Below are 72089 nucleotides of genomic sequence, written 5' to 3' on the forward strand. Positions count from 1 at the left end.
TTTCTCTCTGAATGTTGTTGTCTCTTTCCTTTTCAAATGAAAAAATTTGGTTCTCCAAAGACAAAATTTGTCCATCAATAGATGTTGTTATTGAGGTTAATCCATAAAAAGAATTTTAAATATTGGCAATCTTATCATGTAACTCCTTTAATCTGCTATCTACATTTGTTGTAAGAGTTTTTATGTTACAACAGACGCTACAGATATTTGTACACTATTTCAAACAATTCTCAACAGGATTCATTTTTCCTTCAATTTTCTTCTTCTCTGTTTCAATAATCTGATGAAAAGTGGCTCTCTTAGCCATAGTAAATCTCTCAAGTGCCCGTCGGTCTGAAAATTTCTGCAAAGATTGAAAGTTGTTAGATATATGCTCTATTAATACCTTAAGATTGTGAGAAGGGCTTGCTTCCTTTTCAATCTTACAATCAGGAATTAGTCTGTGCAAAACTGTGATTGAGTGATCTATTATTCCTTTATCTACTGATCCCTCCTTTATTAGTTTCTGAGTAGCCATCATCATTAACTTAGTGGGACTCATCTCAGTGATTGATTTCTTCTCAACTTGAGAATTGTCAATTGCTAAAACCTTTGCCGGGGAATCATTATTAACTACCGGTACAGTCTCAATTCCCTTTGCATTATCCTCCTTAGCACTAGTGGCTTCACCACTTGGTGCAGTATCAATTATTGCTGGTGGAGTATTATCCACAATATTGTCAGTACCTTGTACATTGCCTTGTTCAAAAGTTGTCTTTGCTAGTATTGACTGTACACTCTCCTTTTCAATCGGTGGTGTTTGTAAACTTATAGTTACTACCTGTTTATTCAAAATTAGAGCTGAACTACCCAAAATACCTTTCCCTTTAGAACTATCTGAGATGGTGGAAGTTGTTGCTTTTACAAATTCTTCTTGGGAGGTGAGAAAATTAGGATTCTTTTGGAAGAATTTTGTCCAACCATCTTTGGTCTCATTTACTACTTCATTTACCCTACTCATCATTAGGGTTATTTATCGGGGTTTGCTACTAGAAACTCTTTTGTTTGCAACATCAATGCATCGTTTCATTTCCTCATTGTTTATTGAACCACACATACCCAAAAGTTCTACTTCCTTAATTTCTCTATCCCTCTTGACTGCATCAAGTCTTCTAACATCTAATTTATTGTACAATGATAGAGGAATTTCCTTCAAAATTTCTACTAAGGCTTTCTTATATATATCTATGTGTAACAAAATTGCCTCTTCAATCTCATTCTACTCATTATCCTCTAAATCTTCATAATAAATGGACACATTCTTCAAAATTCCATCCTTGGTTATTTCATCAATCAATTTAGCATAGGTCATTGTAGCCTTACTAGATTCAACAACATCATCACTCTTCTTCTTCTTCTTGTGGGTTGCCAGAGTGGATGTGACTGGTTTCCTCTTCTAAATAGGTTTCCTTGCCAGAGGTGGGGGTGTGCAGTAGGTTTTGTTACCTTTCTCACAAGCTTCATCCTTGGCTCCACCTTCTTCTCCTCTACTGGAGGCTGGTCAAATTTATTTCTTTGTACCCTTATGAATGCTAGAGGTTCATTATCCTCTGGATCAAGGTTAGAAGTGATAGAAGAAATGAAAGTTTCAAGCCTCTTTTCCTCAAAAGCACTAACCATTACCGGTTCCTTTGCCGGTTTGGACCGAGAACCTAGTTTAGTGCCTATCTTATGGATTACATTCTGTACAAATGCAAATATCTTATCAATTTTCTTCTCTCTTCTTTTCTTGTTCAAGCCAATCTTGACTTCAAGAGCCTTTTGCTCAGTAGTACCAAAGTGTTCTGTCTTATCATCCAATGGAGCTTCAAGCAACATTTTTGCATAAAGTTCAAAAATGCTATCATCCACTTCATATCTAAGCTCAGTGACCCATATGGTCCTAGGTTATACTGCCTCCATAAGAGTTTCATCAGTCTTTACCATAAAACACATATCAGTGGAGTACTTCTCCACAATGTCCTTTGATATTCTTTCCCTCTGTCTTATATTTTCTTGAAATGTTTTGAAATAGCCCTAAAGATTTTCATCCCTACTGGTACCAAGACTGTTGATTGCTTCTTTGATCTGCATACCTACCGGTATGTCATGTAAACAACGCTTCTTCCCTAAACCTGATAGCTCATTCATGAAGTAAAGCATTAAACAAACAATGAGATTTCCAAACCTAAAAGTTCCTTTCTTAACACTCTTAATCTTTTAGAGATTCAACATTAGTTCACTTCTCAACCATTCACACAAATCATACTTCTCATTATTCTTTAACATCTGATAAGCCACATGGATGCAGGAACTAGCAACAAAGTTCAATCGACTTGATTGAGTTACCTTATAGCTGATTATTATGCTGACAAAATTCACATCAGTGTAATTGATTGTGCTGACCCTCATAGATCTTCTATCATGGGTTGCACCGTTGAGCTTCTCAACCACAGTGGTGGAAATTTTCTTGCTAGGTTCTTGTCTGACTTTGGGTAAGCCGATGACTACTTGAATTTCTTCCTTTGTGATTATGTAGGGATGATCCATCGAGATGAACTCATTGTGAACCCTTCTCAGAACATATCTTATCACCCCATCTTTGAATTCCGGTACATACAGGATACCAGTTAACCCTAGATCCTTGATGATCTTATATTCCAGCTTGATTGTTCTAGAGCGTCCCAGCATCACAGATTGATACATGCCCTTTATCTCTTCTGTACCTAGATCCTCCAAGGTGTAGTGAATATATGCCCTTACATCTTCAACATACATCACATCATCGGGAACTGTAGAGAATGCACCCACAGAGTCTTCTTTCTTAGCTATCTGGGGAACTTCCTTGAAAAAGAGTCCTAGCCTATCCTTAACTTCAACAATGGTGGGATTTGCAATGAAAATAGGTGCAAATGATCCGGATGCCATTTAAAAGAAATACCTAAAAAAGATCGTCGGTGTGAAGATTTGATTGCTTCTCAGATGATTGCTAGAAATCCTTTCAGAATGCCTTTTCTCGCTATTAATCAGCTAAGATTCACCTTTTCTTTGCTCTAGATTACTTGAATAATGGGTGAGTGAAAATGAATTCACTTTCCCCCTTTATCAGAGAGTAAATCCTAATCCTTCACTGTTATAAATGCTTTGCGATGTACCCTACCGGATGCCAGTTTCATAGTCTTATGCTGGGTAAACCTTCATCAATGATTAAGACAACTCTCTAGATCTCTTCCAGATCTCCTCCAAAGAATATGCAAGATTTTCAATAGATTTTCCAACCCCTAAGGTGTATGCCTCTGTTACCAATGAAATTTCCTACCAATGCATGAATGATCTGTTCTATCGGTGGAGTTACCAGTGTAGATCCATCTCCACTTGGTTCCTTAGACTTTCTAACCCATCTCTTGGTGTGATCTTGTTATATTTCATCTACCTTCTTCTTTCCTTTCTCATTTTCTTTATCATTGCTAACCGTTGAGTCTTGCTTCTGCAGTTTTTATCAATATGACCTATTTTGTTGCATGCTTAACATGTAACATTGTCCTTTTGAATTGATTTAACATATCCGATGACATTCCTTGACCTACATTAATTAGTAAAACTGGCCAAACTTTCCACATGCATGACATTTGATATTCATTCTACAATCTTCTGATTTATGACCATATTTCTTGCAATTTGTGCATTGACCGGGAACAAAATTGTAGTTTTGCTTTTCTCTATTTCTACATTGTTTAGCCATATGCCCAAATTTATTACAAATAAAGCATCTACCATTGAATTTATAAGCATTAGGTTACCTTACCGGTTTTCTCTAGTCTGATGAGTTTTGCATACCAGTTGTCTGATCTTCATTTGCAGTACTAGAGCTTTCACCTTGTACAAATTCAAGTCCTCTAGAATCATCATTCTGCCTTTGTCTTTTCAATAAGTCATCCAACTGTGCAACACTAATCCTGAATTTTTCTTTATACTCGCTCGCAGTAGTTAGATCATCTCTTACAGTAGTTATTTGTCTTTCAAGCTCTTGTTCATTATTTTGGGAGTGTACCAATTCAGTCCTCAACAGATTATTCTCATGAGTCAATTTTCCACATTCATCAAATTTGTTCTTGAGAGATATAATAAGATTTTCTTCCTTCTTCTTTCTGTCCTCAATATCTTTTGATAACCTCATAGTCAAGTCTTGCATTTCATTCTACATGAGCATGTTTGCTTGACTCAGTTTATGACATTGTTCCTTAACTGCATTTTTCTCTTCATCATCCTAGTTTTGCAAAAGTTCCTTCCTCTTAGCTTGAGCAGATGATAACCTTTCTTGCAGGACAAGAATGAATTCATTAGCAGAATTCAATTCATCTTGCAATTTTAAATTCTTCATCCTTTTAGCATCATAATCCTTAAGAGCCATCTCAAGTTGCTTCTCCATAGCCATGTTCAATGATTCTGGTTTTAGGATCTTCCTCAAGATATTAAACTTATTTTGAGGAACCAGGCTCTGATACCAATTGTTGGGATCCAAGAACACTAAGAGGGGGGGTTTGAATTAGTGTTCTACCGGTAAGATATGATTTTACCTTTTTATAACATACACATATAAACTGGTAAATGAAGAAACATATAACTTCAAGAAAATAAACCATCCACATAAATGAACACCGTAACACACAAAATTTATACGTGGAAAACCTCAAAGAGGAAAAACCACGATGGGATTTGTGACCCACAATATTAGTTCACTGGCCATATGAAAGATATTAAATAAAATGGGGGCCTGCACATGTAGGAAGGCACACTGCCTAGAGCACACTACTAATCACAAAAGAGTCTCACTGACTACAAGATTTTGCTTGAAATATAACAGTAATAATGAACTCACAAAATGCATCTGCTATGCCAAAAGAGTTTTGGTTATAGTTCTTCTTTGTACCGGTTCATAAACCCTGAACACTTCTATTGGTATCTCCTCTCCTCCAAGAATGCTTTCCAAACTATCTACAAATCATTTCATGATATAACATCATTGCATGATATAAAATTTGCATATAAATGATCTACATACATATACTTCACATTACATAGTCTCCTATATCCTTATTACAATCTATCACATCACTTTTTTGATGACCTTAACAAACTGACCTATATACCCTTAACAAACAATATGCCTTATGTCGTCTTAAAATGCATTACAAAAGATATACAATAATTAAAAAAGTGAGTTTACAAATAAAACTTCCTTCAGGTCCAAGACTGATGTCAACTTCACTGAAGTGTTGGATGCCGGTGCCGGTGCCAGTGCCGATGTAAGCCTGGATTCTCCAATGCCAATGTCTGCTAGTGAATGCCTCCTAATGCCAGTGTATGCCGGTGTAAGCTTCCTTATGAATCTTGTTACCAAGTTACCATGTTACCATGTTTCCATCAATGACAACATATGAATCCAATGAATGTCAATTGCCAACAGAATTATGGACTTGGAATTGAACAATTTTTTCTCTATACCATCACAAAAAAAGATTGATTTTTCTCATGAGGGATTCCATATATGTATCATTGAGTTCTAGGAACAAACCAATGTCATTTGGAAACTATATATTCAATCAATTCTTCCTACTAGGAAAAGTTATGCCTTCCACCCTAGGAATCTCAAATAGGACTTCAACACTTGCTTAATTTTACTCATTCAATACCTTTAAAATAACTAGAAAGGCTATGAATTTCAACCACTTTTTATATGATAGGTTACTATACTAGATCTAGGATAATTAATAGGGTTTTACACGAGAGCCATATTTGTTGAACACTACCAAATGCTAAGGGGGGGGGGGGGGGGGCGCGTGAATCAACATATACCAAAACTTGAAAAAATTAAAATAATTAAACCACAATCTCCATTCAATAGATGTGCATGAAAGTAAATATCAAAAACAACAAATGCATCCACATAAGTGTTGGCATTTTTGATGATTATGTTGTCATTGTCATTGATAGACACACACTTGCATTGAGATCATTTTTGTGTGTATAAGTTAAAGCTCAATTAGTACATGTTCCAACCGGTATGATGCATTATAGTCCTTAGACTATTGATGTTTTGCAGAAAGTGATTATAGATCTGAAGTGGTATGTTGACCCCAAGTGGTTCGAGGATCTCAAATAGTACGAAGGATCAAAGCGGCAAAACACATATTTCCCAATCTTCATTTTGTCAAATCGGCAACCAGTATTCTGCTTGAACCAGTATTTTGTATGAACTAGTAACACTCTGTGATGAGTTACCAACCGACATTCTATGATGAGTTACCATCCACCAATTTTTTGACGGTGCTGACACTTTAACGGTGCTTTTTGTGTCGTGTTACCGGATATGTCTAGATGCATTGAACCTAGGAAATTGTATTGTAATCCTATTGGACTGACATGAAATCAGATTCCTTTATAAGGACATCATGTCTAGAGTTGAATGTTGTGATTGATGTTGTTGCTAGGGTTTAAGGTGGTTGAGGAGTTCGAGAGAGTATGAATGTGTAGAAGACTGAAGTAATGCTAGAATGTATTAGGAACGAGCTATCAAGGATCTAAACAAGCAATCTGTGCTATTTGCTAGATTACTCACTTGTTGATTATTCACATCTTTGACAAGTTTGCAACCCTTAACCGGGTAGGCCCAAAAAGCCTCTTGTAAATCCTCTAACAGGGTGGTGCACATCTGTGGATCTAAAATCCTCTACCAAGGTAGTCTTTAATTGGACTTATCTCCTAACAGAGATTGAGATTCCTAATAGGATCTGTTCTGGTAAAGAACATTGTAAGACCTTAACCGGTTTGGTTCCTATTCTATAGATAGTTACTTATGAGTTCTATCTCACCGTGGTTTTTCCCATTTGGGTTTCCACATCAAAATCTCTTATGTTATGGTGTTTGTGCTTTTGTGGGTGAATGCATTATTTGTTATTTGGTTTGCATGTGTGCTAACCAGTTTTTCTACTGAACTGCTTTATCGGTTTACTGTTAGTCTTGCAAAGTGTTTAAGTGCAAAGATTTTTGGCATACTAATTCACCCCCCCTCTTAGTATTCATTAGTTGGTATCAGAGCCTACCTTTCTATAAGTTTAACCACTTGGAAAGAGATATGGGGGAATACACATTGAGGGAACTTACTCGTCGGCTCACTCAGTCTAAGAAAGCCTATGATAATCTTATGGTCAAATATAAGGCCTCTCAAGCAAAAAGGAGAGAACATGCCGAAAAGTTGATGGAGCTATCTGAAAATAGTTCCTCTGATGAAGTGGACATGGAAGCCCTGATTCAAGAAGTAGAAAAGTTGAATGAATCCAGTTCCAACCTGAGAAAAGAATTGGAAGGACTAACTATTCGAATGTGTCAAGAGCTTGAGAACCAAAGGAAAGCTAAAGATCTAGTCAAAGACAAAGATCATGAAAACTCTAAGTTGAAGCAAGAGATCAGTGCCCTAAATGCTCAACTCCATGCGAGAAAAGTGGAAAAGGAAGACATGCAAGGAGAACTGAACATTTCCATCTCTAAGAATGAAAACCTGAGTACTGTCAAGCTAGAGCAAAAGCTTGAATATGCCAAACCTATCAAGAATACTAATGGACTTGATTATTCCGGTCATGAGGAAGGTGAGACCTCTGGTACAAATGCTTGAGCATAAAAGAAACAACCGACATCAAAGGATAAAGGTAAGCAAAAGTTTAAACCTGTTTGCTTTAACTGTCTTAAAGAAGGACATACTGCCAATGTGTGTAAGAGTAAGGCTTACAATAATTTTCGTTATTTTCTAAATGATAAGCCTAGATCCTATAAATTCAATGGTAACTATTATTCATGCAACAAGTTTGGGCATAGAGCATCTGAATGCAGGTTTGCTATGAATAAAACTAGAAGATTTCCTCAGAGGACCTAAGGAGTTGGTCTTGAACCTTTTGTGAACCGAAATCATAACCGGTTTAATGCTTTCAATCATCAGTCAAGAAGCAGTGGCTATCAAGCGGCAATCGGATGGAGAGAAAACTGTTTGATCTATCATGATCATGGTCACACTGTTGCAACGTGCATGAGGAAGAACGACAACATGAATAATGGACCTTGGAGATCACCTCGAATGGTCTGCTATCACTGCAACAAATTGGATCACATTGCCAGATTCTGTAGATCAAGAAAGAACATATCTGATGATATACCAGTCACTCCGGAAGGAAAGATTGATATTGACACTGTTCAAGTGGATATGAACAAAACCTAGAAAAGGAAAGTAGTGGTGTTGCAAGAAGAACCAGTTTCTGCACCTAGTGTGGAACTCACAGAACCGGCAAACTAAGCATCAGGAAAGCTTAGGGGGAGCAAATGGAAAAATGTTTCGAACCCCCAGTTTACACCGGTAAAAATCCTTAACCAGTATATGATACTTGTCATTTGGCAGAAGACCAGAAACGGTAAAAGGAAAATTAGGGTTTATGCCCTAATGGTGGAGCATTAATTGTGGTAGGTGAGGAATATGTTTAAAAGGAATTTTCAAATCATTTCTCACTATCATTTTTCAAAGTGAAGAAGGTTTTCAAGTGCAGAGTGACAAAAAAGTGATTTGTGCTGCGATTAAGAGAAATTTTAGAAACCTTGAAGGAGATTCAAAAGCAAATTGCAAATGGTCAAGAGAAGAACTCAAACCAGTGATTCAGCAACCGATGAAGTGGAAGGTGAAGTGGAAGTTGCAAAGCCCTAAATTCTCGATTTTCAAAATGTATTTCTTGAGCTTTCTATTTTATCATGGCTTCCACATCGCATGATAGTTCTAGTGCAACTGTTGATTCTATGGACTTCATTTAAAGAAAATCGAAATATAATGCTTTGTCACAAGTACCAGCTGGGGTTATAGTAGAAGAAGGGATTTTAGATTATATAGACTACAAAATCAAAGACCTAGGGTCTCTTGTGATCCATTCGTAGCTAGGTCTATTCTATGGGAAGGATAAAAAGATCAAACCAGAGTATAGCATTTTGGAGAAGAAGAAACTTCACAATTCGGTTTACTTCCTGGAGGATTTCACATATGACCACATTAGAATCATTCTGAGTAGAGTTCATGGTGACAAGATGTACTTGGAGAGAATGCATGATATCACTCCACAAGCTATTCATGCCGTCACTGGTTTCTATAATACAGGGGAAGTGCCATCCCTAAGGAAGGTCAGCATGACGGAAATGTCTAATCTCACTAGTTCAGTGAGTGACTCATGAGGAATGACTGTTAATTCCATCAAGGATGACCTCGTGAAATATGTGTACATGGTGATTGGATACCTGACGTTCTTAGCCAACAGAATTAACATTGTATCTACTGCAGCGGTAAATGCCGCTTACCAGATGATTAAGGAAGATGCATCATTCGACCTCTGCACCGGTATGCAAAGGCAACTCCTATTGAATTTGAAATCAATCAAACAAGATAATGCATTGAACTTCAAGTTTGGTCAGCTATTGGTCGGATTATTCTTTTATTTCCAAGGTTACTTCCCAGGAGTGGGAGACATTCAATGGTTTGCAGACCAACAGGTTACCAAGCAGATCAAAGAAAGTCTGCAAGCAGTTGGAACCGACTACCCTGATGTTCTAAACAAGTACTTTGATGAGTTCAGAAGCAAGATGAGCCCAAGGATGAGGATATCCAGTGACATTGTCAAGAAGTATGAAGATGACATTTGCTTTATCATCAAGGTGGATCAATGCATAATGGAGGCTGTTGAGCCCAGACATGAAGAAGTGGAGCCTATGGGCTATGAGGTGATGTATGATATGCTAGATGGGTATGCTTCTACCCTAATTGCCTCACCCCTAGATCCCAAGGCAAAGAGAACCGACACCTATCTGGAAAGGGTTGCACCGGTTGATGAACCTCCTGAAAAGAAAGGAAAGGCAGTGCCTTCAGCATCAGCACTAGTTACTGCAGCCAGTCCCAAAGTGACCAAACATTCACCTGCGAAGAAGAAAATGGTAGCGGCACCTGCCAAAGTCTTCGAGAGAAAGAGGAAGACAAGGAATGCCTCACCGAACTCAGAAGAAACTATGTTTGAGGAAAAACCTAAGAAGACAAGACAAGCAAAGAAAAAGACAAAGAATGAACTAGCATCATCAGCACTAGTAAATATTGACATCTCCTCCTACAAACCTTTGACACATTGTAAAAGAACTATCAAAAACATTAGGAGAAAAGTGCTGAATGATTTGATTGATTGTTTTGATGATTTCAATGATGATGAAAAAGAAGCAGTTGAAAAATAAATCATTAAGTATTTATGTGTTAATGACCGATTGCCCTCATAAATTAGATCTGAGACATCAAATTCTTTGTATAAGTCCCTAGATAATAAATGGCACATTGCCATAGAGAAAGAATAGGAAATCAGGGAGAAAGTTTTTTCTCAATACTTTCCTGACCTGTCCAATTCAGAGTTATTTGATGTCATCAACCAAAATAAAGGACTCTTCACGAGAAGAAGAAGACTCTAGTTGTTGGAAGGAAGAATTGATGATGTTGAAAAAGACAATCATCTGCATATGACAACATCGGCTCATATGCATAAAGTACTTCAAGCTAACAAGAAGGCTGAACAAGAACCGATAGTGATAGAACCAGATGAAGTGTTTGATGATGAAGGAAATCTAGTTGTTGAACCTATTGACACTATTGATGTCAATGCTCTGGATGGAGAGGATGTTTCTTAGGGTACACCATAGGAAGCAAGAGGATAGGAGAAGTAGGTAGAACAGGAAGTAAAGCAGAAGGAAACTGAGGACAAAAAGGAGGAAGCAAAGAAGCAAGCAGAGAAGAAGAAGAAGGATGAAGAGGAGAAGAAGAAGAAGGATGAATAGGAGAAGAAGAAGAAAGATGAAGAGGAGAAGAAGAAAAAGGAAGAGGACAAGAAGAAGAAGGATGAAGAGGAGAAGAAGAAAAAGGAAGAGGACAAGAAGAAGAAGGATGAAGAGGAGGAGAAGAAGAAGGATGAAGAGGAAAAGAAGAAAAAGGAAGAGGACAAGAAGAAGAAGGATGAAGAGGACAAGAAGAAAAAGGAAGAGGACAAGAAGAAGAAGGATGAAGAGGAGAAGAAGAAGAAGGATGAAGAGGAGAAGAAGAAAAAGGAAGAGGACAAGAAGAAGAAGGAAAAATATGAGGAGAAATGGACACAGGAAGAAAAGAGAAAAGAAGAAGAGGAGAAAAGAAAAGAAGAAGATGAAGAGAAAAAGAAACAAGAAGATGCGAGGAAGAAGAAAGAGGAAGAGGATGAGAAGAAGAGAAAGGAAGAGGAGAAGCAAAAGGAAGTAGAAAAGAAGAAGGAAGAGGAAGATAAGGCAGAGGAGAAGAGGAAGGAAGCAGAGAAGAAGAAGGTGGAGGAGGATAAGGAAGAGGAAAAGAGAAAAGAAGTGGAGAAGAAGAAGGCAGAGGAGGAAAAGGAAGTAGAAGCAGCAAAGAGCACATAGATGGAGACTCCTAAGGCAACCGGTAGTCAAACCAAACCGGTTGACCTCACTAGTCCCATTGACCTCCAGTTTGCAAGTGAAATGGAGCTACTGCAGAGCATCAAGGTTGCTCAAGAATGCCTTGAAGTGATACGGAGGAAAAAGGAGCAAGATATGATCCAAGCTCCGGTGGACACTCTTACCGGTTTGTTACCTGACACAAACCTCCCCAGCACTGACTCATCATTGGCCCAATTGAAGCTCCTGTGTACCATAGTGGATGATCAGGTGCAGAGCTTAGAGGAGGTAGCAGAGGCAAATTCCAAGAAAGAGCATCAAAAGGCTCTCAACATTGCCCTAGTGAAGAAGCTTAATGACCTTTGGTCTGAATTGCAAAAAGCACAGAAGGATATAAGGAATGCTCTAGATGAGGGGAATCTTCTACTCAACAAGATTTGCCAACCCCATCTGTTCTATGACGATGTGCTTGCATAGAAGCAAAAGATTCAATATGATTTACAGTCATACATGAGCACCTTCAAGCCACCATATGACTCCTTTACAACTTATGGGTAAACCGTTCACTAGTTTCATATCTAGTCTACTAAAATAGAGCATGAGATCAGCACCTAGTCATGAGATTTGCAGGAGCTACAACTGGTTCTACTCCCACATCTGCAAATACTTTGGAAGTGCTATCTTAATCTGGATGCCTTAACAGCGACATAGGAGATGAGCACAATAAACGCCATGGAAGAATAGGTCTCCCAAATGCAGACAAAGAAAGAAGTAGCCACCTCCCTACTTGAGTCCTGGTCTTTATCTATGAAACAATTCTTGGAGGACTTTAAATCTGTTTTTGACAAGTTTTATTCTTTTCTATCATAAACACTTATTATTTTAATGAAACATGGGTTAGTCTGTAATATTATTTTTGTCATTGTTGGCAAAGGGGGAGAAGTATAAATTTTGAATGTTTTGTTGTATACTTTCATGTTATTTCTATTAAGAAGTAGTATACATTGTATGTTCTGCAAAAGGGATAGTGTATATGCTCAGGGGGAGTAATTTTGATTATGTCATATTTTTGTTGTAAAACACTTAGATGTCAAAATTTCCTAAGTGTTGCCATCAACGCCAAAGGGAGAGATTGTTGGCATTTTTGATGATTATGTTGTGATTGTCATTAATGGACACACACTTGCATTGAGATCATTTTTGTGTGTATAAGTTAAAGCTCAACCGGTACATGTTCCAACCAGTATGATGCATTATAGTCCTTAGACTATTGGTGTTTTGCAGAAAGTGATTACAGATCTGAAGCAGTATGTTGACCCCAAGTGGTTTGAGGATCTCAAACGGTATGAAGGATCAGAGTAGCAGAAAACATATTTCCCAGTCTTCATTTTGTCAAACCGACAACCGGTATTCTGCTTGAACCTATATTTTGTATGAACCGGTAATACTCTGTGATGAGTTACCAACCGATATTTTGTGATGAGTTACCATCCACCGATTGTTTGATGGTGCCGACACTTTAACGGTGCTTTTTGTGTCATGTTACCAGATACATCTAGATGCATTGAACCTAGGAAATTGTATTGTAATCCTATTGGATTGACATGAAATCAGATTCCTTTATAAGGACATCATGTCTAGGGTTTTATGTTGTTGTGATTGATGTTGTTGCTAGGGTTTAAGGTGGTTGAGGAGTTAGAGAGAGTATGAATGTGTAGAAGATTGAAGTAATGCTAGAATACATTAGGAACGAGCTATCAAGGATCTAAACAAGTAATCTATGCTATTTGCTAGATCATTCACTTGTTGATTACTCACATCTTCAACAAGTCTGCAGCCCTTAACTGGGTAGGCCCAAAAATCCTCTTATAAATCCTCTAACAAGGTGGTTCACATCTATGGATCTAAAATCCTCTAGCAAGGTAGTCTTTAATCGGACTTATCTCCTAATAGAGATTGAGATTCCTAGCAGGATTTGTTCTGGTAAAGAACATTGTAAGACCTTAACCGATTTGGTTCCTATTCTACAGATAGTTACTTGTGAGTTCCATCTCACCGTGGTTTTTCCCATTTGGGTTTCCACGTCAAAATATCTTATGTTATGGTGTTTGTGCTTCTGTGGGTGAATGCATTATTTGTTATTTGGTTTGCATGTGTGCTAACCAGTTTGTCTACTAAACTGCTTTACTGGTTTACTGTTAGTCTTGCAAAGTGTTTAAGTGCAAATATTTTTGGCATACTAATTCACCCCCCCTCTTAGTATTTATCAATAAGAACACCGAGATTTTTAAGTGGAAAACCTAAATTGGGAATAACCATGATAAAATTATGACTCACAATATATATAACAATTGTTTACAATGATTTAGGCCATAGGCCAGGGAGATCACTACTTTGGAGTTGCATACTAAGGTGCACAACCTTAGGAAACACACAAAAGAGGGACTTGCACAACTAAAGAGAACTTATTCAAGGCAATATACAAACAAATTGTCTAGATAATAAGAATAAAAAATTCAAACTATATAAGGAATAGCATCTACCAACATGTAGATAACAATTCATATCTTAATACTCATTTGTCACACATCCACTCGGTAATACATCTAGACCTCTGCTTTACTTCAAACATACATAACATTCACATCATATATATTACTACTTCATCTCCAAACTTGCACACACCATCTATCCATTCACACATCCATATATCTCAATACAATTGATCTGTCCTTAATATACCAACTAGAACATTAATAACTTCTATTAGGTTGCTTTAAAATATGTAACTTGTATATGCATTATCGACCTAAAATGTTGCATGTAGAAGGCAAAGAAGACATGTGAAGATTCACACTAAGTCGACACACCTTTCAATTATCCTCATAAATGTTCTACATACAACTACACAAACCAAAACACATAAGCCGATTCATACCAAACTATTTTACCTTAAATATCTTAATTCGGAACCAAAAATAGAATACGTGGTCTACTACGAAAGAAGCATGACATGTTAGGAGCAAATATCAAATGGTCGATAATTAGCTCAAGGCAATAGAAAGATGAGGAAAGTAACATGTTCCTCCACACACTCATGAAACTAGGTCAAAATAGATTGAAGACATAAATATCACTCAAAGACAAACATCCATCCAACTGGAAAAATGAGATCAGTCTACCATAATCATTCTACTATAATCAACGTAGCCATTTGTTACTTATCTAGTGCATATATTTCGAACAAAGATACTATTCACTATAATAGTCAGTAGAGATAGTAACCCATTTTTGAACCAAACAAAAGACATTAATATTCCAAAAATACATGATATCTATTGGGAAGTTTGCTGGAATAATGTGTTGTCATTGATGTCAACATATTCTTCTATGTATTCCACTGTTGTAGTCAGATTGAATAAGTTGGTTTAGCCTATGTATTACAGATGAGCTGATGCAGATTAAAGGGTTTCTAGTATGTTGTCTGTAGATGGTTCATTCCCATTTCCAAAGGTCCACATGTTGATTTGATCGGTTTATAAGGGCCGGTACTAAGGATGATATTCAGATTGTTCGTGTTATTCAGATTTTGGTTTGTGCTCTATATTGCTCCAGAATTATAATATCTTTAGTTGCAGATGTGTGGGATGTATTATAGACATTGATGTGTGTCCTTAGTTTGATTGGTTCATGATTTGGAAATCCACCAGCAAATATTTCAGGTTGACAGTCAATTATGTTGGTGTTCTTGAGCTCCGATAGAGAGATGATGATGAATCTAGTAATTTGAGTTGTTCTGGTGCAATTCACATTGCTTGTGAATATTTCTAGATCATGTTCTATGCTTATTGGTGGTCTACATTAATTATTATGCACATTATTGAATATTTTTCTTATCTAGTGATGTTCTTCATGTTATGTGCCATTCATGTTGTTGTAGAGTGTTGTAGATGATTGAGGTAGAATGATTGGAGGTGTTTCATATTTGCGGTGGTTGTTTAGGTATAGACTATGTCTTATTCGACATTGTTTTGGTCTGCATGCATTGCTATAGTGTATGTAATTATATTTTATAATATGTTGCGTGTGTTGAGATGACTTATATTTCATAAGTTGATGACTTGTATAAATGAATTTAATAATCATTGTAAGGAATCATGTCATGTGCAAATATTGTATCAATCATTTAGTAGTAGGGAAGTTATGTGAAGTTATGCGAAGAAGTGTGTTGCAAAGAAGATTTGATAGTGAGCTTAACCGAAACTGTACCCAGTCATATGGAGAGGCTATTTTCATAGTTCATGTAATCCAGATTGTTGTTCGAATGCTTTTGTAAGTTAGTGAGACTTCCTATAAGGTAGTGAGCCTTCCCTAAGGGTTGTATCCCTTTCTAGGTTTCTTGTTTAAGCAGTGAGCTCTAGGTAGTGTGCCTAAATGCATGTGCATTCCCCATTGTAATATTTCATTGTAATATTCCACTTACTCCTAATAGGGTATTATCTCTTTATGGGTAGGTTCCCACGGTAGTTTTTCCCTTAACCAGGTTTTCCATGTCAAAAATATTGGTGTTGTGTGTTATTGGTGTGGTGTTGTTTCATTCTTTAAACTATTAATCTTCAGATATTATTTGTGGTTTAAGTTGCTACAAGTTTTTGAGAAAACTCATTCACCCCCTTCTAAGTTTTCTGCAATAACAACCAACAATTGGTATCAAAGATTGATCCTCCGGAAGAAGCTTGATCGCTTGAGGAGATCTGGGATGACAACCTTTTATTTCAGGAAGGATAGTCTGAGATTCGATGGAATGAACCACACTCTCTAGAAAAGATGGATGCAATGTCATTTGAGATGCATTGGAGAAGATTACTAAGAATGTATATGTTCCTCCAAATGGTCCTACAACTCCGGATGAGATAAAGGAACCAAAATATAGTATTAGAGATAAGGAAGCATTGTTGAGTGCCTTGTCCGATTTTGAGATAACAAATGTGATGGACTTAGAGACTCCTCATGAAATCTGGACAAAATTAGAGAACTTGAAGATGAGTGAAGATGAGAATACTACTTCTTTTATGCCAAAAGTGAATGAGCTTGTGTGTGGAATCAGATGTGTCGATGGAGTATTGGAAGAATCTGTGATTGTTGCTAAAGTGTTGAGATCCTTGCCTCCTGCTTACAAGCATAAAGCTGTTGCTATTGATGAGATCCATACTGTGACAAATGTGACAAGAGATATGGTGATTGGTAAACTTGCTACTTTTGAGTTGAGTGAGTTTGGAGACTCTCTTCTTAAGATTGAATCTGCATTCAAAGCTATTGTTTCTGGGAAGCAGAGATAAGATCTGGGAGAAAGTTATACAAGAGTATCCAAATATGAGAAAGAGATGAAAGAAATAGAAGATGAAGAAAGAGAGCCTAAGGAGTTTGAAGCACTTATTGCTAGAAGATTGCCTAAAGGTGCCGGTAAGTATGAAGTAAAGTTACCTCTTAAATGTTTTTCTTGTAATAAGATAGGAAATTTTGCATCAAGGTGTCTTGAAAGAGATAGAAATCCTAAGAAGCCATTTAAGCCTAAATATCAAAAGAAGTGTTATTATACTGCTGATGAAGGTGTGACAGATGATGAGTCAGATAAGGGAAATTCAAGAGATGAATTTGTGTTCATTGATATCAAGGAAGATGATCCTGTAACTACATATTTTACAAGCTGCATTAATGAGGAGAAAGCTTTGGCTACTAAAGTTGAGGAGAAAGATGAATGGGTTATTGATAGTGGTTTCTCTCATCATATGATAGGTGATAAGAGTAAATTTGGAAAAGTATGATGGTGGTATAGTAAGATTTAGTGATAACAAAGCTTGTGTAATCCATGGTAGAGGTTCTATTTCTCTTGATGGTAAGCACAATACTGATGATGTGTTGTATGTTGAAGTTTTAAAGAATAATATTTGAGTGTTGGTCAAATGGTTGATAAGGGATATAACTTGCAATTCAAGAATGGAAGCTGTGAGATCTTGAGTAGCTCTGAAACTGAGATTGCATCAGGTACAAAGACTAAAGGTAATATATTTCACTTCAATGCTGGTGGTAAAAGTTGTTTGATTGCTCGGGTTGATGAAAGTTGGTTATGTCATAGAAGAATGTGTCATGTAAATTTTGATTGCATGGTTAAGATAAGTTCCACTCAAGCAGTGAGAGATCTGCCGAAGTTAACAAATCCTTCTAATCTAATATGTAAGGAATGTCAATTAGGGAAGTAGACAAAAGTTACTTATAAGAGAAAATCGTTTAATTCAAATCAATTATTGGATCTTGTACATACTAATCTATGTGGTCCTTCTAGAGTGAGAAGCTTACAGGGTGACAAGTATTTCATGTTGTTGATTGATGATTATTCAAGAATGATGTGGGTTACCTTCTTAAGGGAGAAGTCTAAGGCATTGGAGAAGTTCAAGATTTTCAAAGATATGGTTGAAACTAAGACTCAATTGAAGCTAAAATATCTAAAATCTGATAGAGGTGAAGAATTCATTTCCAGTGAGTTTAATGCATATTGTGAAGATCATGGAGTTAAGAGACAATTATCTACTCCTAGGACACCACAACAAAATGGTGTTGTGGAAAGAAAGAATAGAACAATTCAAGAAGCTACTAGAACCATGATGATTGAAGGAAATGTTCCGCATGTGTATTGGAGATAAGGTGTGAGTACTGTAGTATACACTCTTAACTAGGTAAATGTCAAAGGTGATACTGGTAAGACTCCTTATAAGTTATGGTTTGGTCATCCTCCTATTGTTAGATATTTCAGAATTTTTGGAAGTAGATGCTATATCAAAAGAGATGAAGATCTTAGAAAGTTTGATGCTAGATGTGATGAAGGATTTTTTCTTGGTTATTCTACTACAAGTAAGGACTACTAGTGTTATAATAAAATATTGAGAAAGATAGTTGAAAGTACTAATGTGAAAGTTGATGAAGGTAATGTAAGACAAATTAGATCTTGTGGATATGATTCTGATGATCAGGATACCATTTTAGATAAAGGAAAATAATTGCACACCCAAAGTCAAGCCCAAATTTATTCAAAAAAACCTGAGAATGAAGAGAACGTTGGTGCAAATGCTTGTGCAGAAGAAAGAGTTCAAGAGCCCAAAATTCAAGAAAATCCTAAAATTTTGAGGTATGTGAGGTTGAATCATTCAGAAAATCAGATTATTGGTGATAAGAATAAAGGTGTAATGACTGGGAGAAGATTTGCTGAAGAAATTTGTTTGATTTCTAAGATTGAACCTAAAGATGTTGATGAAGCACGTAAAGATGAAAATTGGATTAAAGCTATGGAAGAAGAATTGAATTAGATTGAGAACAATGATACATAGATTCTAGTTCCCAGACCAAAGGATAAAATATAATTGGAACTAAATGGGTATTCTGGAATAAGTTAAATGAACAGGGTAAAGTTGTTCAAAATAAAGCTAGACTTGTATGTAAAGGTTATTAATAGGTGGAAGGAATTGACTAGGAGGATATTTTTCTTTGGTGGCTAGAATTGAAGCTGTTAGATTATTTCTTGCCTATGATGCTCACAAAGATTTCAAGGTTTATCAGATGGATGCCAAATCAACCTTTCTTAATGGTAAGTTGGAAGAAGAAGTCTACATTGAGCAACTGGATGGATTTTGGTTAACAGATGAAAAGGACATGGTTTTTCGGTTGAAGAAAGCATTGTATGGATTGAAGCAAGGCCCTAGAGCTTGGTATGCCAGATTGGATAAGTATTTGATAAAGATTAGATTCAATAAAGGTACTGCTGACAGTAATTTTTATTTCAAGATTGATCATAATAACATTTTGATTGTTGAAGTTTTTGTTGATGACATTGTCTTTTGAGGAAATGATTTCCTATGTAAGAAATTGGCTGAAGAGATGCAGAATGAATTTGAGATGTCTATGATTGGTGAAATGAAATTCTTTCTAGGATTGAAAATTACTTAGTTGGATAAAGGTATTTTCATATCTTAGTCCAAGGATATGAAGGAATTGTTGAACAAATTTGGTTTTGAGGACTCTAAACTAGTTGGTACACCTATGGTGACTGGATGTGAGTGGACAAAGGATGATGACTCTCCAAAAGCTAGTCAGACCAGATATAGGTTTATGATTGGTGGATTATTGTATTTGACTCAGACTAGACCTCATATAATGAATGATGTGTGTCATGTTGTTAGATTTCAAGCTAATCCTAAGGAATCTCATGTTACTTCTATAAAAAGGATATTTAGATATTTGAAAGGGACAACTGATTTTGGTTTGTGGTATCCTAAGAATGATGAATTTACCTTGAGTTCTTTTACAAATGTTGATTAGGCAGGTGATGTTGATGACCAAAAGAGTACTACCAGTGGTTCTTTCTTTTTGGGTAAGAAGTTGGTCCCTTGGGAAAGTAAGAAGCAGAATGCTATTTCCTTATCTACTGTAGAGGCTAAATAAATTTCCACTGCTAGCAATTGTACTTAAGTAATTTGGATGAAGCATATGTTGAAGGATATAGGAGTTATTTATGATGAGCCTATTGCTATATATTGTGATAATTCAAGTGCTATCAATATTTCAAAGAATCCTGTGTTGCAATCCAAAACAAATCATATATCAATCAAGTTTCATTTCTTGAGAGAGAAGGTGAATGAGAAAGAAGACAGATTGAAGTATGTATCTATAAAGGAATATAATATTGAACACATCTTTACGAAGCCTTTGCCTAAAGATACTTTTGACTATCTCAGAGAGAAGTTAGGGGTGATTTCCCCTCTTGATGAGATCTAAGATGCATGTATTTGCATATGTTCGGTGAACTTTATAGAGATATTTTATGATCTAGATTGATGAGTGAAGTTGCTACTTAGGAGGAGTAGTCAGTGTTGGTGTTCAGTGGTTCAGATGTATATATTTGTGAAGCTAATTCAAAGTGGAAGAGAATACTGATTCCTGAGCCTTTGTCATTGATGTCAAAGGGGGAGAGAAGCATGTGAAAAACTCTATGTGAGAGAAAAGCATTTTGGGATTTGTGATTTGAGTTGTTTGTCTAAGGGGGAGCTAATCCTTGCGATTTTGAGGGATATTGTGATGAGTTGATTTCTTTCTTTGCATTGATTATTTTTCACATTCATATGTTGCGATCAATGCTAAAGGGGGAGATTGTTGGGAATTTTGCTGGAATAATGTGTTGTCATTGATGTCAACACATTCTTCTAGGTATTCCAGCGTTGCAGTTAGATTGAATGAGTTGGTTTAGCCTGTGTATTGTAGATGAGCTAATGCGAATTAAAGGGTTTATGGTATGTTGTTTGCATATGGTTCATTCTTATTTGCAGAGGTCCACATGTTGATTTGATTGGTTTATGACGTTCAGTATTGAAGATGATATTCAGATTGTTCGTCTTATTCAGATTTTGGTTTGTGCTTCGTATTGCTCCGAAATTATAATATATTTAGTTGTGGATGTATTTTGGAAATTGATGTGTATCCTTTGTTTGATTGGTTCATGATTTGGAAATCCACAAGAAAATCTTTCAGGTTGACAGATAGTTATGTTGGTGTTCTTGAGCTCCAGTAGAGAGATGATGATGATTCTAGTAATTTGAGTTGTTGTGGTGCAATTCACGTGGTTTGTGAATGTTTCTAGATCGTGTTCTATGCGTATGGGTGGTCCACATTGATTATTGTGTGCGTTATTGAATATTTTTCTTGTCCGGTGATGTTCTTTGTGTTATGCAACACTCATGTTGTTGTAGCGTGTTGTGGATGATCAAGGCATAATTCTTGGAGGTGTTTCATATTTGCGGTGGTTGTTTGGTCTAGACTATTTCTTGGCCGACATTGTTTTGGTTCACATGCATTGTTATAGCGTGTCTAATTATATTTTGTAATGTATAACATGTGTTGAGATGACCTATATTTCATAAGTTGATGAATTGTATAAATGAATGTGATAATCATTGTAAGGAATCATGCTATGTTCAAATATTGTATCAATTATTCAGTAGCAGGGAAGTTGTCCGAATTTATGTGAAGAAGTGTGTTGTAGAGAAGATTTGACAGTGTGCTTAACTGGAACTATACCCAGGCATATGGAGATACTTTTTTCATAGTTCATGTAACCCGGATTGTTGTTTGAATGCTTTTGTAAGTTAGTGAGACTTCCTGTAAGGCAGGGAGCCTTCCCTAAGGGTTGTAGCACTTTTTGGGTTTCTTGTTTGAGAAATGAGCTCTAGGAAGTGTGTCTAAATGCATTGTAATATTTCACTTACTCCTAATAAGGTATTATCTCATTGTGGGTAGGTTCCCACCAAATTTTTTACCTTAATCGGGTTTTCCATGTCAAAATTTTTGGTCTTATGTGTGTTATTGATGTGGTGTGGTTTCATGCTTTAAATTGTTAATCATCGGATTTGATTTGTGGTTTAAGTTCTTACAAGTTTTTGAGAAAAATGATTCACCCCCCTTTCAGTTTGTTGCATTGTTGCCAACAATATCGTAAATGTTAGTCATCTAAAAAGCTTAAATAAATCATTAACATAACATATTCACCTATTATTGAAAACAACACGTCAATTTGCATATAACTCTATATCATACCACCAATAGATAGACATTCAAACCACATCTAGAATAACAACCAAATACAATCAATTATTAAGGACTTTAACCAGAATAGACTACTAGACCATACACTTCATCATATACTTCTGCATTACATCACTTTTATACCAACAACACAAATATCCTAGATCACAACAATAGATTTGACATCAATTACAATAAAAGACTCATATGTGCGACAATTTGGCCCTTTATCATTAATGGAAAAATAAAGTAAAAAAATTTCTCCTAATACTTCTCCCCCTTTGACATCAAAGAAAGATAAACTCTACTTGCCAAAAAAAATTGAACCAATAATTCTCCCCATAATAAATCTTCTAAAATAGAAAAGGAGCAAACTAAGTACAAATACCTTTTGGCATACATTTCTAGGACAAATATCCTTGAATTGTTTCTTCAAACCCACTATAGAAGAGTCCCATGCATGAATAGTAGTAGAAAGAATTTTATTTTGACTCTCACATTCAAGATACAAATTTATTGGCATATGAAAATATATGCTTTTATCACACTTTGTTCTATGTTTTTAGCATCTACTAGAAATTTGATGAAAGATGACATTCATAATTCTATTGAATCCTTAAGACCACATAATAGTTGCATATATACTCATCTCTTTGTCTTTTCTATAGGGATAAATAAGAATGAAGATCTTAAACCTTAGAGCTCATAGAACTTTATCGTCCCAAAATTGCACCCCTTTGTAAATTTGACCACATTTGGGTCTTCGGCTTATTGTATGCACCCCTTGGTCTGATTAAAGACCTGATTATGCTCATACACATCACAAATGCCATAAAAATCAAATTGCACCACCTTAAGCACTTTAAAGCCTACCCAAAATAGGGTAGTTCCATGGTACTCAGTGGGAGCATGGCACCCCACCATGGTCCACCCTAATTTGGGGCCTCTCAAAACCCCAGGCAACATTTCAAATTTGGGTGGGATTCTCCTCTCCGTGTCGGCTCATGTTGAACAATTAATCAATATTCCTGATGGGAAAGTATATAAAGAGGATTTCCCTTCTCGTTTGATGATCCATGACATCTAAGAAAAATTCAAGCACACATGAGATCAAGCATTCAAGAATTCAAGAGCAATTGGGCATTTTCAGTCTTCCTTCAAGCCTTGGAGCAACAATAAAGTCAAGATTCAAGCATTGAAGTGGAGATCTACATCCTATTTTATGAAACCCTAATTCCACGTGGAGACAAGAAAAAATTCACAAGGAGGTATCATCATTCAATTTTCTGTTATAATTCAGCATCTCCCTCGAAAGGAGAACCTTTCCTTAGAGTCATTTCAATTATTTTTATTTCAATTTCATGGTTAATTCCAAAACTGGGGTTGACCTAAGGCAAGCTCCTATTCCCAACCTATTTCCCTTTCTTTCTGTGTCCAAGAAACTAGTACAAAGTTGTACTTCTCATAATAAGCTTCATTCACAGAGACAAATCAACCCTTTTCGATGTGCGAACAACGTTGGACAATACTGCTGCTAGGATATGTTGTTGCCATTGATGTCAACATATTCCTATGATTTGTTTCTCTGGTGGTTGTATATTGGTTTATTGGGATCATGGTTCAGTATATGAAGTATTTTTAGTATCATTATATCTTTCTGTATTGGTTTCAGTGATTCGGGAGCTTAATTGATCATATCATATGACCCGGTTTACAGTTTGGTTCTTCTGATCAATGCTTTGCAGAGTTCGGTATTTCCTCTGGTATATTCCGGTGTGATCAGATCTTGAGTTGCGGTTTTGGGAGATTGTTTTGTATGTTCTTGTGTATCTTTATTTCAGATGGATCATGATTTGATGCTCCACAAGTTATCTTTCCTCGTGATAGTTGCTGTTGTTTGAGTGTTCTTGAGGTTTAGATGTTGATTGATGAAGATTTGATAAGTGGTGTTGTTGCATATGTTACAAATGATTCTAATGTGCTTGCTAATGTTTCCTAGTTACATCCTATTTGTTTTGATGATCTACATTGATTGATGTGCATGGTTTTGGTGTTTTGTTTATCTGATGATATTCTTCATGCTATATGAGACCTATTTGATGGTGTAGTGTGTTGTGGTTGATCTTGGTGTTGTGTTGTGATATCAATTTTCTTATCTTTGTTGTTACTATAGTTAATCAAATTTGTAATTAAGGTTAAGTTTTCCAATCCGGTGTCAACTGATTCACCCCCCCTCTCAGTTTTCCTTCATTGTTGTTGCCAACAAAAAGTTCGAAGGACTATGGTGTTGTGTCATGGTCCCAAATTTTTAGGAGGTTTATCGAGGGTTAGATCCAACTAAACTTATGCTGCTCAAATCCATGTGCACATGAAAATCCCGCATCTGTAGGTTACTGTTTTCTCAGTTTTACCTTCATTTTTCAACACTTTACCTTAAATCAACATTTCAACTTACAAAAGAGAGGAAAAAAATTCACAAACTAATCCAATCCATTCAGTATTCAGTCCTTATCTAATTTTTGACTGAATCTAGTGGATTCCCTTCTCTCTTTTGAATGTAATGGATTTTTACACAAAATTGATTTGGTGATTTCTCCTTTTTATGTTGTAAATTGTTAAACCCAATGCCCTACACCCTTAATTCTGATTATTGTTCTCAAATTTAAGTATGCATGCAATTTGAAATACAAAATTTCATTTACAAGTTTGATTTCCTTGCAAATTTTAAAAATTTAGAAGTTAATTTCATGAAAACCCTAATTTTTAATTTCAAAATTAAGCTTGTGGATTGCATAATTTGGATTAATTGTTTCATATTTGAGTGTTTTTCAATTTCGAAAAATTCAAATTTTCACTTTCAAGTTAAATTTCATATTTAAATTTTAAAATTAAGTGGTTAATTGCAAAAACCCTAATTTTCAAAAAAAAATAAAAATTGAGCTTGTGGGTTGTTTAAATTTTGAATTTCCCTCTTCAAATTTGGTTGTTAATTTCAATTCCAATTCAAAATTGCAATCTTGGATCAAAATTTCAAATTTAAATTTTAAAATTAAGTGGTTAATTAAAAAGACCCTAATTTTTAAATTTAAATTAATCTTGTGCATTTCCCAATTTTGGATTCATCATTTCAATTTCAGCCTTGTATCTATTTTTAAATTTAAAATTAAGAGGTTCTTTTTATAAGGCCTAATTTTAAATTTCTTGTAGACAAGTTCAAATTTAAAAATTAATTGGTTAATTAAACGAGCCCTCATTTTTAGATTTAAATTGACTATTCTCAAATTTCAACATCATATTTTAAATTTAAATTTTAAGAGGATCTTTTTAGAAGTCCATAATTTTAAATTTAATTTCCCTTTAGATCATTTAAAATTTAAAATTTTAAAATCAGGAGGTTATTTTCAACTCTAATTTTAATTTTAAATTTCTATCTCCTACTGGGTAATTTTAAATTTAAATTAAGAAGTTATTTTAGTACAACCCTAATTTTAAATTTCAAATTCATAGGGGATTGCATAAATTTTCACAATTATTCCTTATCTGTTTAATCAATTTTCTTATTTAATTGAGTAATCATTTTTTCTAAAATTTTGCATTATTCAATTACTTTGCAAATTTCAAATTTCATATCTCAAATTTTAAATTTCAAATTTTCATCCATTAGTGCATGAGTTTTACTACTATCAATCCAACCTATAATATCCCTGTGAGAAGAAGTTATAGAATTAAGGCTTCCCAAGGTTTAATTACCAAGAAGATGGAGCCTAATTTGGATAACTTGTTTCATGAGGATGTTGGTGGTTCTAGCAATCCTTCAAATGTATCAGTTTATCATCATTCTTTCCATAATTCTCATGATGTGGATAAATCACTAACTAGGGTTTCCATTGACCAATTAGAGAAGATTGACAATCAATTTGAAAATCTTCAACAATGGATGAGTCAACAATACCCGAAAAGTGGAGCTCTCCCATTGATTGAAGGATTGAAAAGAATGCTTCAAAGCGATAAACTTGGCATTGATATCTTGCATGGTATTGCTCATATTATTGATTCTAATATTATGCCTATGAAGAGTTGTGCTGAAGTCCTTGGTTATACACAACCTCCTAGTCAAGTTAATCATTCCATTCCTTTGACTACCCCTATGGCTAATGTTCCCACATTTACATCCAACATCATGGCTACCTCTACTCAAAATGTCATACCTACAAATGTTAGTCAAGGGGGCAACTCCTCTAATCATAACTCCTTCATTCCTCCTTCTATGAGTCTTCCATTTGTTAGCCAATCTTCTCCAATACCTACCTACAATAATGTTCCACCTCCTTATTCTCAACCTCCTCCTTCCTATAACAACAGCCCTTCTTATTCTCAACCCTCTCCTTCATTCAACAATGTTATGCCTCCTCAATCCAACATATCCATTTTCAATCCTTCTACCAAAGCTACAATCAATACTCTAGCCCAAATAATGTCTTCCTTACAACAACAAATAGCTTCCCTGAATCAATCTAAGTATAATGTGCCCATATTTAATGTAGTGAACCCATTATTTAATGACAATGTCTAAGTTGTCCCTCCTAAACATGTGGAAGTCCCTCAATTGGAACTGTATAATAGAAAAGGTGATCCCTTGACTCATATTAAAACATTCCAAACTTTGTGTAGTGACTTTGCTCATGACAAAAGATTGTTGGATAAATTATTTACTAGAATATTAAGGGATAAAGCTTCAGAATGATATTGTTCTTTGCCTCCTTATTCTATTACTTCTTTTCAACAATTGGCTAATGCTTTTATTAAACAATTTCATGATAGTATTGGTCCTAAGACCACTTTGACTGATTTGATGCATTGTAAGCAAGGTGTTAAAGAAAAAGTGATTGATTTTATTGGTAGATATAAGCATTTTATTTTGAAATTTCTTTTCCTATGCATGATCAAGATATTCAAAGAATTTTCATTTCTAATTTGCAAAAAGATATTAGGGATAAAATTCTCTTTTTTGAGTTTACTTCCTTTACATAGTTGTGCATAATACTTCACAATTATTAGCTTACCGTGAGTCAATTGGAACAATCCTCTTTAATGGCTCTGAGTGATAAAAGTGAAAGTCCTCAACAAACTTTTGCGAAGTTCAAACCGAATAAGGGATTCATCAAATTCAATGACAACAACAACACTCAAGTAGCAGATGCTACAACAAGTGTGCCTCCTTTGTCCAAACACTTTAAAAAAGAATTCACTCCTCTTAATGAATATTTTGTATAGTATTATGTCACAATTTTTACAAAGGAATTTGTTGAAATTTCCCCCTATTAAAGCAATTGATACAACTAAGCCTTTGTTGGCATGATTGGCATAACTGACGCAGATGAAGAATGATGACTGAACCTGTAAAGGGCTATTTGTGATAACATTGTGATGAAGAGATTGAGATTGCATGATTGGATGACTTTGATCAGTTATTTGTGTTGTCATTGATGGAAACTGATGTTTACTATGTTGTATTTTGTCATCTAAGTGTTTTTGGTCTACCAAAAATGCCTTACCGGTATTGAAGACAATGAACTAGGAATTAGGACTTTAATTGGTAAACAAGGAAATGTTTTGAATAGATCTAGCGATTGGTGATGATTGAAGTGTTGCAGTTTGGAATGCGAGTTTGGATCATTGTAATATGTATCTGACTGGAACCACATCATGTTATGGTTATCGGAAATCATGTTTATGATTTCTGTTGTATTTTTTCTTGGGTTTAAGAAGGGTTTAAGGATCGGTAAATAATTCTCTTAACTGGTAATGATCTTGAGTTCAACGGTGGATCATATTATGTTTATAAGTTGGTGATGATGTGGCAGAAACCATGTGAAGTATTTGAATGATGTTTTGGCGCGTTTGAAGATGGAATCTCTTGGGAAACAATGAAGTTCTTAGAAGAGTGTTCTATGGGTTTGACTTTGTATCAGATCGATATGCGGTGATCATTCAATGATTGTAATTGATTATAATGATCCATATGATGATCTATGTTTTAATTCTTAGGGTTTTGTAACCAACTAAGTTTTGAAGGTTATTTCTAGGTCAGTACAATTGATATTTATTATGTCGATGGTTTTTGAGAAGAGTGTGAAGCTGAACCAGAGTATGAGATATGCAAGAGTGTAGTAGATTTGGAGCAAGGATTGGATCTGATCAAGCAAGCAGTTAAGTGCTATACCCAAATCATTCACTGTTGTTATCCTAATAGTTATAGAATCAAAATCCCTTAACTGAGTAGCTCAACATCTGATTGTTAAATCTTCTTGTGAGGTTGATCCTAATAGGTCAAAGCTCCTAACAGGGCTTATCATGTAAATCCCTTAACCGGGTGACTCCTAACAGGGTATGCTTCTAACATGGCATCTGTTGGCAAATGCACACTCCAATGAGACATTGTAGGTGATTGAAGGTTTTGTCATTGACGACAACCTTACAATCCTATGTCACCAACAAGGCAATCCACCGACACCAGCAAAGTTAGATTCTACACCAGCACACAGACCATTGGCACTAGCAGTGAAAGGAAGCATACTGACATAGAAGCCGACAGGAATTTTGTTATTAATATATTTGTTATTATTGTAAAATCATTGTAAGCCCACTTGGAAAATTGTAAAATGACTTATATATATAAGAGATCATTGTAGAACAATTAGGGAAGATAGGAGGAATGTAATTAAGCAAAATAAGGCAGACATATTAGGTGAATTATAGGTTAAGGGTTTATGTAAGAAGCAGAGCTATAAACCGGTATTGGATCTGGCATAGTAGATGCTATTTTGAAGCAGTACAATACATTGGATTTATATAATCCATTTTGTAAGTCAGTGAGACTTCCCATTTTGTAATTGAGTAGTGAGCTCTAGGCACTTGGCCTTCCTGCATGTGTAGGCCCCTCTTGTAGCAGTAATATTCTCTTATTGGCCAGTAAGTGAATATTGTGGGTCACAAATCCCACCGAGGTTTTTCCCACATCAGGTTTCCTCGTTAAAATATTGTGTTATGGTGTGTTTTTCATGTGGTTGTTTTTATCTCTGTTTATTGTATTACTTTTTGTTTACCAGTACACAGTTCTAATTTGCTCTACATCTTTTAAGTCAAGAAAATCTTATTACCGGTTAGATACTGATTCACCCCCCCTCTCAGTATCTATGGGAATCCTAACAATTGGTATTAGAGCTTGGTCCTCTATTTTTCAGAAGCCTAACAACTTGAGGAAGATCTTGACACCGATAGAGATGGAAAACTTGATGAAGCAACCAGAAGGAGCTCTCTCAGACTATGATGCAAAATAATTAAAAAATATCAAACTAGAAGATGATCTAAAGGCTACTCAGGATATTATTCAAGCACTTCAAGAAAATCTTACTATTTCAAGAAACAAGAGAAGAGAACTTTGTGAAAAGATGCAAAATGAGAATGGTGAAAAATAAACTCTTAGTGATCTGATGAATAAGCTGAAACAAGAAAACATGACAACAAAGAATGAGATGCAGGATATGACTATGAGATTTTGTAAAGAAATTGAAGATAGAAAGAAGAATGAAGAAGACTTGACTAGAAGACTAAATGATGCTGCAAATGAAAACACAAGACTTAGTTATGAGAATGATATGTTGAAGACAGATCTAATGCATGCACAAAATGACTCAAATAAACTCATGAGACAAAAAGGTATCTTGGAAGGAGAACTAGCTGCTGCAAATCAACATAAAGAAAAATTCAAGGAAAGTTCAGAAGAACTTGGTGACTTGTTGAAAAATCAGAAACCTAATGGTGACACTAATGGTCTTGGCTTTGAAACTGGTGAAAGCTCCAGTACTGCAAACACATAGGATCATGGTAAACTGGTAAGACAACCTACTGCTTATAAATTTAATGGCAAATGCTTTAACTGTAACAAGTATGGTCATAGAGAAAATCAATGTATATCTAGAAATTATCAAAATACCAGTACACCCACTGGTCAATGTTCAAAATGCAACAAAGTTGGTCATAATTTCTGAAAATTGTAGAATGAATGTGAGATGTTATATTTGTGGAAGATTTGGACATTTATCTAATCAATGTAGAACACAAACCGACATAGGTTATGGGAAGGCTATTTAGAAAAATAATGTGAGTTGTTATGCATGTAACAAAATTGGGCATATTGCTAAATTTTGTAAAGCAAGTCCTCACCGGTAAACAACAAAGGTCCTAGTTTGAAAGGTAAAGAAAAGGTTGAAGAAGAAAAGCAGGAATTCTCAAAACAATGAATCAGGAAATCAGAACTAAATGTTGATAGGAATACTCCTCCACTGGTAGAACAGAGTAACACTCCACCGGTAGAAGAGTCTTCATCTAAATAAAGAAAATTTCTTTGAGGGTTTGGCAAACAAATGTGAAACATGCTATTATTCCCTTGGTTGATGGTAAGAAGTTAAAATTACTTCTATACCGGTAGATATGTTAAGTGATTACTTAACCGACAAGCATTAAATATGGTGGTTGGCAAAATTAACATTATAAATCAGTGTTTTTGGCTCCATTCCATTTCACTGAGCATTCAAACATTCTAAGAGCATGAAAATTGCGAGCAAAGGCATTTCGAGCAAAGAAGCAAAGCAATTCAGTAATCAATCTTTCCAAAGGTAGAAAAAGGTATTTATAATCATGGCATCCTCTTCTGTAACTGAATTCATAGAAAACCCTACTATAGTGGAAGTAATCAAGAGCCCTAGGCCTGTTTTTCAGTTAGTTCCTGAAATAGCAAAGAAGGATGATAATGTTGGTGCTTTTTCTCAAATCCCCAAAGGAGTAGTTTTTGCAGAAGACCCTAGGATGTATATTCATTGCCATATAGAAGAATTAGGAGATGAAGAAATTAAGAACATGTACAAGACCATTATTTGTGATGATTCGGGTAATGTGAAACCTAAACACAAAATAATTGAAACCTTAGGATTCACATAAATTCTCTACATTCCAGATTTCCCTAAGGAAGTGATAAGGATAGTGTTGAGAAGGGTTCATGGTGAATTTTTCTGGTTGGATTCAATTCACAAAATAACTAAAGAGGCAGTAAAAGCTATAACAGGGTTACCCTCCACCGGTAACAGACCTGACAAGACAAAGAAGGTCTCAAATGACCTAGTAATGAACCTAACAGGTGCAACATCCGACAAAAGGTCTTTAAGGGTGAATGATGTAACTGATATAAATGTGAGATTAATAAGCATGATTCTAGGCTACAAAACAACACATGCAAATAGACTAAATTCAGTTTCTAGCTTATGCATAAAGAGTGCTCATGACATGATTAAGGATAATGTGAAAATTGATGTGTGTGAATGGTTGAAGGATGAATTGATTGACAATTTGGGAAAGATCAAGAAGGATAAGAAAGGGACATTTAGATTTGGCAACTTACTTGTTTGCTTAATGCTACATATAACCAAACAGGTGCCCAGTATAGGTAATAAGAACCTTGGATTTGACATACCGGTAGGCAAACAATTATCTGACTTATTGATCAACATGGGTGAAAACAAAGAGAAGAATATTAATGAGTACTTTCAAGCATTAAAGGATAGAATGAATGCTAGAGTCAGACTGTCACAAGAAATTGTAAATAAGTATAAGGATGACATATATTTTGTGATTAAGAAGGATGAGATCTGGTTGGAGGTAGTTATCCCAAGAACAATTTGGGTTACTGAAATGGGTTATGAGACAAATGATCACATCATTGAAACATATACAAAATCCCTTGTGGAAGCACCCAAGGAACCTAAGGAAGAGGTATTTGGCAGTGTTGAAACCATTGAAAATCAAATTCAATCCAAGAATAGAGTGAAGAAAGTAGAAACAACAGTGAGGAAAGGATCAAGGCAGGCCAAGGCTATCAAAGAAGATGTACTTAAACAAACCGATATCACTAAAGATGAGTTACAAGCACAACAACCAGAAACTCACCTTTCACCGGTAGCAACTTCTTTGGAAAGTGACATGCTAGCTACATTTAAAAGAGTTGTAAGGAAAAGGGAACCTTCACTAGTATCCGCACCTTTGCCTAGAAGAACCAGACAAAAACAATAAGCAGTAAGGCCCCTAGCTAGGAAGATAACTCCAAAGAAGAAAAAGTTAACACCAAAGAAAAGGACTCAACAAAATATTGCTCCAATTGACAAACTACTAGATGAAATAACAGAGGATGGACAACTGAAAAACATCAACAAACTATATGATACATTATCAGTTGATGACAAGGAGAAAGTTGAAAATAGTGTAATTCTAGTCTTGGATATCTATAAGAAATTTTTGATGCAAATTGTAGATGAAGTACCTGTAGAACTATTTAAGAGACTTGAAGCTAGAAGGCAAGCTGTTATAGAGCTTGACAAGAAAATGAAAATTGAGAAACTACTTGTTGTTTATCCTGTTAACTCACCAAAGGAGATAGATGGTATGATCTCAGAGGCTAACCAGATAGTATTCTCAACTGCACACTGGCATGTAGCACTATGGTTGGTAGAGTAAATGAGGTTGTAGAGGAAACTGCTAACACATGGGATATATTCCTTGTTGAGAAGGAAAAACATGAAGAATATAGAAACCCCAAACCAATCAAGGTATATCAGAAAGACAAGGATAAGGGAAAAGGAAAGGTTGGTGGACCTCCAAGCATCAAATAATAGATAATCTACCTCCACCGTCTCAAGATACTCTACCGGTAACAACAACTGAAGATCAACTGAATGAGAGTATGGATATATCACAAGGGGATACAAATCCTAATTCTGAGGTATTATATACAGTAGATGTTGATACTTAGAAGGTCAACATTGTGGTAGATAAGGACACAACCGGTAAGATAGACATGGTTAGTGAGTCACCGGTAACAGATAACACAGAAGGTAAACTGACAGATGGTAACTCAGAACAACAGGTAAAACAACAAACAAAGCAACAAGCAGAGCAACAGGCTCTAGCACAGAAACAGGTTAATACAGAATTAGTGCCACCGACAACTGCTGAGCAAAAAAAACCATATCAATGACATGTTTTGTCATTGATAGCAACCTTACAATCCTATGTCACCGGCAAAGCAATCCACTAGCACCAGCAAAGTTAGATTCTACACTGGCACACTGACCACTGGCACCAGTAGTGAAAGGAAGCATACTGACACGGAAGCCGACAAGAATTTTGTTGTTACTAGATTTTGTTTATTATTGTAAAATCATTGTAAGATGACTTGGAAAATTGTAAAATGAATCATATATATAAGAGATCATTGTAGAACAATTAGGGAAGATAGGAGGAATGTAATTAAGCAAAATAAGGCAGACCTATTATGCGAATTATAGGTTAAGGGTTTATGTAAGAAGCAGAGCTATAAACCGGTACTAGATCTGGCATAGTAGATGCTATTTTGAAGCAATACAAGACATTGGATTTATATAATCCATTTTGTAAGTTAGTGAGACTTCCCATTTTGTAATTGAGTAGTGAGCTCTAGACACTTAGCCTTCTTGCATGTGTAGGCCCCTCTTGAAGCAGTAATATTCTCTTATTGGCCAGTAAGTGAATATTGTGGGTCACAAATCCCACCGAGGTTTTTCCCACACCGGGTTTCCTCATTAAAATATTGTGTTATGGTGTGTTTTTCATGTGGTTGTTTTATCTCTGTTTATTGCATTACTTTCTATTTACCAGTACACAGTTCTAATTTGCTCTACATGTTTTAAGTCAAGAAAATCTTATTACTGGTTAGATACTGCTTCACCCTCCCTCTCAGTATCTATGGGAATCCTAACAAAATCTTTGTAATCTTCTAACCAGGCTAGGATCCTAATAGGGTGCATTCCGAAAGAGTGCACAATTTTTGTGGGTACCAATTCCCACCGTGGTTTTTCCCTATTTGGATTTCCATGTGAAAAATATGGTGTTAGTATGGTGAATGTTTTTATGTGCTATTATGTTTTACTTTCAGTTTATGCATGTTGATGAACACTTAATGAGTAGTTATGATAAACCAGTTTAACAGTTGGTTATCAATGATTATCGGTAATGGTAAAGAGTTTATTGTTGGTTTATGATTCATTTGGTGAAGTTTTATAAGTTCAAGTTTTAAGTTTGATATTGTTTTTAATACTGATTCACCCCCCCTTTCAGTATTAACCAGATCCTCTAAGATTAACAATTGGTATTAGAGCATTGGTTTTCTGTGTGCAGAAATCTTAACAGCTTGAGGGAAATATCCTAAAGAAAGATGATGAAGGAGGGTCCCAATTTTATCAAGGACTACTACCAGATATGGAAAGACTCAATGAAGATATACATTAAAGGATTGGGTGCTCAATATTGGAATCGTGTGATAAACAAGTATATTGGTCCTACTACCAACCCCTTGAAATCGGATGAGCTTTAAGAACAACAAGAAAATATTCAAGCCTTGGAAGAAATTGTAAGTACTTAATCTAATTCTAAGTATATAGATTTTCATGGATTAGAAACTGCATTTGAGGTAGGAGAGAAAGTAGAATTGATTTATGGAGGAGATGAACATGTTCAAAGAGAAAAAGAAGAAAGTATAAGAGGCAAATTTGATGACATAAAAAAAGTTGATGGTGAGAAAATTGCACATTATTGTCAAAGGATTAAAGAAGTTGTAGGTGGTATTAAGAGTGCTAGAGGTAAGATTGATGATGATGTTTTTGTTAGTAAAATGCTTAGAACTCTCCTAACACAATATGCTATTAGAGTTTTTGCAATTCAAGAGTTGAGGTCTATCTCTAAAGATAAAGTCATTGTTGATTTTCTTATTGGAAAGTTGACTTCATTTGATTTAAACAACTTTGATAATAGTGTTTCAAAACCATCGAAATCTACTTTTAAAGCTTCTATAACTGGTACAATTGTCATAAAAGGAAAGGATATTTGTCATAATCATGACTGCAAGTCTAGTCATGGCTGTAGCAGAGGTGAGGATGATAATGAAGATCATCTGATGGAACTTGAGGCACTATTGGCTACAAGATTTCTAAGAGGCACTGGTAAGTATAAAGGTAAATTACCTTTGAAGTGTTTTTCCTGCAATAAGATTTGACACATTCCTGCAAATTATCCTAACGGTGATAGAAAGGAAAAGTTCAAGAAATTTAAAGGAAAAGGATAGAAACATTTCTATGTTGTAGTGGATGAAGGTGTGACTAATGAAGAATTAGAAGAAGATGACAATGAGGAGATAGTGTTTGTTGTTGTGAAGGAAGATCTGACTGATGAAAAGGCATTGGTGTCTCACATGGATAGTAGTGATTAATGGGTAATACATAGTGGATGCTAACACCACATGACCGGTGATAGAAACAAGTTCTTATCCCTTGAAGAATTTGATGGTGGTGTGGTAAGGTTTGGTAACAACTCACCCTACATGGTTAAAGGTAAATGAACTATTTCATTGAATGGAAAAAGTAATGCAAATGATGTCTTTTGGGTTGATGGATTAAAACATAACCTTTTGAGTGTTGGTCGATTAAATGATAAGGGATATCTTATAGAATTTAAAAGTGGGGTGTGCAGGATTCTTGGAAGTAATGGGGAATTGATTGCTATTGGAAAGAGGACAAGAGGTAATCTATTTCATCTGAATACTGATGTGAATAGTTGTTTGGTGGCAAATATTGAAGACAACTGGTTATGGCACAAGAGGTTTTGTCATGTGGATTTTGACAATTTGATAAAGGTTAGAAAATAAAGTATTGTGAGAGGTTTGGCCCAGCTTGTTAAACTAGATAATGTGTTATGTAAGGATTGTTATATGGGTAAGATGAATTCTATATCTTTTAAAAGTAAGTCTTTCTCTTCAGAAAATATTCTAGATTTGGTTCATACTGATCTTTGTGGTCCTATGAGGACTAAGAGCTATTTTGGTGATAGATATTTCATGATTTTCGCTGATGATTTTTCTAAGATGATGCGGGTAAATTTTCTAAGAGAAAAGTTTGAGGCATTGAAGAAATTCAAATCATTCAAAGCTTTAGTTGAGAAAGAAACTGGGAAGAATTTGAAATGTTTGAGATCTGACCAGGGAGGAGAATTTACTTTTGATGAGTTTGTGAAGTTTTATGATGAACATGGAATCAAGAGGTAGATGTCAGCTCCTAGAACTCCACAATAGAATGGGATAGCAGAGAATGAATAGAACAATTATTGAAGCTACTAGAACCATGTTGATTCAAGGTGAAGTACCAAAAAATGTTTTGGAGAGAAGCAGTTAGCACTGTTGTTTACACTTTGAACCAGGTACTTGTCAAGAGAGGTAACAACAAAGAACCTTATGTATTATGGCATGGCAAGACTCCTAATGTAAGTTACTTTAAAAATTTTGGGAGTTAATGTTTTATTAAACGTGACGATTTCACTGGAAAGTTTGATGCAAAGTGTGATGAAGGTATTTCTATTGGCTACTCTACAAAGAGTAAGGCTTTCAAAAGTTATAACAAGAGAACAAAAAAAATCATTGAGAGTGAAAATGTGAAGGTAGATGAACTCTCTGAGAAATCTGATAAGACTAGTAGATCTGAACTTGAGAAAGATGAAGAACAACATGTTTATTGATCCGGAAGTACAAAAGAATGATGAGCAGGAAAATGAAGAAATAGGTGCTCAACTAGTAAATGAAGAGAGCTATAAAGAAGATGAAGAACATGAAGCAAAAGGCACAACACCAAAACTGGTAATACCAAGATATGTCAGACTGAATCATTAAGAAGAACAAATTATTGGAGATAAAAATGCTAGTGTACAAACAAGAAGGAAAATCAGAGAAAACTCCTGTCTGATTTCTACTATTGAGCCTACAATAGTAAGAGAGGCATTGAAGGATGATGATTGGATTAATACTATGAATGAGGAATTGGATCAGATAGAGAAGAACAAGACATGGACACTTGTTCCTAGACTAGATGACAAGAATGTGATTGGCACTAAATGGGTCTTTAGAAACAAGTTGAATGAAGAAGTCAAGGTTGTGAGGAATAAAGCAAGATTAGTATGCAAAGGCTATGCATAATAAGAAGGAGAAGATTATGGAGAAACCTTTGCATCGGTGGCAAGATTGGAAGGAGTAAGAATTTTACTTGCTTATGCAGCATTTAACGGCTTTAAGGTCTACCAGATGGATGTTAAATATGCTTTTCTTAATGGCATCCATGAGGAAGAAGTGTATATAGAACAACCAGATGGATTTGATTTGTCTGAGGATAAAGATATGGTTTTAAAGTTACATAAGGCACTGTATGGATTGAAGTAGGCACCGAGAGCATGGTTTGAAAGATTGCATGCACACCTGATCAATATATGATTCCAGCGTAATAGTGAGGACAATAACATATATCTTAAGATTGACGGAGACAGAGTGTTGATAGCTAAAGTATTTGTAGATGAATAATTTTTGGAGGTGATGATGATTTATGTATGGCATTTGCTGAGGAGATGAAGAAATAATTTGAGATGTCTCTTATTGGTGAGATTAAGTTTTTCATTGGGTTGTAGGTCCACCAATTGGATGGTGGAATATTTATCTATCATAGTAAGTATGTAAAGGAAGTGTTGAAAACATTTGGCATGGAGGATTGTAAACCGGTTGTTGCTCTGATGGTGACAGGTTGTAAATTGTCTAAACAAGATGATTCACCTTCTATTGATGAAAAAGAATATAGGTCCATGATTGGTAAGTTGCATTATGTTGTTCACAGTAGGTCTGATATTTCACATGCTATTGGTTTGGTTGCTATATTTCAGAAGGATCCCAAGGAGGCTCACTTGGTAGTGGTGAAAAGGATAATCCAGTACTTGAAAGGCATAATAGATTATGGCCTATGGTATCCTTATAAAAATGATTCTTCTTTGGAACTTTTCTTCTTGGAGGTAGATTGGTTGCTTGGATAAGTAAGAAGCAAACTTGTGTATCACAATCAACATCAGAGGTAGAGTATATTGCAACATCAATGAATTGCATGTAGACAATCTGGATGAGACTATTGCAATTGCATGGAGATTGCATTAATGAAGTATAGTGTTATCATTGATGTCAATAATAATTGGTAATGGAGTTGTATTGCAACCGGTAGTGATGTTATAATGCAATTGGTAGTAGAGAAGTGATAGAAACTGATATTGGTATTTGAAGTAGAGAAATCAACCAATAACCCCAACCAGTTGATATGCCAAACCCTAACCAATGGATCTTGGTGAATCGGTTATGTTGATCTATGATCGAATGGTGATCAAAGATGGAGATGCCATGTATGCATGATGCACGTGATGAGTTTTAAAGTGGTTTTGGCATGTAGAGATAATTGTTTTATCTTGGGAATGAACAAATACATAGCATGAAGTGAATAACATGTGATGAGTTATAGGATCCAATGTGCGGTGATCTAGGAGCGGTCGAAGTTGTCTTGAATAATGTGCAGCTGATTGATATGTAATCCAATGATCATGTTTGAACCAATATGTTTGTAATCTCTATGAGATATTAGGTTTTGTGATGTGTTACCGACCTATTGTATTTGCTTATAAGGTCGATGAGTTGTTTGTAATTGTGTTGGCAATTTTGTTAAGTGTGGTAGTGAGACTGTTGTCAAACCAGAAGGAGTGTCTGCATAATGTTTTGAAGGTAGATAGGAGCATAACAGGATCTAACTAAGAAAGATAGTGCTATTACCAAATCAGTAAAAACCTTGTTGTTCTCTAACCATTAGAACAGTTAAATCCCCTAACCAGGTAAGCTTTAACATGATTGGTGATGTCTAAATACTCTAACTAGGTAATCCATTAGCTTGGATTTAAAATCCTCTATTGATGTTACTCCTAATAGGGTATTTCCTTTAACAGGGTATTGTAGTCAATCCCTTAATCGGGTGGTCCTTAATCGTATATGTTCCTAACAAGACATTTTTGTAAAGCTTCTAACAAGGCTTGGATACTAAAAGGGTGAACTTCAGAAGAGTTCAAAATAATTGAGGGTATTCATCCCCACCGTGGTTTTTCCCATTTGGATTTCCACATCAAAAATCATTGTGTCAAGTGGTGAATGATTTTGTGGCTATATGTTTTGATATGGTTGATATGATTAGATGATTGAAAGTGATCTTAAATGAGTTATTATTGATGTTACTAAAATGGTTTAATATTTTGGTTAAATGGTATTTTAATTTTAGATCTATTACATTATATCATTGATGTTTTAGTCAACCACTAAGCTTGACAATGCAGTATCAATTTTTGTTATAGTGTTTAAACCGATTAGTTTAGTGAATGGTTTATGAGTTGGGATTAAGTTTGGTGAGATTTTAGTTTGTTTTCTAACTACTGATTCACTCCCCCCTTAGTATTTGACTGGATCCTTATTGTTTCATCATATTATCAGAGACATGTGTTGTTGGCATTTTTGGCATTAGGTTGTCATTGATGTCAATTGGTATGGCATGGTCACCAATGAGTAAGTAGTGGTGATCGGTATGGGAGAATTAAGATATGATGATTTCAATCCATATGTGTGTATGCAGATAGAAAGGTATTTTACCGGTACATGTGAAATGCAATATCTACCGATAAAGAAGGACCACCGACAAGGCAAAGAAAGCAAACAAAAAAAGAACTAAAGGATGTGAACCAGTATACACAGAATTTTAATGCTGCTGGTAAATGGACTGAGTAGTTGGACAAACATGTTTGATGTAAGGCCAAGTTGATCCATTGATAGAGAAGCAGTTAGTAGGTATGAAGGACCATCAGTGAAGTTAGGTTATACTGGTAGTCAATCTTGGTCAGTGAGGGATGTCTAATCGACATAGCAGACTGAAGGTGATGCCAAAATGACATAGAAAACTAATAATAGGTGGATATCGACAAGGATGATGGGTGGAAACTAGGTGGCGAGCACGTAGAGGTTGGTCAAGTACTCATTGATGTAGTAGTTTACAAGTAGGTTGACTTTTATGAAGAACTCGCAAATCATGGGAGGATGGCAGAATGTTGCGGCTCGAGGAAGAAAAGGTAACAAGATGAATGAACTGACATTGCAAGAAGATATGATCTTTGTACCCGCTTGTTGAAGGAAATAGCTGAGCCATTAATTGTGTTTGATAAAGAAATGCAGAAAAACATGTCATGGACATCCAAAAATAGAAAGCATATATTGAAATGCAAGAAGATGGCCATGTTATTTGGTGTGATGCAGATTATCATTCTAGAAAAGAAGATCGGATCAAATCTAATACGGATCGAGTTGGTGAAGGTAAAACCTAACACAACAACATTTGAATGCTACCTTTGGTGGGAATCCTAAAAGATAAATATGTTAGCTCAAGAATGAAATGAGTTGATGTTAGATGTGAGGTGTGAGAGAGAAGAGGGCTTGAGAAAGAAGAAATAATATCTTCCTTAGAGTTATTTCTGAGAGAGTTATAGTGTGTGTTAGCAGGCTGAACCAGTGAGAGGGTCTAAACAATAAAGACAGTAATTGACAAACTGTTGCAGTTCTAACAATTAAGCGAACCAGTAAGGAGTGATTGGTTAGGAAGGCATCCAAGAGTGACACTGTGAATTGTGAGGCTGAGAGAGTGCGAAGAAAGGCTAGGAGTAACTGGTGAGTGATCAAAGAGAGTAATCTGATAACTAGCAGTGTGAGAACCAGTGAAGAAGATGAGGTTGTTAAACAACATAAATCCATTGATCAGGTTTTGCAGAACTCATTTTCAACTAGGTGCTATCACTGTATCAGAATTGTATTTCATTATATTACACTGAGTTGGTGCTTGGTGTAGGGGTTGGTGCTCCTTGGGCTGGTACCCTAAATGATTGTAATTTGATTGTTTCCTTGTGAGACTGGATTGGAGCAGTAGACTCCAGAAACATTTCTCACCGAGGTTTTTCCCATATTGTGTTTTCCTTGTACATCTGGTGTTGTGGGTTATGCATTTGTGTGTTTTTGTCTTTTGATATCCACTCTTATCTTACCAGTTTAATTGTTTAGTTTTTAGGTTGATAACCAATATTCCAAGCTTGGTTTAAAAAGAAAAGTTTTCAAGAACCACTGATTCAACCCCCTCTCAGCGGTACATTGTGTTAAACAATTAGTATCAGAGCCTAGGTTCCCATTTGATTAAATATTTCACTAGCTTGGTTATATTCTGGTCAAAGAACACAATGACAAGAAATGAGTCTACCTCCTCAAAAGCCCCTACATTTGATGGATCTAACTATGCCTTCTAGAGAAAAATAATGGAGACCTATATTTCCTCTCTTGGTTTTGGTGTGTGGATGTCTATCAAGAATGGGTATAATATCCCTAGTTTTCCTCCCACTAATCTGAATGCTAAGGGTATGAGAATAATGCAAAGGCTAAACATGCTATCTTAAGCGAGCTATCAGATAATGAGTTTGTCAAGGTCATGCACTTTGCATCCACCAAGGAGACTTGGGATAAATTGTAGAGGTTATTTGAAGGAGATGCCAAAGTCAAAGAGGCAAAACTACAATCACTAAGAGGTCAACTTGAAGGCATCAAGATGAAAGATGAAGAAAATATTGCAAACTACCTTCACAGAGTAGATGAAACTATGAACACCATCAGAGGACTTGGAGAAGAAATTGTTGATGAGATTATTGTCAAGGAGGTAATTAGATCTCTCACATCTAAGTATGATACTAAGGTTTCTGCCATTGAAAAATAAAAGGATTTGAAAACCTTCACAATGGATGAGCTATTTGGCTCTCTAACTGCCTATGAAATAAGGACAACCAGTGAAGCATCTTCAAGGAAAGAGGCATCATTCAACTCCACCAAAAAGGGAAAGGAAGAGGTTTCTCATAAAGGATCCAGTGAAGACTCAGATGCAGATGTAGCAAAATTTGTCAAAAAGCTCAAGAGAGGATCCAACAAGTATAAAGGAAAGTTACCACTCAAATGATTCAACTATGGTAAAGTTGGACACTTTGTTGCAAAATGTCCTTATAATAAAATTGGTGGAGATGAGGAAAGAAGGTTTGGCAGATCTGCTGATAAAGACAAAGAAAGGAATGTCTACCGGTAAGGAAGAAGAGGCTACCATAAGCAGAACAACCTATATACTATTGAGGATGATGCCATAGATGAAGAAAGTACATCAGAAGATGACTACCATGAAAATGAAAGAGAAGTTAATCTCTTTATGGCACTAGATGAACCAATTGGTGAAGATGAGGAAGAAGAAGACATTGAAGCCAAAGTGGATCTAGAAGGTGAGCTCATAAGTTCTCTTGAAGAGCTAAGTAAAACAAGAAGAGAACTCAATAAGATCAAGCTTGGTGTATCAAAAGAACAAGGTCAATTGAAGCAATATCTAGATGAGTCCAATTAAGTTATCTTTGACTTGAAAATCTAGTTGGAAGAAACCAAGATGATATGTGAAGTTACATCCTTTGATCTATTAAAGAAGAAAAGGAGCATCAAGATCTGGAAGCAGAAATAGTGAAGCTCATAAAGGAGCTTGAAAAGAGTAAGGATGAGCTGACTGACCAATCAATTTGTTCTTGATGCTGGTAGAGATGGGTCCTACCTATAGTTAAAGACCCCTATACTCCCGAGCAAGAGCCTATCTGGTGGGAACTCCTTCACTGGGGGTGTGGGCAGTGGGTGGGAAGGCCTGGATCAAAGTGAGAAGCAAATATGAGGGTAGCACAAAAGACTTGGACAAGATATTGAGCAAACATAATCGATCTAAAGATACTGGTGGCTTAGGTTTTGAAGAAGGACAAAGTTAAAACAACAAAGATACATCTAGTAAGGAGATACAGTTCACCTCTTCAAGTAAAGGTGAAGAGAAGAAAACATTCACAGTAAGTAAGGATACCGGTAAGAAGACTTATATAGAAGCTGTTAGAAACCATCACACAAACCGGTATACACAATCAATGACCCAGAGGCCACACTCAATGTACCAGAATGCAGATCTAAGGAGAAATACAAGGGTTGATCATGAAGAATTCACTAGAGTTAGCAGCATGAAAGGAGGATCCTCGATGAGACAGATGTTTGCAGGACCAAGGCAACCTAATTAGTATGTTCCAAACTTTCATGGTTATTGTTATCGGTGTAACAAATTTGGACATAGGTTAGCTGATTGTAGATTAACCAATAAGCCCACTATGATTTATGAAAGTAGAAATTCATTTAATGCACTCTGGGATATGAATGTTGTCTATTATCAATGCAATGGATTTGGTCATAGGAGTTTTGAATGTAGGAAGAGTAAACCGGTGTCCTGCAATAGTTTCAAAGATTCATCTTTAAATGTAAATGCGAAATGCTATAACTATCAAGCATTTGGACATATAGCAAAGCTTTGTAAGAATAGGAAAATCAAGCAAAAGAGGAGAGATCCTAGTCAGCAACCAGTAGTCAAACCGGAGCACAAAATTGTAGCTGATGAGAAGAAGGAAACTCAATCGGTTTGGGTTAAGAAAGAAAATGACAAAGCAAAATCAAGTTTGATAGTGTAGACTGCCCTACATGCTGAAAGAAGAAATCTTTGGGTTGTAGATAGTGGTTGTTCAAACCACATGACTAGTGATAAGAAGAAATTTATCAAACTTGAAGACAGGAATGGTGTTTCAGTAAGGTTTGGAGACAACTCATCTATCAAGATAAAGGGAAAAGGTACTCTAAATATTGACAAAAAACAAAGAACATGATGTGTATTATGTGGAAGGCCTGAAGCATAATTTGCTGACTGTGAGTCAGATGTGTGACAAAGGTTATAAATTCACCTTTGATTCTATTGGCTGCTAGATAAAGAAGGACAATATCGGTCAGGTTGTAGATGAAGGTAAGAGGATAAATGGTAATGTATACAATCTAAAAGATTGTTTTAAATCCCAATGCATGTTGGGAAAAGTGGATGAAAGCTGGCTCTGGCACAAAAGATTAGGCCGCATAAATTTTGATAATCTAGTGGCAGTAAGAAAAAGGGGTTGTGTGAGAAATATACCACCCACCATCAAACCGGTAAGAACCTTTTGTGATGAATGTGTGAAAGGAAAGTAGACTAAGGTGAGCTTCAGGGAAAAAGAACACAACACTTCAAGACCACTTGAACTTGTGCATGCAAATCTATGTGGTCCACTAGGACAAGAGCTCTTGTTGGTGAAAGATATTTTATGCTCTTCATTGATGACTATTCAAGAATGACATGGGTCACTTTCCTACAAGATATATCACAAGCATTTGATAGATTCAAGATCTTTCAGAAGATGGTAGAGAAGGAAAGTGGGTGCAAGCTGAAATGCCTAAGATCAGACCGGGGTGAAGAGTTCACATCAAATGAGTTTGAAGATTACTATAAAAGATATGGAATTAGAAGGCAATACTCAACCCCCAAGACACCACAACAAAATGGGGTGGTAGAAAGGAATAATAGGACAATCAAGGAGATGGCTAGAACAATGTTAAGTGAGGCAAGTTTGTCAGACATGTATTGGAAGGAAGCGGTTCATACTGCTGCATATACCTTGAACCGGGTTCAACTAAGAACAAACAACAAAATGACACCTTATGAGTTGTAGTATGACCGAAAACCATCAGTCAAGTACTCTAAGGTATTTGGAAGTAAGTGTTTAATCAATATAGATATGGATGGTTTAGGTAGTTTTGACTCCAAGAGTGATGAAGGAATCTTCCATGGTTACTCAACTAATAGAAAGGCCTATTGTGAGATTTTGCCAAGATCAAGAGTTCAATGAAAAGTACAAAATAGAGAGACAAAAAATAGGACAAGAATAAATTGTATTCTCATCAATAGATAAAAATGATCAATGGATCAATAGTTCAATAGTTGTTCATACAATGAATATGAGCCTGGATATATAGGCAAGGCTATATGGATATGTGAGCATACAATCATGACATGTGGCTCAATAAGAAACAAGGGTAGGTAAGAAATAGGTGTGGTAGGTAGGAGAAACAATAAAATATTCCACATGAGGTGGATAACCCACCAAAGGTGGAATTATCACTCCACAATAAGTGGATATGATGAAGTAGTAACAAGATCACACCATAAAAGGTGGAAATTATCCTACACACACTATCCCAATTTGGCACAAACACCCAAGTATCTCATACCCAAACTACTATGAAATGCATTATCCAAAGTAAACTTAAGTAAGGTGTAACAATATCCAACATGAATAAATAATTACACAAACACCCCCCCTTAAGTACAACTTAGGGGAATGCACTTAAGTCTATAATGTAGCTAAGCAATGCAAGATGGGTCCCAGCTACTAGGCCATGTTAGGTACCCATGTACAAATGCAAATGCATACAAACCAATGCAATGAAATCTCTCATAAAGTGGGGAAAGAGAGAAAAAATCAATGGAAAAAACCCTCCCCCAAAAGAGAGATGAAATATATACAAGAGAAATATCATAGAAGAATGTGAGGAACAAAACCCCTTGTGAGGAAAAAGTCCCCCCTATATGAGAGAAGAAGAGAAGCTAGGAAGCCCCCCCTCAATATAGAATCTGCACCAATGATAGAAGACCGAGAATGAATGAAGAAACTTCTCCATGAACATCATACAATGTTCCTCCCCTTAGGAAGAAACAAAACCAAAGGTGTATCCATGAAGTCTCCCCAATCATGAAGGGAAGATGTAGGAAAAAAAGTCATGATGAATGAAGTCTCTTAAAACTGCTCAAGTGTCCTCATGTCAATGCTAAAAGATACCCTCTCCAAAGGTGGTAAACTACTCCACACTACTGAAAAAGGCACTCCAAGATCTAGTGGAGGTGAATGTAGAACATGTCCCAAAGATTCACATGTCTCCTCAAAACATAAAGAGACCTCTCCCATGTGTTGTACATAAGAATCCACAATCATGTCAACCTCAAAAGAATGATCATGTAGAGAATGAACAAGAGGGTTAGAGTGTTCCCTCACAACAATCGAAGAAGGATCATCTTCATCAAAGAGAAGATGAATATCATTAATGATGTATCCCAAATATGCAATGTAGGATTCCACAAACAAACCTGCAATGTCTGTCAAGTACTCATCCTAAGAAACTGAAGCTGGAAGACATAAAATATCCTGCTACACTGAATCACAAGAAGGCAAAAATTTTGCACTATTTGCATCATTAGGTGAAATAGGTGATGTGATATCAATAGGAGGAGATGAAACACAAGGTTCAAGAACAGGGTCACATGTGAGAATCCCCAAGTTTGAGTACCCAAAGTTCTCCTCAAAATCTAAATCATCACCAGAAGTGTGATCATCATGTGTAGAATCATCATATGTGAAATCATCCTCATCAACACAATCTAAAAATGAGTATAACTGAGATGCATGATCTACCACCCCAGTCGCAATGATAGCTCTAGTCTCCAAGTCTCTAATGAAAATTGACTCAAGTGTGAACTCCAAAATTCTCTTAGTTGCATCATGTGTGATTTGATAGATGGAAAGGAGATTGTTTGTCAAGTAGGGTACACACAAAATATCATTGAAGGAGTTATCCCCAATGATAATAGATCCCTTCCCAATCACATCCATGTATGTATGATTGCCCATTAAAATATATAGCATGGTGCAAGGATCAAATGAAGAGAACATAGACTACGAAGATGCCATATGATGAGAAGCCCTTGAATCTAGAAGCCATCTCCCTAAATCATGACTTGTAGTAGCACAAAGAGCTTTTCCTTTTCTTGTACCAAAAGAGTGAGTCTTCCCACTTGTAGAAGCCATAAATGCTTGCCCTTTCCCTTTTGAATGTGTGGAAGTGGAAGTTGATGAATCATCCTTCTTGTAGGCATTAGACAAATCAATGTTGTGGTTTTTGAGGATATGTGAGAGCTCATGAATCTTCTTAGAATGGCAACAACGCTCCTCATGACAAACCTTTTTACAGTAGGCACAAGTAGGTCTCTCCCTCTTTGGTGAATTGTCCCTCTTGGAAGATGATGAATCTCCTTGTTGTGGAGAAGGTGATGCTTTGTCCTTAGGCTTTGATTGCCATTTCTTCTTGTTTGAGTTGTCCTTTCCTTGATTTCCTTTGTTCCCTTGATTTGCCACTAATGTTTGAGACTTAGAAGTCTTAAGAATGCACATGCTTATCAACTTAGTTTTTACCATCATCAATATTTTAGCGAAAGCATCAAATGTAGGTATTATGTAGCTTGAACCCATTGTCATCCTATGGGTTTGGAAACTAGAAACAAATGCTGCATATTCTTGTGGAAGATTGCCCATCAAATTGAAGATCAATTGAGTATCCTTCTTATCAATGCCACAATCCTTGAGTTGTGCCCTCAACTCTTCTACCTTAGTGACATAATCTTGTATAGTATCAAAGTTCTTGGGATCTAACATGGTGAGATCACTATCAATCTGATATCCCTTAATCTCATCAGCTTGACCATACAAGTCTTGAAAATTTTGCTAAACATCCTTGATTAGAGTATATTTCTCAAGTGAAAAATGAGATCCTTTGATACATACTTTCTTAAGGTACCAATTGCCATGATATTTCAAGTGAGCCAATCCAAGTGAGGAACAAGATCAGCCTTAGGATCAATGGGAGCAAAGTTCCATCAATGTAATGAGTTAGTCCTTTTTCCATAAGTTTATTCCATGCATCAATTTTCCAAGTACAATAATTATGAGGAGTTAAGAGAGGAAAATTAGGAGAACCCATAATAGCAAAAAGGAAAGAAAACAAGAGCACAAAAGAACTAGAGACACCCCCCCAAATTCACCCAATCAAACTCCCCCCCCCCTAAAAAAAAAAGATGATTTTGGCACTTTATATGTAGTGCGTGTACAATACGCCACTTGCAAACAATGGCAAGGTGGAATTCTGATTTTGTTTTACAACTGCCCAATAGGCTGAGAACTACAATGCAAAACACCAGCAAGATATATCTATGCAATACAAGTGCCAAATTGGCCAAAAAAGACCATATGATGAAAGTACAATTTCTACCCAAAATCACTACAAAATGATAGCATATTATGAAAGTAGACAAAAAATTATGCACTTTAAAAAAAATGACACTTGAAAAGGAGTTCGTATGAGCCCGAACAGAGTCCCGAAAGTTGCAGAAATGAGGATTGGATAGGTACAGTCACCAAAAACTGAGATTTCTGAGAAATATATCCATCAAAATCATAAAATAATGTCACTACGAGAAATTACACAAAAAAATATCCCATTTGAAAAAAAATTGCACCAAAAAAAGGGCAAAAATGAGCAAGATATGGCCATTTCAAGTTGAACTACAAAATCGAAAAGCAAAATGAGAGGGGCCTGCCAGAATTTCAAAAAATTGACGATGTCAGCTAACCACAATGTTAAATTTGATGACCATCTAGATGTCACAAAAACTTCACCTCCCTGATAACTAGGTGTCCTCACTTTACGGACTGACATGTGGCAGAACCAAATTGGCTTAATGTGCTGACGTGGCCTATACGGTCTATCTGCGTGGTAGGATGACGTGTCTTTCCATACAAGTGATATGCACTATCTAGGCAGGTATAATTTGTATGGTACTGCAGATGTGGTAGGCTGACTTGACACAGGTGGTGGGGTCTACGTGTCGGCTCAGGGTCCGGCTGGAAGGGTCCACGTGGCAGAGGCGTTGGCAGCCGGGGGCAGCGTGGCCACATGGCAGGAGGCCAACCGACGGGAAGGACTGAATGGTGGTGGTTGAAAATGGAGGTGGCCGACAGTAATGGGGAACTCGGTGGCCAAAATGGGAAGCCCAATGGGAGGTGCACGCTGAAGCAAGTGTTGTATGAGGCCCTCTGTAGAGTACAAGGCCCTGCAAAAAATGACAACGACAAGCTACGAAAGGTTCGGGGTGTGAGGTAGTCACGGGACCCCCCTGAAATTTATATATATATATATATATATATTTATTTATTTTTGTTAACTTTTCAAAAATAAATTTTGTGGATTAATTTTTATTTTTTTGCAAAAAAATAATTTTTTATTTTATGAATTTTCAAAATCCGTACCATACCACCCAAATTGGGCAAAATTTTCCTCCAAGCCTCAAATTTGACGTTTACCAATATAGGCAAATTTATAGTCAAAATTCATGGAAATGGCCACCCAGATGCAATGGTGAGGTCAGATTTGATTCAATCCATTTGGGACACCTAAAAGATTGATGACTTACCTCATTGCAATGAAAACACCTTCATGTGAATATTCCACTTCCTCTTCCTCCTCCAAATCTTCCACCTCTTGGTTTTGAAGTAGTCCCTTTATCCTTATCCTTTTCTTCCCAAGTTTAATTTGTCCTTCCTCCTCTTCCTCTCATGGCTCCACCTCCTCTATTATTTCTTTGTCTTTCATTCTTCCTCTTCAACTTCTCTTCTGCTCTGACTGCTAACTGAAAACATTCTCCTAGGGTTCTTGGCACATTCAACCCTATCTCATCCTAAACATTGTATTTGAGGCCATTGATGCACCTAGCCACCTTCTTGTCTTCATCCTCTACTCCTCCCCTAATGCTTAGGGTGTGAGATTTCTCAGTATAGGACATTACATCTAAGTCCCTTTGCTTCAAGTTGTTTCTCCTCATCTTCATCTGGATTGCCAAGTCTGATGGCAAAAATTGATTCCTCACCATAGTCTTCATTCTCTCCCAATCTGAGATTTTGTTCAATCCTCTCTCCATTATTTCATTCAGAATACTCATCCACCAAGTAAGGGTTGTTCCCCTTAGCCTTTCTTTTGCTAATTTCACCTTCTTGTCTTCATCTACATCCTCTAGATCAAAATAGTTCTCAAGTGCCTCTATCCAACCAAGCACCTCTTCACTCTCCATTTTTCCTTGGTAGATTGGTAAATCAACATGTGTCTTCCTAGTAGTACCTTTTATTGCTTTAATCAATCTCATGAACCTTCTTTCCCTAGGATCTTCTTCATCCCTATGCTCTTCATGTTCTTGTCTTTCATGATTCTCTTCCCCCTCAATGTTGTCTTCATGATGCTCTCTTCCTCTAGGGTCTCTCCTCTCCTTTTCTAGGGTTTATATCCTCTCAAGAAATTGAAGTTTCTCTCTTCTTCTTTTCCTATCTTCCCTTTCTCTTGTTGCTTCCAACTCCCTATTCTCTCTTTCCTTTTGTTCTAGGGTTGCTTTCAATTCTTCAATCTCCCTTGCCATTTGGTTTTTAGGTGCCATACTTAAACTTGTTTCGTTTCTCTCCTTAAATATCTACTAACTGAGCTCTGATACCACCTGATATAGAGTGGGGGTGGAAGTGTGATAGTTATGGGCCTTTATGAGGTATAAGGGAAATACAAGGTATAAAGATCCCAATCCCTACTAGGTCTACTAGCACCCAAATGGATTCAAGAGTCCAAGACACACAAGATGTTTCCCCAATGAACCCAATGGCTTATGATGCTTTCTTAGACCTCAAATAAAGTGATTCAATTTGTTTAATTAGCCTAGACCCTAGTTTGTTTGCCAAACCCCAAATTCTGCCTTGTAGCCTATTTGCCCCAATTAGCCCCCCATCGAGGAAAATGAATTGTTTTCTCCTGAACTTCCCAAAACATCAAGAAAATAAAACATGGATTTGGACACCCATTTGGCTATAGTTTAACATACCAAAACCTTGTGATAGGTTGTGTTGGAAGATATGCTCCGTCCTAAAACTGTTCACTATTTTGAGACCCCAAAAATGACAAATTTACAAAGGAGGTGTATGATGTCTCAACTCTCTAACTCCCAAAATTTCAACCATCATCAAATATGGTGCAAAGCAAATGAATATGCAATTATTTTCAAGGTTTGACCTCCCTAGATGCAAGTTCCCTAATTTAGTTTTCCCCAAACCCTTAAAAGTAGGGTTCCACACATATCCCTCTTCCAAACACTATTCCACCCAACTAATGATGCATTCACCTTCCATTGGAAATATCTTGACACTTCAAATCATAAAATATACCCCTCATTAAGTCAAATTTGCTACTGCTACTCCTTAGCAAGCAATTCCTTCACTTTTCCGCTCACTGTTTTATGGTGATCACCCATATTCTTCACTAAATCTGAACATACCCTATTAGATTACTGTTATACAAGCTAGAAAAATGTCATTCCATGGATGTCAGGCCTGGAGAATTCACGGAATGACTCCATTCATTGAAAAACTAACAACTGTTATGAAAATGCAAGCAAAACTGTGAAAATAGTCAATCCAAACGTACAAAACTGAAACCAAAAATGAATTCTTAGTGCATCCAAATAGTGTATATAAGGTTCCTATGAAGATCCAACACCATCAACTAAAACAATGTTATAATGCACCAGACATCAAAATTGTAGAGATTAAAATGTTTTACTGTTATTCTTGATTCTCAGTCCATACACCAGCATGATCTGTCATACAAGGCATTGCATAAACCATTTATAACTTCCCCCTAACTATACGAACCACTTTTGATTGGTTGCATTTCATAGTTAAATCATTTAACTCCTAAAAACTAATTTCCCACCAAAATCTACTTAGCCGTTTTTTTTCAAATATTCAAATTTGTCAACTTTGGAAAATGACATTATTTGATCAAAAAATCCTAGCTGCTGTCACTTAAGTTCATGAAATGTCTTACTAAATTTTCCTAAACCCTTCTAGACTCTCTAAACCACCAACTCCTATTACATCCTTATTTTGATCCTAAGATCCTTATCAAGATCCTTAGGATTCAATACAAATTTATTGTTTTTTACATCTACAAAGGCCATAATGGGCCATAAGACATTATAATTGATTTCACTTTTCTTCATATGACCTTAAAAGGTCTTTGATGGAATCATGTAGTTCTTCTACCTCCTAGGTGCCTCTGCACCATACTCCCCACCAATGAAGAAAAACTTGTCCCAAGAGTTTGGCTTGAGTTTGCCTCCATCAACCGGCCAATGCCTCCTCATTTGTTGGTCTCTAACATGAGAAAAATGGTCTCCCAATGTGATATTTTTCTTTCCATAACCTACACTCACTTTGCCAAACATATTAAAATGAAAAAAAATGGATTAGGTCTTGTTGTAGGATCAGATTGCTGCCTTGCTGTCCCATTTGACTTTGCTACTCCATTTTGGTTTGTTGTTTGTTGCAACACTTGAACCTGCTCTCCCTTCATATGACCTTCTATTGGACACTTGATAGTGCCTATATTAACACATTTCAAGTCCCAATCAGCTACTTTTTGAGGATTGATCTTCTGCTCTGTCATAACCAGATTTATAGCACCTTGGGTTTGGTGTCCCCAACTAGTATCATACTCATCTCTACCCTGCACATTCAATAGAATGTTTCTTCCAAAACACATCACCATCTTGTCATTACTCCTGTAATCCAAAGGTTGTAACTTATATCTTTGTCCACCTTTATGCACAATGTAGGTGTTTGAGTAACCATCATGAAGAGTTCTTCTTGCCCATTGCCATGGTCTACCCAAAATCATATGTCCACAACTCATAGGTATGATATCACACATTACCTGATCATAATAGGGACCAATTGAAAAATTAACAAGAGCTCTCTAAATAACCTCCACATTCAACACTTTATCAACCCAAGTGGCATTGTAAGGGTTAGGATGATCTACTATTGTCAATCCCAACTTAGTCACCATATCAATTAAAACCAAATTGTTATGTGAACCAGAATCTATAATCAATTGACATAATTTACCCTTGATCAAACAATATGTTCTGCAACCATTTATAAACTATTTATAACTTCCCCCTAGCTATACCAACCACTTTTGATTGGTTACATTTCGTAGTTAAATCATTTAACTCCTAAAAACTAATTTCCCACCAAAACCTACTTAGCCATTTTTTTTTAAATATTCAAATTTGTCAACTTTGGAAAATGACATTATTTGATCAAAAAATCCTAACTACTAACACTTAAGGTCATGAAATGTCTTATTAAACTTTCCTAAACCCTTCTAGACTCTCTAAACCACCAACTCCTATTACATCCTTATTTTGATCCTAAGATCCTTATCAAGATCCTTAGGATTCAATACAAATTTATTGTTTTTAACATCTACAAAGGGCATAATGGGCCATAAGACATTATAATTTATTGCACTTGTCTTCATATGACCTTCAATGGTCTTTGATGGCATCATGTAGTTCTTTTTCCTCCTAGGTGCCTTTGCACCAATATATAGGCAAGGCTATATGGATATGTGAGCACACAATCATGACATGTGGCTCAATGAAAAACAAGGGTGGGTAGGAAATAGGTGTGGTAGCTAGGAGAAACAATAAAATATTCCACATGAGGTGGATCACCCACTGAAGGTGGAATTATCACTCCATAATGAGTAGATATGATAAAGTAGTAACAAGCTCACACCACAAAAGGTGGAAATTCACCTACACACACTATCCCAATGTGGCACAAACACCCAAGTGTCTCATACCCAAACTACTATGAAATGCATTATCCGAAGTAAACTTAAGTAAGGTGTAATAATATCCAACATGAATAAATAATTACACCAAAACCTATAAATGGTACAACAAAAGACTAATAAGAGTCATTGAGGTTGTGCATGTAAGAGTTGATGAGGATATGCACAAAGGAAGACAAGCACAAGTCAACCGGTATGATGATTCTGGTGATGAAGGTGAAGAAGCTTAGTTAGACTATGAACCAGAGGAAGCATCCAAAAAGGTCCCTAATTGATATGTGTAGATAAACCTCCTGAAAGAGCATATTTTAGGAAATAAGAGTGATGGTGTGTAGACTAGGGGAAGCCTTGCCCAGAATGATGAACAAGTCAATTTCTACCTCATGACTGAAGTAGAACCTAAAACATTCAATGAGGCTAGCAAAAGTCAGAAATGGAAAGATGCCATGGAAGAAGAGTTGCAACAAATTGAGAAGAACAAGACTTGGGAATTAGTCCCTAGACTAGAAGACAAGAACATCATTGGTACCAAATGGGTCTACCAAAACAAGATGAATGAAGAAGGTAAAATTGTTAGGCATAAAGCTAGACTTGTGTGCAAGGGTTACTCTCAAGTAGAGGGAATTGATTTTGAAGAATCATTTTCACGGGTAGCTAGATTAGAAGCAATTAGGATGTTTCTAGATTTTTCAGCCTACAAGGGTTATATGGTATACCAAATGAATGTAAAATCTTCCTTCCTCAATAGAAATTTGGAAGAAGAAGTGTATATGGAGCAACTAGAAGGGTTTCTGTTACATGATGATGAAACCTTTGTGTGATGGTTGAAGAAAGCCTTCTATGGTTTAAAGAAGGCTCCTAGAGCATGGTATTCAAGGCTAGATTAGTATCTGAAGGAGAAAGGATTCAAAAAGGGGAGTGCTGACAATAATCTATACATCAAGGCAGATGGAAATCACATGATCATTGTGGTTGTGTATGTAGATGACATCATTTTTTGAGGAAATAAGGACACTCCTTGTAAAGATTTTGCTGATCAGATGTAGTCAGAATTTGAAATGTCAATGCTTGGATAATTGACATACTTTCTTGGTTTATAGATATCTCAACTAGATAAGGGAGTCTTTATCTCACAATCTAAGTATGCAAAGGACATGCTAAAGAAGTTTCAAATGGAGGACTGCAAACCAGTGAGTCCCCCCATGGTGACTAGAAGCAAATTGAGCAAGAATGATGAATTGCTGGTGGTGGATCAGACATTATGTAGATCCATGAGAGGTAGATTATTGTATCTTACTACTTCTAGACCAGATATAGTGCAAACAATGTGTATGGTGGCTTGATTTCAAGCAACACCTATTTAGTCACATATGAATGTCGTAAGCAAAATTTTTAGGTACCTACAAGGGACACTCAATTATGAATTGTGGTACCCTAAACAAGGGGAATTCATCTTGGAAGCATATACTAATGTTGACTGGGCAGGTTGCATTGATGACCAGAAGAGCACAAGTGGTGGTGCATTCTTCCTAGGTGACTGATTAGTCTCATGGCATAGAAAGAAACAAGATTCAGTCTCCCTATCAACTTCTGAAGTAGAATACATTGCTGCTACTATATGTTGCTCTCAGGTGCTTTGGATGAAGAAAACCCTCAAGGACATGTAGGTGGACATCTTTGATCCTATTCCCATCCGGTGTGATAATTCAAGTTCCATCAACAAATCAAAGAAACTGGTGATGCATTCAAGGACAAAGCACATAGCCATAAAGTATCATTTTCTTAGAGAGAAGGTTGAAGGACATGAAGTAAAGATGGAATATATCCCTACAGGAGAACAAGTGGCAAACATCTTCACCAAACCATTGTTGGAAGGGACTTTTGAGTATTTAAGACACAAGTTGGGAGTTGTGTCACCTGCCTCATGCACTTAAGTTTGTAAGGAGATATATGGTTCTGGAGGAGTTCATAGCAGTATCTATATCTGTTGAACCACATGCTGATCATAGGGAAAGTTCAGGGTTGTATGTCTTAGTACCGGCTGTAGTCACTAAGAGAAACTTTGACTGAGGGGGAGATAAGTATAAATCAAAGTGGGAGAATGAAGTACCCCGACCCTTTGTCATTGTGTCAAAGGGGGAGAAATATACCTATGTGAAGACTTACAGTGAGTTGAAATCAATTCCAAAGGGGGAGATTGTTGGCATTGTTGGCATTAGGTTGTCATTGATGTCAACTGGTATGGCATGGTCACCAGTGAGTAAGTAGTAGTGACCAGTATGGGAGAAGTAAGACATGATGATATCAATACATATGTGTGTAAGCAGATAGAAAGGTATGTTACTGGTACACATTAAATGCATCATATGTCGATAAAGCAAGACCACCAGCAAGGCAAAGTAAGCAAGAAAAATAAGAACTGAAGGATATGAACCAAATATATAGAGAAGTTTAATGCTACTGGTAAATGGACTGAGTAGTTGGACCAACATGTTTGATGGAAGGCCACATTGATCCACCAATAGAGAAGAGGTCAACAAGTATGAAGGACCACTAGTGAAGCTAGGTTATACCAGTAAGGAGAGTTAAACCGATAGTCAATCTTGGTTGGTGAAGGATGTCTAATTGACATAGAAGATTGAAGATGATGCCAAATTGACATAGAAAACTGAGCATAGGTGGATGTCGACAAGGATGATAGGTGGAAACCAGGTGGTGAGTATGCAGAGGTTGGTCAAGTACTCATTGAAATAGTAGTTTACAAGCAGGACAACTTTTATGAAGAGCCTGCAAATCATGGGAGGATGGAAGAATGTTGTAGCTCGAGGAAGAAAAGGTGGCAAGATGATTAAACCGACCTTGCAAGAAGATCTGATCTTTTTACTCTCTTTCCAAAGGAAATAGTTGATCCATTAATGGTGTTTGACAGAGAAACTTAGAAAAGCATGTTGTGGACATCCAAAAATAGAAAATGCACATTGAAAAGAGAGGAGATGGTAGTGTTGTTTGGTGTCATACAGATCATCAATCTAGAAAAGAAGATCAAATCTATCTAATACAGATCAAGTTGGTGAAGGTAAAATCTAACACAACATCATTTTTGAATGTTGCCTTTGGCAGCAACCATAAAAGATAAATATGTCAACTCGAGACTAAAATTAGTTGATGCTAGATGTGAGTTGTGAGAGAGAGAAGAGAGTCTAATAAAGAAGAAAGATTATCTACCTTAGAGTTATTTCTCAGAGAGTTACAGTGTGTGTTAGCAGGTTGAACTAGTGAGAGGGTCTAACCGGTAGAGATAGAGTAACCGACAAACTGTTGTAGTTCTAACAGTCAAGCGAACCGATAAGGAGTGATTGGTTAGGAAAGCATCCAAGAGTGATAATGTGAAGTGTGTGTGTGTGTGTGTGTGTGTGTGAGAGAGAGAGAGAGAGAGAGAGAGAGAGAGAAGAAAGATTGGGAGTAACCAGTGAGTGATCAGAGAGAGTAATCTAATAACTGAGAGAGTAATCTAATAACCGACAGTGTGAGAACTAGTGAAGAAGAGGAGGTTATTAACTGACAGAAATCTAGTGATCGGGTGTTGCAGAACTCATTTGCAGCTAGGTGCTATCACTATATGAAAATTGTATTTCATTATATTACACCAAGTTGTTGCTTGGTGCAGGGGTTGGTGCCCTAAATCATTAGGGGCTAATGGTCCTTGGGTTGGTTCCCTAAACTATTTTAATCGAATTTTTTTGTTGTGAGGCTGGATTGGAGCAGTAGACTCTAGTAGCATTTCTCACTAAGGTTTTTCCCATATTGGGTTTTCCTCGTACATCTGGTGTTGTGGGTTATGCATTTGTGTGTTTTCATCTTTTGATATCCACTCTTATCTTACCGATTTGATTGTTTAGTGTTTAGGTTGATAACCAATATTCCAAGCTTGGTTTAAAAAGAAAAGTTTTCAAGAACCACTGATTCACCCCCTCTCAGTGGTACATTGTGATCAACATGTGTTAGAAGGTTTTAGATTGATATGTCTGAACCAGTAACTATTTATTGTGACAATACAAGTGCAATTAATATTTCAAAAAATCATGTATTACATGCAATAACTAAACACATAGGATTGAAATATTACTTTCTAAGGGAGAGAGAGTACATGAAAACAAGTTAGAATGGAGTATGTGACAAGCAAAGAGCAACTAGCAGACATTTTCACACAATCTTTTCCAAAGACTACCTTTGAGTACGTAAGAGGTAAATTAGGGGCCAGACCCATACACAAGGAAAACTAGGATGCAAGAGATGCATCAATCCAATATGCATATTGAAAACTTTTCACCATGGATTGATGAAATGGTGGCTACTTTGCAGGGGGAGCAACTTAGATAAGATTTGCAGAGATGTTGAAGACAACAACAATGGATTTGATGACCGCTGATGCATTTGCACATTTGGCATTGCTGTCAAAGGGGGAGAAGAAATATATTATCCTAAGGAGGATAATATGTGTAATAGAAAGAAAGAACAAATGAAGATTTAGTTTCAGGTGGAGAAGAGGAGAACCGATAGAAGAGTGAAGTGTAGCAGAGAAGTTCCAAAACTGAGCAACATGATTTTAGTTGAATATTTTGGTGTTTATGTTGGTGTTTCCATTAATGCTAAAGGGGGAGAATGTTGGCATGATTGGCATAACTGATGCCGATGAAGAATGATGACTGAACTGGTAAAGGACTGTTTGTGATGACATTGTAATGAAGAGATTGAGATTACATGATTGGATGACTTTGATCAATTATTTGTGTTTTCATTGATGGCAACTGATGTTTACTATGTTGTATTTTTTCATCTAAGTATTTTTGGTCTACCAGAAATGCCTTACTAGTATTGAAGACAGTGAACTAGGAATTAGGACCTTAACCGGTAAACGAGGAAATGCTTTGACTAGATATAGCAATTGGTGATGATTGAAGTATTGTGGTTTGGAATGTGAGTTTGTATCATTGTAATAGGTATATGACCAGAACCACATCATGTTATGGTTATTGAAAATAACGTTTATGATTTTTGTTGTATTTTTGCTAGGGTTTAAGAAGGGTTTAAGGACCGGTAATGATCTTGAGTTTGATAGTGGATCACATTATGTTTATAAGTTGGTGATGATGTGGAAGAAACCGCGTGAAGTGTTTGAGTGATGTTTTGTCATGTTTGAAGATGGAATTTCTTGGGAAACAACAAAGCACTTAGAAGAGTTTTGTAAGGGTTTGACTTTGTATCAGATCGAGATGTGGTGATCATTCAATGGTTGTAATTGATTATAATGATCCATATGATGATCAATGATGATCTATAATGAGTTGTAAAAGATCTGTGATGATCTATGTCATAAGTCTTAGGGTTTTGTAACTGACTAAGTTGTGAAGGTTATTTAGGTTGGTACAACTGACGTTTGTTGTGTCGGTGGTTTTTGAGAAGACTGTGAAGCTGAACCAGAGTATGAGATCTGCAAGAGTGTAGCAAATTTGGAGCAATTGGATTTGATCAAGCGAACAGTTAATTCCAATACCCAGATCATTTACTGTTGTTATCCTAACAGTTACAACAACAAAATCCCTTAACCGGGTAGGTCCTAACAGGCCTTTCATTGTAAATCCATTAACCGGATAGCTCAACATCTAAGTGTTAAATCCTCTTGCGAGGTTGATCCTAACAGGTCTCATCATCTAAATCCCATAACTAGGTGACTCCTAACAGGGTTTTCTCCTAATAGGGAATCTTTGTAAGCTTCTAACTAGGCTAGGATCCTAAAAGGGTGCATTCCAAAAGAGTGCACAATTTTTGTGGGTACCAATTCCCACCGTGGGTTTTCCCTATCTGGGTTTCCATATTAAAAACATGGTTTTCATATGGCGAATGGTTTTATGTGTTGTTATGTTTTACTTTTAGTTTATGCATGTTGATGAACACTTAATGGGAAGTTATGATAAACCAGTTTAACAATTGGTCATTAGTGATTACCGGTAATGGTAAAGAGTTTATTATTGGTTTATGATTGATTTGGTGAAGTTTTATAAGTTCAAGTTTTAAGTTTGAAATAGTTATTAATAGTGATTCACCCCCCCTCTCAGTATTAATAAGATCCTCTAAGATTAATAGCCTTTTCCACCTACCTATGATGCCAAATCCTTTTTCTAATACCATTGTCGACTTGGTCATGACACTAAAAAGTGTCATTGAAAAGTGTTATTCCTTGAGAAGTAAGATTCAAGACTTGATTGAGAACATTACCATATCTCTAGCTAGTGTGAATGATAAAGGAAATAAATTAGTAACTCCTTGTACAAATTTTCACCGATCCTTTACCTTCCCATTCCACTAATGTGATTGAGATAGATCATCTTGCCTTTTCTCCTAATGATGTTGGCCTTCAGCCTAATAATATGGTGAATCTCATTGATAAAAATAAAACTCCTAAGGACTTGTGCATTACATTTGATCCCAGTGAGACCATTGAAGCACCTGATGGACCATTATATATAACTGCAAAAATCAAAAGCATACCTTCTCGAGGAGTGCTTGTTGATCCAAATTGCATGGGTAATGTGATAATTAAAGAATTTATTTATACTTTGCAATTGTATCAAGTGACATGTGATAAAATTGATGTGATAGTTAGAGTTTTTGATGGATTCTCTTCTCTTGCTATTGGTTCTATCACACTTCCTATTGATGTTGGCACTAAATGCTTAGATTTTGTCTTTTCTATCATTCCTACATGAAATCAATTTTGTATGAAGATGGGACATCCTTGGATATCTTCCATGAAAGAGATCACTTCTCCTTATCATAAGTGTTTTAAATTTCCTCATAATGCTAAAATCATAATTGTTAACCTATAGTGAGGAATGGAGATGTTTGTCTTGATTATTTTTGGTCCGAACAATTCCAACCTCTTCAACCTAGAAGTGATTCTCTCTTTGAATCATATAAAAAAATGGAAAAAATAAGATGATTTTATCCTTGAGTAAACTTAGAAATCCAACACTTAGCCTTCCTCTTGATGATCATATACCTCTTCTTGAAGACAATATTATTCTTCCTCCTAAGGAAAGAAATAATCTTCTTCCCAAAGAGGAATCTATTTCCCCTCCTAAGAATGAGTCTATTCTTCCTTCCAAGGATAGAAATTCTCTTCCTCCTAAGAGTCAATCTATTCCTCCTGAGGGTAGACTTATTCCTCCTCCTCATGATGGACCTGGTCTCCTTCCTACATATCCCATTCCTCCTTTATATGGTGTGGTTCTACCTCCTATATCTTACAAAGGGAAGCACCTGGCCTCTGTTATTGTTCAACCTAAACGACCTTCTCCTATGCATCCTTCCTTCAAACAAGAAAAAAAGTCTATACTTGATAAACCTAAACCCTCACAACCTTCAGCTAAAACCCAAAGAAACCATTGTGTGAGAGAATACTAACGAAGACGTCATGCGAGAGCTCATGATTTTTCTTCCAAATTATTTCTTCTCCTAAGATACCCACTCTTGATATAATACCATTTTCTCAACCTTCTCCTAACCAAGATGTTCAACCTAATTCTCCAAGACACAAAATGCTTAAGACAAATGATGGTTCAAGTTCTATTCCTATTAGAGCTCCTATTTTTGTTAATCTTGATGAATAAATAGGTGAGAATGTTGTTAACGATGAAAATGTTGACCCTAATATTTTTTATGATGAATATGAATATGTTGATGTTGACAATGATTTATCTGAGAAATTTTTAAAAGCATTAATCCTATCTCCCAGTAACAAAAAAAGTGACTCATCATTAGAGCATGGTCCTTGTTTGGAACTCATGATAGCTCCATCTACTGTTCTTGATGTTTCTCCTCTTGGGTGTTGTCCACCTTCCCTAAATAATTATTAGCAAGATCAGTGGGAGGATGAAGTGCTTTATTAACTTCACTAGCACCATATATTCTCTCTCTCTCTCTCTCTCTCTCTCTCTCTCTCTCTCTCTCTCTCTCTCCTCTCTTTCTTGTTTGTGATCTTCTATTTCTCTCTCAATTCTTCTATTTATTGTCCCTAGTGTTGTCTACTTGAGGACGATTCAAAGCATAGAGATATATTTTGAGTCTCTCCTATGTTGACTCAAAAGACACATGTGCCCTTCTTCCATGGTGGTTTCCTATCTTTGTAGGATGAGGATAATTCTATGCATATATATACACATGATATAAATTGCGTATCATAAAAATCATACTAACTACAAAGTTAAGCGAAACCACCCCGTGCTTTGTGTTTTGTGATCATTATCCTTTGTTTTGTCCTCTCTTGGGGGATAAATTATTGTGATAATGTGCTTATCTTTTTAGGTGTATCCTACCTTAAAGTAATTTCTCCCAATAAGGCGTACATAATCACTTTAATGTGGGGGCATACACTCTGCTTAATTATTCTCTCTCTTACATATCTTGATACTTAAAGTTAGAGAATTTTGTCTTTTGCTTTGTAACTTTTGGTATTTTTCCTTTAATGAGTCATAGTAATAGAACCTTACTAGTTTGTAGTCATGGTTCACTCTTTCTCTCTCTAATGATCTTCCCTTTTACCTTATCATTAAATTTGTAAGATCCTAGAGTCCACTAGGGCCTTGGTGCATCTTTCCTCCTTGATGACTTGGTGAAAGTCTTTCAATGTGAACCCTTTGTACTTTATCAAGAGTATGATTGACTTCATACTCCTACTAAAGTGGGGGATAAATGTAGCATCCTAAAATTGCACCCCTTTGCAATTTTGACTGCATTTGGGTCTTTGCCTTAGTGTTTGCACCCTTGGATTGATTGAAGACATGATTATGCTCATACACATCACAAATGCCATAAAAATAAAATTGCACCACCTTAATAACCTTAGAGACTACCCAAAATAGGGTAGGACCATGGTGTCATGCCATGGTCCACCCTAATTTGGGGCCCCTCAAAACCCAATTTAGCATTTCAAATTTGGGTGGGATTCCCCTCTCCGTGTTAGCTCATGTCAAAAAATTAATTAGTTTTCCCAATGAGAAAGTATATAAAGAGGATTTTCCCTCTCATTTGATGATCCATGACATCTAAGAGAAAATTCAAGCACACATGAGATGAAGAAGTAAAGAGAAATTGAGCATTTTTAGTCTTCCTTCAAGCCTTGGAGAAGCAATAAAGTCAAGATTCAAGCATTAAAGTGGAGATCTACATCCTATTTCATGAAACCCTTATTCCATGTGAAGACAAGCAAAAATTCACAAGGAGGTATCATCATTCAATTTTTTGTCATAATTCAGCATCTCCCTCAAAAGGAGAACCTTTCCTTACAGTCATTTCAATTATCTTTATTTCAATTTTATGGTTAATTCCAAAACCGGGGTTTGACCTAAGGCAAACCCCTATTCCCAACCTATTTCCCATTCTTTTTGTATGTAGGAAATAGGTATAGAGTTGTACTTCTCAGAATAAGCTTCATTCACAAAGATGAATCAACCCTTTTCAACACTAAAAAATTTTGGAGGATAGTGGTGCTAGGTCATGTTCTCATCTTTTTAGGAGCTTTTTCGAGGGTCAGATCCGACTCATCTTATACTACTCAAATTTAGTTGCACATGAAAATCCTACATCTATAGCTTACCGTTTTCTCAGTTTTACCTTCATTTTTCAGTACTTTGCCTTAAATCAACATTTCAACTTACAAAAGAGAGGAAAAACATTCACAAATTAATCCAATCCATTCAATATTCAGTCCTTATCTAATTTGTGACCGAATCTAGTGGATTCTCTTCCCTCTTTTGAATGAAAGTTCTTACACGAAATTGATTTATTAATTTCTCCTTTTTATGTTGTAAATTGCCAAATCCAATTTTCAACATTACAAGCACCATTTCTATCCTTGTAGATATAAAAAAAGTGAGCCAACTCAGTAAGTTAAGACTCAGTGGAGTCTATATCATCCTTGAATTTCTTTGTAGCACCAGACCACCTTAAACAATACTGATATAACTGTGGAACATTATCCATCATTTTCTTGAAACTAGTCAAATTAAGTCTAAGATTTTGATGAGCCCTTAGACGTTTCTTTGTCATGTTGTCTACCAAGTTCATCTCTATACACAGTTCATCTAAATCCCTACCATCATTCCCAACTGAAGCCATATGCTCAATCAATAATTCTTCTAGCACTTCTAGAAGTAAGTCAGAAACATTAGTAGGAACAAGATTGTTTGAGACCAGATATGTCACAAAGGCTTGCTCAATAATCTCTTGATAATATGTAGGAACAATAAGATATAAGTCACCAACATCCTTCAGATCATTTGATTGACCAATCAAATCAATTACTTTATCAACATCAAAAGAGTTTTCCTCAGAAGAAACATGGAAACCAACTATTCTCCTTTCTCATCATCATATTGACCTTTCTTGATTCTTCTTCATCACTTTCCACAATTACAACTTCTACACATTCCATGTTTTTCAGACTCATACACTCATATTTCAATGCTCTAGAAATAAAGGAAGCAGCCTTTGTAGATGACTTCCTAGACCTTTTAGCTTTTGATGCACTTCCAACATTACTAGATTTCTTTTCGCCAAATTTTCCCGCAATCTCATCAGATGTTTCAAATATTTTTACACTCAAATCTTTGGGTAATTTAAAAAGTATCTCCACAATACTCATGCACTAATCTTTAGACACCTCAAAAGGAATATTTGACATCCATGAAGTTCTCAAAATTACTGCTTCCATAAAATAACTATCCTTATCTATCATGAAGGTATTCTCATCCTTATACCAATTCACAACATTTGGGTTCCTCATAACCATCTACTTCTGAAAGGGATATCTTTCATACTTTGTCATTTGAAGATTGTCCAACAGTAGATGCCTCAAATCTCCTATAAACCATAATCTTGATTCTCCTTCACCATTTGATAGGCCACATATTCTGCCATAGAGGAAGATGATCCTTCTTGATTATTGAAATATACCTTGTATGAAATACCCATAGTCACATACCTTACACACAAATCAATAATGTTGACAACTCTAAGAGTTCTCTTATCAAATACTACTCTAGTTATCTTGTTCACTTCTTCATTTTTCACTGACTTCAAAGTGGGTACCTTTCCAATAGAACACAAGCTGGTCACATCCCTTAGGACTTCCTTGGCAATTAAGTATGGTTGATCCAACAACACAATCTTAACTATTTCTTTGAACCACAAAACATAGGGAAATTGCTCCATGCATCTAACCCCATATGGCCTAGACTAACATAATTAGATTTAAACCTCTATAAACCATTGACTAGATGAGTTATCTTAAAATCATTAATCTTGCCATGATTATATTATTCCATAGAAACATGAATGTAATAGTGGATATCTTCTTTATGTATAACCTTGTTAAAAATAACAGAAAAAGAACATACATGACCATCTATTGTAGCAACAAACAAATGATTCTTGAAAATAGGGCGAGCCTCATCATGAACATTAATAATTCTGGAAGTTGCCATTGAAAGATTATAATTTGAAAGAAAATACCTTTGATCAGCCACAATATCACCCTAGCTCTCCTTCACATTCACCAGCGCCTCAAGAATAATTGCATAAAATAATCTTCAAAACACAATATATATTCACCACTTAGGGTTTCCAAAGGGTTCCTAAAAAATTTGACACACTGTACACTAGAGATTATGAAAAAAGGTTCCAAATCAGCAGATTAACTCAAAAACTACTGTAATGACTTTCTAAACTTTTTCCAAGTTAAGACCAACTTAGCATCAAATCACAAGGGGATGCAAGATATCCGCGTTAAGTTATCCCCCTCAGACAATGTTGTCTTAATTAGTTTCTAGAAGAAGGACCAACACCCACACTAGGTGTGGATCCATCTTCGGTCTTCTCTTCATCTTTATCTTCTAATTTTTGTACCCATGTCATTGATATCAATTTTCTTTTTTGGATCAACTGCCATCTCATGCCTTCTTCTATAGAGTCTCATAATATGTCCCATTTTATTACAATTGTAGCATACCAGTTCTTGTTGTGGTGTTCTTCCATTCATTTTGCCATTTTTACTTCTTCCACAGTTTCTATTTAATCTACATTTAATGTATCTTTATGCTCATATACATTTCAAACATAACGATATCCATTAAAATATTGAATTCCTTTGCCATAACCTAAATTACTACTATTCCAATTCAACCTACTTCTGCACTCACTTGCTCTATGTCCAAAGTTATTATAATAGTGACATTTTCCATTAAAGGATTTATTTTTTATCTAACTTCTGCACTCACTAGGTCTGAGTGCAAATTTATTGCATGAAAAATAGTTACTATTAAAAGATGAATATCTAAAAAGAACAAGAGAAGGTTTCCTAACAATTTTTGAGTTTCAGAAGCTCTAGTCTGCAATGTGATTCTTCTAATCTTTGTTAGAGTTCTTCAAATCATACTTCATCTTTTCTTTTTCTTTAACCTTTTTACTAGACAACTTGGAACATTCACCATATTCAAAACCATGTACACCTTTATCTTTACTTTGTTTCTAAATACTTAGCTTAGCATCAAGTACTTCACTTCCACCTTTGAGTTTTAACCCATTGTTGATTTGATCCTTTGCATCTTTCAGTTCCTTCTTTAGTATAATTACTTCTTCCTCAATTCTTGAACATTATTTAGTCTTCTCATCAAGCTTTGTTTCAATATTGTCAATAACATTCTTTCCTTTGTCAAGTAGACTTCTTAGATACGAGATCTTTTCAATTGCCTTCTTACATTTTTCTTTTCTTTTATCGAGCTCTGCCAATGTAGATCTCAACTCTCCTTCCATGTCAACAACACCATCAACATCAACCTAAGAATCCATGTCATTCAATTATTCTCCAAACATAGTGTTTAAAATACCATATGTACCTCAGTGATTAAGTTGTCTCTTTAGGAACCAATGCTCTAATACCAATTATTAAATATTACCAAATGTTGACGGGGGGGGGGGGGGGGTAACTTGAACAAACTAAAACACTTAAACCATAATCTCCATTCAACAAATGTACATGAAAGTAAATAACATAACCACAAATGTATCCACATAAGAACACCAAGCCCAAACTAGGGAAAACTAGGGTGAGATTCTAACTCACAATATATATAACAAATGTTTACAATGATTTAGGTCATAGGCTAGGAAGGTCACTGCTTTGGACTTGCAGATTAATGCACACAACCTTAGGCAAGATACAAAAGAGGTACTTGCATAACTAAAGAGCACTTCTTCAGGGCAAGATAAAAACAATTATTTAGATAATAGGAATAAGAAATTTGAACTGTAGAAGGAATAACATCTACCAACATGTAGATAACATTTGATAAATCTGAACCTTTTCTCTAATTCAACACACAACACATTTGTATCATATATCTTACTACTTTATCTCCATAATTTCTCACACCATCTATCAATACACACATCCATATATCTTAATGTAGTCGATCTATCCTTAATATATCAACTGAAACATCAATAACTTCTATTAGGCCAGCTTAAAAGATGTAATGTGTATATGCATTATCAACTCAAAATATTCCATGCAGAAGGAAAAGAAGACATGTGAAGATTCACACTAAGTTGGTACACCTTCCAATTACCATCATAAAGGTTCTACACACAACTGCATGGACCAAAACACATAAGCTAGTTCATACCAAACTGTTTTACCCAAAACTTCTTGATTTAGACCCAAAAAAAGAATATGTGGTCCACTACGAAAGAATCTTGAGACGTTAGGAACAATATCAAATGATCCAAAATAACCTCAAGCACATAACAAGATGAGAAAAGAAACACATTCCTCCATACACTCCTGAAACTATGCCAGAACAGATCCAAGACATAATGGTCACTCAGAGACAAACAACCATCTACCTAGAAAATTGAGACCACTTCACCATAATCATTATACTCTAATCAAAATATTCAGTGCATACAAATATTATGGACAAAGATACTATTCATCAAAACAATTAGGAGAGATAGTAACCCATTTTCTAGACCAAACAAATGACATTAATCTTCTAGAATTACATCATATCATCAATGCTAGCCATCCCAAAAGCTTGTAGATAGTTAACATAGAAAATTAACCCATTCTTGAAAACACCACATCAATCTGCATATAACTCTATATCATGTAACCAATATATAGACATTTGCACCATATCCATCCACCAACAACCAGATATAATCAATCATCAAGGACTTTGACTAGAATAAACTGCCAAATCTTACACTTCACCATATACTTCTACATTTCATCTCTTCTAGACCAACAACACCAACATCTCAACTAAAAACAATAGATTTGACATCAATGACAACAAAGACTCATATTTTGAATAATACTCACTCAATACAAGAAGAGGAAATAATGTCAACATAGAACAATATTAAAAATAATAACTCAACTATCAACTCTAGAAGATTAATTCGATAGTATAAACACTTTTCCAAACCCAAATATAACCTATATATGTCTTATTAAAAACTTATAAGAACCTATGGTTGTAACACCATATAATATTGGAGGTCTTGTAGCTGGGGTAAGTAGGTAGAAAACAATAATGGAGGATTATCAAAGATCATACAACTATTACAAATATGAGTTTATATTGTCATTGATGTAAAACTTGGTGACATTGTTGATAACTTGGGTCTAAACAGTTGAACAATTGTGTTTTGGTTGCAATGAAATACTGGAGGATAGTAATATAGTACCAAAGGATTGGTTATGAGTTCATGTGGATGTAAGGATATTTATTGTATTTTATTTTAGATAGTATATCTAATTGTCTTATGAATTTTATGGAACTTTAGAGGTGTAATATATGGTCCAAAGTTGAAGATGGCTAAAGGTGACTACTTCGGTGAATAGTCTATTAGAGTGGGCATATGTTTATGGTACACATTTTAGTGCTTATCATTTCTTGCCATTGTATTCTAATGTTGGTATATGAAAATTGTTGATACATCTTAGCTTTTATTTTCTCATTAGATCTATAATGGAAATCGTGATGGTTTGAGTATCGACTTGTATAACAATAGTGTGATAGTTTGTAGCATTGTGTTGCATTCTTCTACCTTCAATAGTTTTGGTGGTGAACCTTAGTGTTCTATCTATGTGGGTGTCAGATGACTCTATGTTGACCATATGCAAGAGTCTTGGTGGTTTGCATCATGTTTTGAGTAAGTTTGGTTGGAGTGCTTTAATGATTCTATCATTTGGAGCCGACCTGTGCAATTTTGGTCTGTGCGGTATCATGTAGAGTTGTAGGAGTTGATTTGGGGTGGATAGGAAGGTGTGTTGACATGGTGTGATCCTTCACAATTTCATTATTCCTTCCACATTGTCTTGGAGATTATTTTTTGGCTGACTATTTGTATCCTATACTTTACATCTAATTATCCCGATCTAATTGATATTTTTTTGGTTGTGAATGGTATATAAAGATGGAATCTATTTTTAAGGATGATTTATATTGTGAAAGTGAGATATGAAGTAGTCTATGGTATATATTGTGAGTGTGAAGGTTTAAAATTGTAGTTGAGCAGTAATGAAGTTAATTTCATATGTGTAATAATAGTGAACTGTAATGAACATTTTAGAGGATGTGTTTCTCCATAGTTCAACAATATTGATTCATTATAATCAGATCTATTATATCTTACCTCAAAGAAGTGATCTTCAATGTGTGCAAGTCCATTGTATCTTTCCCTAAGTTTGTGGGCCTTGAAAGTCAAAATCAAGAGAAATAATCTTCCTTGGCCTTGAGCATAAAACTTTGTAACCTGTTTTCATATAGTGGGATAGTTCTTATCGTGGTTTTTCCCTCATTAGGGTTTCCATGTAAAATCTTGGTGTTCATGTGCTATTTGTCTTTTTTTGTAAGTTCTTTATTTATACACATATTGTAATTAGAAAGAATGATAACTAAATGGTTTAATTGGTTAAGTATTAATATATGTTAATCCACCCCCCTCTCAACATATATAAGTGTTTATTAATTGGTATTAGAGCAAGGATCCTGAATAAACAATCCAACAACTGAGGTATATTAGAGATTTGAACATAATATTTTATTCTAAATATTTAGATGCTATGGAACAACATGAATGGGATATTGACACAGTTATAGATCTTGAAGTAGAATTAAGAGTTGGTTTTTATGATCTAGAGATCTATCAAAAAAGGTCCAATAAAGGATAAGAACAAGTTGTCTATCTGAAAAGAAAAATTGATGAAGCTAAAAGGACCATTGATGATCTTGAAATGAAGCTACATAACTAATCTAGAGAATGTACCAAGCTTGAAGAAGAAGTGGTTATGTCAATGAAAGAGTTGAAAGAGGTAAAAAAAAAATTCATAAGAACCTAAAGCTCGAAGGTGGCAACGATGTGCTTAATGAGATGCTAAGTTCTTAAAAACTATCTAAAGATAAAGGTGGACTTGGTTTTGACAAAGGAGAATGTTTTAAAACACCTAACAAAGATGACAAAGGAAAGGAAAAGGTTAAGGATGAACCTAAGAAGACAAATGAAGATCAAAAGGGTTTCACTTAGGTCCAGAACAAGAAAAACTTTAGGAAGCCTCCTCTTGCTCAAACTAGGTACTTTCCATCTTTCAATGGTAAATGTTTTAGATGCAATAAATTAGGACATAGAGCTAGTGAATGTATAAGTTAGATCAGATCTTAACATTTTAATGGAAAATGTTACTCTTGCAATAAGTTTGGACATAAGGCAAATGAATATAGAAGTAGAATGATGTATGGATATGTGAATACAAAATATGGTGGAAATGTTTAGTCTTTCAATGGAAATGTTTAGGCTATTGGGTGTATGTCTAATTTTATAAGGAATGGAAGTGGTCCACAACAAGGTCCTACTTGTTATAGTTGCAAAAAAATAGGACACATTTCTAGGTTTTGTAGAGGAAAGTGTTGAACACACAAATACAATAAGAAGGGGCGGGGGGTTGAATTAGTGTATGCTTTAGCACTTCTAAATTTTTTTTTCAGGTCTCACAAGAAATTAACCATATAATACAGAAGAATGAGAAGATCAATAACACATCACACAACACCAAGATATATGTGGAATGTTGGTATTTTGGTATGGTTTTGTCATTGATGTCAACACCTACTGAAAACAAGCACTTTGGAGTTTCAACAACATTCACCGGCAAGCAAGTAACTATTGCACAGTTACTGGTATATGGTTCACTGGCAGGATATAATGTTCACCGGTACCAGGAATGATATGGAAGACACTTGGTAATGTCGAAGACATCATGTGGACACTTTGTTTTGAAGAATTGATCATTGCTATATTCATATTTGCATATTTGCTTTTACTGGCAAATAGGTCCAGGGTTATCTAGGGTTACACCAGCAGGTTTATCTTTTCCAGATCAGCATGGCACGCTATGGAGATGATTTATTATTGATGTAAATGCATTAAGCCGACATGTTTAATCAGTTATTGCATCGGATATTATATTTTATGTAAAATGTTTATTGTAATATCTTGTAGAGCCGACCTACTAAAATTGGTCTTAGGTTATGGTATAAATGTAAGATCTTATTTGTAAGATCAAGTGTGGAATGTGGAAAAGAATTGAGTGAAGGTATATCCGAGATTAAGCAGAGGTATACACGAAGACATCATTTGAAGGTAAAGCCAGGTTTTTGTAGAAGCATATCAACATTACACCGATACTGAATCCAACATATGAAGATGTTATTTTGTGTAGTACATTCTTATTGGATTTAACCATCCAATTGTAGTCAGTGTGACTCCCATTTTGTGATTGAGCAGTGAGCTCTAGGCTGTTGGCCTTTCTGCATGTGCAGGCCCCATTTATGTACACTTACTATCTGCAGTAGTATCATCTGATTGTGGGTAAGGTTTCCCACCGTGGTATTTCCCCTTACAGGGTTTCCACATACAAATATTGGTGTTATGTGTTGTGGATGACTTTATGTTTATGTTTCATGCATTAATCTTTACCAGTATAGCAATTTACTGTTAACACTATCTACTAGCATATTTAACTAGTTTACCAGTATTAAGCATCAAGTTGGTTAATTGGTTTTTGGTTTGAATTTATTAGACAACTGATTCACCCCCCCTCTCAGTTGTCTCCGAGACCTAACAATTGGTATTAGAGCCTAGTCCTCTTTTGTAGAAGTTTAACAACTTGAGGCGATCCAATGTCTACTAATTACTTCAGGAAGGGCAATCCAAAACTTGATGGAACCAACTATGGGATATGGAAGTTCAGGATGGAGACACATCTAAATTGCATCAATAAAGACATCTGAGA

Source organism: Cryptomeria japonica, chromosome 1 (genome assembly GCF_030272615.1).
Source record: "Cryptomeria japonica chromosome 1, Sugi_1.0, whole genome shotgun sequence".
Lineage (NCBI taxonomy): Eukaryota > Viridiplantae > Streptophyta > Pinopsida > Cupressales > Cupressaceae > Cryptomeria > Cryptomeria japonica.